This window comes from Miscanthus floridulus, chromosome 3 (assembly GCF_019320115.1).
Source record: "Miscanthus floridulus cultivar M001 chromosome 3, ASM1932011v1, whole genome shotgun sequence".
Taxonomy (NCBI): Eukaryota; Viridiplantae; Streptophyta; class Magnoliopsida; order Poales; family Poaceae; genus Miscanthus; species Miscanthus floridulus.
In genome coordinates, this window is record NC_089582.1 from 174,703 (window position 1) to 246,791 (window position 72,089).

At 46.0% G+C, this 72,089-nt stretch overlaps 2 protein-coding genes and 3 pseudogenes across 2 annotated transcripts; 2 read left to right on the forward strand and 3 right to left on the reverse strand.

Moving 5' to 3' along the window:
- Positions 1-12,762: 12,762 nt before the first annotated feature.
- LOC136541231 (protein Rf1, mitochondrial-like) lies at positions 12,763-15,827 on the reverse strand (annotated as a pseudogene).
- A 734-nt stretch (positions 15,828-16,561) lies between these two features.
- Positions 16,562-20,996, forward strand: LOC136542926 (uncharacterized; annotated as a pseudogene).
- A 10,458-nt stretch (positions 20,997-31,454) lies between these two features.
- On the forward strand, positions 31,455-34,215 carry LOC136541228 (uncharacterized; annotated as a pseudogene).
- An 18,537-nt stretch (positions 34,216-52,752) lies between these two features.
- On the reverse strand, positions 52,753-54,346 carry LOC136542927 (uncharacterized). Its single transcript, XM_066535538.1, has 2 exons — positions 53,969-54,346; positions 52,753-52,761 (listed from the first exon to the last, which is right to left on the reverse strand). Exons 1-2 carry the CDS (start codon positions 54,344-54,346, stop codon positions 52,753-52,755), a joined length of 387 nt encoding a protein of 128 aa, XP_066391635.1.
- A 1,556-nt stretch (positions 54,347-55,902) lies between these two features.
- Positions 55,903-56,238, reverse strand: LOC136542928 (uncharacterized). The gene has a single exon (XM_066535539.1). It carries the CDS (start codon positions 56,236-56,238, stop codon positions 55,903-55,905), a length of 336 nt encoding a protein of 111 aa, XP_066391636.1.
- Between the last annotated feature and the right edge of the window lie 15,851 nt (positions 56,239-72,089).

A 72,089-nucleotide genomic window follows, 5' to 3' on the forward strand; every position in this document is an offset into this window, starting at 1 on the left:
TGTCGCGTTTGGGGGATTACTTAACCGCAGCCGTACCCTGTTCATCCTCAAATCATTTTTTGCCCTAGCCCGAGCCGCCGCCGCCGCAGCCTTGCCCGCGCCTCCCTTGCCAGTGCTCGCCTGGCCCCCTCGTCAGCCGCGCGCCACCTCGACCCTGCGCCAGCCACCTCGCGCCCACGCCGCTGTGCTCCAGCCGTGCCAGTACAGCACGCGCCACCGTAGCTCGCGCACCACCTCGCGCCAAAGCCGCTGTAGCTCACCGGAGTCGCCCTGTCCACGCCTCTGCTCTGACTCTTGCCGTGTGCCCTAGTCTCATCTCCTCTCGGTAAGGCTAGCCCCTTGTTTCAATTTCAAATTGCGTAGATCAATTTGCAATACAATGCACTGATTTTCAAATACTAGGGCCACAAGTTCATCACTACTCCGTGTAACCCTAGCCCCTGCCGGTTCCGAGGATTCCCCCCACATGACATCTTATCTTTTCTCGGATCGCTGATCGTCAGGTAGAAAGCCATTCGATTCAATTTTGCATCTACATTGCTTTCTCTGCTAGGGTTTCACATCTATTAGACATATGGTATTTATTTGTATATCCATCTATTCTATCGTGCAGCGAGTCGGTTCTGTTGTGGTTCTTGTGGCAGTTGGTAGTCAACTCGGAGCCAAGCTCGCGAGTAAGGATCGAGGCCAAGCCTTGAAAGCGGCAGTCTGACAGTTGATCTTCATCAGTGACAGTTCACCATCTTGTCAGTTCAGAATGGCTCACACCAAGAACGTTGGTGGTGGCCCAGGTGATGATGATCGGAGGCCCCCGCCTCACCAGTCAGCCGGATCTAAGGGCAAGTCAACCAAGCAGGTGACATCCAAGAAGCGGAAGTACCCTGACGCAGAGACAGCGAGAGCAGCCACTGTTGTAGAGGCCACAGAGCGTGCCGAGAGAGGTGGTGCCCGTAGCGGAGTTGTCATTGCAGATCAGCCAGTTTCACCCACAGTTAGAGCTACGATTGAGGAGGTTGAGCATCATCACGGTAGTCCAGCTGGGACTACCACATTTGCAGGATGATGGGTTGCCATTGAGGAGGGTCCATCAGCACAGCAGCAGCCCCCACCAGCAGAGCCTCAGCTAGCCTAGGAGACTCAGGAGGGTCAGGAGACCGAGCCGGCACCTCAGCTACGCCGCTCGAGTCGTACCAGTGCTACAGTTCCACTGAGGCCAGTTACACAGCGCAGAGGTTCACGTCCTCTGCCCAGACCTCAGGGTCCGCCTCCAGTGGTTCACCTCAACTTGAGGGCCGCCACCGCCAGATAGGTTCAGCAGCTGCGATTTGTTGAGTTTGAGGTTTGGTTTCCTCCGAGGAAGGATGAGCAAGCAGCTGAGGGTTTCTACACGCCACTGTAGGAGGATTTCTACAATGCGTATCTCAACAGTGGGGCAGTGTTCAGATCTCAGAGAGTCTGTTAGATAGAGTCTATTGTGGCAGCAGTCGGAGAGAGCATTCGGCCATACTTGTCATATTTGCCAGGACTGTCAGATCTGATTGGACAGACGGGGATATATGTACCATCTTGGGTCTGTCAGTTTTATGCTTCGCTCTACATCGATCCATATCACAGATTCATTCACTTTGCCTTCAAAGGCAAAGACTACAGAGTGATGAGTGGCAGAGCCAGAGAGATACTGAGGCTATAGGAGCAGCCTGTCAAGATGCATGAGGTCTGTTATGGTCAGCAGGAGCCTCCCAGGCGTCCTCATGGAGGGTTGGTGTCCCCTACAGATTTAGTGCGACATTGCTTCAAGGAGCCATTTGGAGAGGGGTCAAGCAGGAACCCTAGTGACTTGACTCCTACAGCTAGGGTACTAGAGGCCATCATTAGGAGGACACTGCTTCCCAGGTTGGGATACAGGGAGGGCCTGACTCGCTTACAGCTCTAGCTTCTTAATGCCATCATGCAGCAGACGGTATTTGATATCTGGGATCTCCTGCTTTTAGAGATGGAGGATACTATAACTGAGGGATTCAAGGGTCGCAGGCAGCTTCCCTATGCTCACTGGATCACATTCCTCATCCGCAGAGTAGTGCTTGATAAGCCCCCTGGCATGATGGATGAGTATACAGGTGCCACCACAGAGTTCCCAGCTTACAACCTATCACAAAGGATCAGGCACACCACTCCTCAGGCACCCAGACAGCTTAGCCGTCATCCCGACATGCCAGAGTCCGTAGCTCAGCAGGATGAGATCATTAGAGGGATTGTAGCCACTAAGGAGGAGGAGCTAGAGGCACAGCAGGAGGTGAGCGAGTACAGTGACAGCTCTGACGATGACTACCAGCCTATACCTCAGATGCCTCCACACAGACACGATGCAGAGGCTGGTAGCTCCAGTTCTGCTCCACCTGCTCCTCAGACAGACCCCGCTCTCATTGCTATTCTTGAGCGGATGCAGTAGGATCAGACATGCCAGGCATAGGAGATAGCTACCAACTTCGCACAGTTTTAGGCTCGTCAGGATGAGTTCCAGCGGCAGCAGTAGCTCCTTCAGCACCAGTAGTTACTTATGCAGCAGCAGCTCATGGGATTCATGCAGCATGTAGTGACAGCCATTGGGATCCCACTGCCACAGCCTTCGCCCCAGCTTGCATAGCCTCCTACCACTTCGATGACTCCAGCAGTACAGCCCAGTGGGCTCCAGAGTCAGGGACAGCCTCCAGCTCAGTTTGCTTCACCTCTTATACAGGTGTCCTAGTGGTTAGCCTCACCCATGGTAGCCCTGCAGTTCACTCCATTTCAGACGGGCTTCACACCAGAGCAGTCTTCCTCGCTATTCGTGCCTAAGACGTCAGTCTCCAGGAGTCTTGGAGCATCCTTCAGCGAGTTGACCGGTATGCCTACTCCGCCTCATATGCATACCGCCGGTCCGTCTACAACAGCTCCAGTCGCAGTGACTACTCAGAGGCTCCCCTCGTCTATCGCCTCGTTAGATCCTATGACAGACATACTAGCAGCTTCCCAGGCAGCACCAGCCCCAGCTCAGACCCAGACCGCTTCAGCGACACTTCCTGCTTCAGAGGGTCAGTCAGTTCAGAGCTTAGGGTCAGATGATGATGGCGCCCAGTTCCATCTTGCTCCACGTACTTCAGCGCCCGACTCATTCGCTGCAGCCCCGCCGACCGACCCTTAGGTTTTGGTGTTTGACACCAAAGGGGGAGAGGGCTTGAGTATGTAGACTCAGGGGGAGCGAGTTTTAGGGGGAGCTAGTTATCTAGTATTAGTTTATTATATACATTTAGAGTTTCATTTGTGTGATACACTATTACTTATGCATTCATGTGTTTACTTTCATGCATACTATTATATATATGTGTGATAGTGCTATCTACGTGATTGTGATAGTTGACATGTGTGATTTCTACTTTGCATTATCTATATGTCATATCACTTGTGATGCTCATTTGTTTTTGCTTCCGCGCTTATACTTCGAAGCAAATGAGCTTTGTTACTCATACTCATGCTTAATTCATATTCTTTGAGTACATTGTGTTGGTTTGGGTCATATAATCTTGCCTAACTCTTTTGCTCTTATCGACAAAAGCTTATATGAACCAAGCCCTTCAAAAACCTCACTCCATAACATACTCAAGGTGGTATTGTCATCAATCACCAAAAAGGGGGAGATTGAAAGCATCTAGGCCCCTAAGTGGATTTCGGTGATTAATGTCAATACAAGATTACTATGACTAACGTGTGTTTTGCAGAGGCAATTAAATTAGGTCATGATAATGGAGATCGATTGGGCAATCGAGGTTGTCATGCCCCTACGATGGAAATCATTTTGGTTTTCAAAGGATGGACGACAAGGTTAAGGATGACTAGTTCTAAGTGTCGATTGAAGTTGGAGAGACACTTAGAGTAGTTTAGGACTTTGTTTTTCCTTTGGTTGTACTATGAAGGGGGGTATGAACGGGTAGCTTGACCTAGTTGAGTCTAGTGAGTTAGGTGTGGTGCACACTTGTTAAAACTAGCTCTAGGTAGCTCCTATGAATGCCTAAGATCCTTTGGAGCAAACTTCATTCACATATGATCGAAAGTTGAAAGTGAATGGAGGGTCAAATACTGACCGGACGCTGGCTCTGGTGCGACTAGACGCTGGCCGCTGGGTCCGGTCAGTTCATTTGACTGTGAAGAACAAGTCTGGTGTGACCGGACGCTGGAAGGTCGTGTGACCGGACGCTGAGGGCCAGCGTCCGGTCGACTCCAGTAAGGGTCCAGACTTGAGAAAGTGCGACCGGACGCGTCCGGTCAGTGGTGACCAGACCCTGAGTATCCAGTGTCCGATCGTTTACAATAAGCATCCAAGAGCGACCGGACGCGTCCGGTCGGTACTGACCAGACCCTATCAGCGTCCGATCATCACTTGAAAACTGTTCGTGGGTTGAACTGACCGGAGCGTCCGGTCAAAACGATCGGAGCGTTCGGTCATCCCGTAGAAGCTCATAACGGTTCATTTTTCAGGCTACCTTATAAATAGAAGCTCCACTCGTGAGTGGAGTCACTTTTGCTCATTCCAACAGCTGAGGAACACGTTTGTGAGTGCCAAGAAGAGCAAGGTCCTAGTGAGGTGTTTGTGATTTGAGAATCTAAGAGTGAAACCTCATTAGTGAATCAAGAGTAGACAAGTGTGCATCCATCTTCTCATTAGGCTTCGCATGGTCAAGTGAGAGTTCGTGCTTGTTACTCTTGGTGATCGCCATCACCTAGATGGCTTGGTGGTGATTGGGAGTTTGGTGTTCACCCAGCGGAGCTTGTGGGTGACCCAACTCAAGTTGTGAGCGGTTTTGGGTGATTCGCCGTGATGGAGTGTCGAAGAATCAGCCCGTAGAGAGCACTTGATCCTTGCGCGGATCAAGGGGGAGCTACACCCTTGCGCGGGTGCTCCAACGAGGACTAGTGGGGAGTGGCGACTCTCTGATACCTTGGCAAAACATCGCCGCGTTCCTTTCTCTCCCTATTTACTTTGAGCACTTACTTTGAGTATTTACTTTGAGCAATTCAATACTTGTTTTACATTCATAGAATTGCTATGCTAGAGTAAGTTTGGAACATAGGGTGTAATTTTTTTGTGCGTTGATTTGATAGAAATACTTTTCTAGGCACAAGGGGTTAATTGGGCTATCCGTAGGATTTGATTATTGCAAGAAAATTTAGAATTAGCCCAATTCACCCCCCTCTTGGGTATCTTGATCCTTTCAGCCTCCTCTTCGTGGATGCTTTCGACGTGTCCCTCGGGGGTGCCTACCATGAAACACTCATGAGAGGGGTGATGACTCCCCCTACTGGAGTCAGAGCCGCAGGGTGACTTTGATTCTCCCATGAGCAGGTCATGGAAAGACTCCACGATGTATTTGGTCATCCCCACGAACCCATCGTTCATGGGGATGAAGGTGTGCATTGCACCACAGGGTGGCCGTTGGTCTCTGTGGCGTTGCGGAGATAGAACGAGAGCGCTATCGAGGTGCTTTGGATGAGGTATTCCAGAGAGAGTGGCTCCCCTCCGACAAGCTGTGCCATGACGTTGGCGAACGAGAAGGTGAGGTGGCGTAGGTCCTCCCAGGATGGTCGGGGTCCTAGGAAGGCACCGAGCTAGCGCTCTAACCTCTCGTAGTTGAAGTCGAGGAGTTGGTTGCTTTTGGGGGAGTGGGCCTTCGGTGCGTGCAGCCGTAGCTCCTCAAGCGCCTTGGCGATTGCGTCGAGGCTGGTGGAGTGGAGAGGTCGGATGGTGGCGGGAGCCATTGCCAACTCTTCCTCCGCCGTGACGATGAAGTCTAGGTCCCCGAAGCACACATGCGCGTCCGGGACCTAGCTGAGGTCATGACTAGCCATTCGAGGCCTGGTGTGGATGTTGAGACGCGTAAAAGGCCCCTACCTAGCGCGCCAACTGTCGGTGTTTCGAGTTGCCACCAACAAGTAAATTTATATTATCGCACGTCTGGCTCGAATGGTGTGCTAAGAGGACACAAGGTTTATACTGGTTTGGGCAAAAAGTCCCTATGTCTAGTTCGTTGCTGCTGCTCGTGTTACTTGCACTGAAAGTTCATAGTAGGGGTTACAAACGGTCGAGAGAGGGACTGGTCCCAAGTCTCTGGTGGTGTGTAGCGGTGAGCTCTGATTCGAGTCGAGTCGAGTTGAGTTCGGATGCGGATGTCTGATGCCCCCTAATGGGACGCCCTGCTTTCCCTTTTATAGGCCAAGGGAGAGCATGGGCTACAGAGGAGAAAAATAAGAGAACGAGCAGAAGAAGTCCTTTGGGGGTCTCCGGGTCCTTCTTCTCCTTTTATGTGGGTCCCGCCGACCCTATAGACGTCAATAGGGATAGCTTCTTGTTGTGGCCTTGTCCGTCACTGGCGCCATGTGCAGGCGTCGTCTGCCAGTCATAGCGCTCCACTCCGTCCTGACGGACGTCGTGGTGAACTAACGCGCCCGTCAGTGTTCGTATGGGGGTTAGGTAGAATAGCACCGGTATGCCCGACGCTGTTCCTGACGCGGACCCCTAGGTATGGCCCGTCGTGGGTTGCGGGATACATCGAGGCGTGCTAGTCTCTTCCCTAGCGTCAGAGCTTTGACCCAAGCCCATACGCTTGGACCTAGAGTGGTTGGCGGCGGTATGGGTCTCCGTCGGGCGAGGCGGAGCCTCCGGCCTCAGGGTCGGGTGAGGCGGAGTTCCTCCCCAAGGGTCGGGCGAGGCGCAACGTGGACCCAAGGATCGAGTGAGGCGGAGAGCAGACCCAGAGGTCGGGTGAGGCGGAGCGCGGACCCAAGGGTCGGGCGAGGCGGTGCGTGGACCCAGATGTCGGCCGAGGTGGAGCTTGTGTGCCTGGGGGTCAGCAAGAGCTATAGTCACGCTCTTGACTGCTCGGATGAATCAACGTTGATCGTTATTAGCTCCTCCTCTTTGGGTACCCTAGTATTGGTCCCCGATAATTTTTTTAAAATACCGTAGTAGCAATTAATAGCTTATATAACATACTTATCCAATGAATCTTATGCTAATCAATGGAACACTTTTAGTGTCCATAGCTCCTTGTTAGTGCCATGAACCGGGCAAAATACCTCTTGGGCTACATCATATTGTAGGAAGTAGAGACACCAAACATATCATCTCATACATCAAAGAAAGTTTTCAAAACTGAGTTAGTTAAGCACTTGCTCAACGACTCCTGGTCCTAATCAAAGCCGTTTAATTTGCAAGAGTGACACTATTTGAAGGATGGCACTAACTACCTCCAAATAGGATGCCGCTTTGTCAACCTTATAGAACAAAGTATGCCATTAAGAGATACATAAATATATTTGTAATAGAAACTTTGGAGTAAAGTATTACGGTAAAACCAATACCTAGGAAGGGGATACTCAAAGATCAGATTAAGCTGTGCCCAAAAATGCTACCCCTAAGTAGCTTCCTATCACTTTCTTATATTTTTATATATTTAGACAAATGAGCATATATAGGTTTACCTCCGAGCCACTATAGGAACATTTTTTTTGAACGAAAAATACAGCAGGGGAGACCCCCACTGTAAGATTTATTAAACAAAAGGAAACAAGAACACTGTACAAAGGTCAAAAGAACAGCAGAAGAACAACAGAGAAGCCAGCCCGAGGTGGGCTGCAGGACTAATCTAGGGCAGCTATACAGGAAAGAAAGACAAGGTGCTTTTCATCACTGAATCTATGGGCCTGCAGTCTAGCTTCTTCACAATAGGAGCTTTTCAAAGAACCAAAGGATGGGCGACCTCTATAAAAAATAAAATTATTTCTTTGCTTCCAAATTTGCCAAGCAGCAATGATGAAAGTCTCCATAAAGAAGGGGTTCTGATATTGAAGCTTAGCGTGCTGCATTCTGAGAATATGAAATACACTGGCCCCAAATGCGTGCCCATTGCTGATTACGAAGAGGTGCAAGAATAATAGATGAGGGAGCACTGTAAGGTCTTCCATCAGGTACTGAAAAACAAATATGTCCTGCTGAGTCATAAGAAGACAGCAAAAAAGAAAGATCATATTATTAGGTGGCTCAGGAGGGGAAAAACATTCATTTTCTAAAGAACTGATTACCACACAGGACAAGGTAGTTATAGCCTAATGGATTTGCTAAGTACTTCGGATGCAAAACTGGCCAATGTGAATCTAGATTAAACATAACATGCTTCAGTTCTGAAGTCTTTCCCCAACTATAAAGCCTGACAACAGATATATAATGAACAGATACCATACAAGAACAAATCAAGGTTATTAAAATTTTCATAACTGTTCATGTCTCCTTCCTAACCACACTAAGATTGATGCCCCTGTGACTAACCAATAAACTACAGCAGCATATGTATCAAGATTTCTTTGAGCTTCCTGACCCAAGCAAAATAAGTGTAGATTTTGCAAGGATATTCTCGGCAGCCACCATTATCAGAGCATCCTGTCCAGCCCCATATGTTGAATTGGACTAATCGCCAAAGTTGTGTTCCTTAATTAGGAGATCAAATGTTAAAGTGGTATAAGCTGTTTTTTTCTCCTAAACTTAGGACTCATATTTAGATATATTAGAAGCAAGATTGTCAAAACCTACAGATGACTTAATGATTCCCTACGGATAAAGGAGCTTGATTTATAACTCTACTAAATAGAATATATGTTTCTAGTATTTTCATATTTAAGATCCTATGGTTGTGATCCTACTTAATGACCTCTGGTCCGATTTAGGATCACAATTTTGACAACCTCATTCTTCTATAATATCACATAATTGGTTAAGGGCGAGATGTAAGGTCAGAAAGGTAATCTCTGGCAAACTTGCAGTGCAAAGAAGTAGCTGAAATTCAGTGTATTGGTACTGATGAATCAATAAGATTGCTACTATAAAGCTAAATAACCTCTCTTATACACATTAGATCAATGCTGGTTTTTTTTTCTCTCTAGCTGAATTATCAACGTTTTGCTATCTCTGATAGTATAGTTGGCTTAAATTATTTTGTCATTCTTTATTTAACTGATATGCATCCAGGAAGATTATTCATTCTTGCATGTATTTCTAATGGAACACAGATAAATCAAACTGAATGATGCAAGCCTGATATAAAAACCTGAAAGTCTAAAACTATGAAACAAACTGTATGCAGCTAGACCAAACCGAATGATAAAAGCCTGCTACATCAAACTGAATGACCAAACTGAGATTGTCTGATGGAAACTGAAGATTTGTTTCATGGCCAAAGTGAACACATTCCAGCCTAAAACTGAACGATGAATGCCTGAAACTATGAATGACTGAACTTCAACAGATTTAGGTATAAACCAGTTCATGCAGATGACCTGATTTTTGTTCACTGAATGCCTTGGCTGACTGGTTGGCGATCACCTGAATCGGCCATCATCACCGTGCCTGCCGGCACCTATTGCCAGATGATACAGGAGACGTGAGTTGAGACAAAGCTTGCACAGACAATTGAACTGAAATGATGAACGGTGATGGCTTATCGGCTGCCAACAATGACTGATTAAACTGACCAACGGCGATCCAGGAAAACAAAACTCACCATGACGAACGGTGATGGGCTAATTTCGGGAGTCCACAGTGAGGAAAGGGCAGAACACCATGGGCCGCTTGGGGCAGCGAATAGATTCACGGTGAGCATCATCGGCAGAAAGAGGAAGCCACGGTTCCGTGGTGTTGTGGAGCTGAAGGGGCGCCGCCGGATCAATTATGCTCTGTCTTCGCCGGCCAAATCGACACTGGTTGCTATGCCCTTGAGCTCCTCAGCCGCTGTAGGTGCGAAAACGTGATAGCCGCGCCGGGTGGACACGGCAAGCCGAAATGATCTGAAGATCTGTCTGGCTTCAACGCAGGAGCGGTTGATCCTGCGAATTCCCAAGAGCGTGCCGGTCAATTTGACCTGCAATTGACAAGGGGAGAAAGTTTATCAGTAATTTAGGGTGTAACATGCTAGTTTTGTTCAGACAGTTCCAAGTACGCCGTTTCAGGAGCAGCCAGACGAAAAAATCGACTAAATCGGTCGATACGAGAAGAAATCGACTGTTAAAAACTGTAAAGCTAGCGGGTCATGATTGATTTTATAGTAACGAATATAATACACCCAGATATAAGTAACATCATCAGCTAGATGGATATAACCAGTGTAAAGCATTTAGCCGATAAGTTTAACGAGAGAAGATATAGCATGCGAACAAATCGACTGTCTAGTACAAATGAATCTACAAACGATCTGAATCTAATCTGTCGCTATCAACAGTGAGGTTCGACCGGATCGATACAGCTATGATGATAATAACAAACTAAAACAAAAAAATTCATAAAACCATCTATATGTTGACAGGTTCATGAAAAACATGATACATATGTGAAAGCACACGCGAATCGGCTAAAATAGTCGATTCGGGTAGAAAATGAATTACAACATGTGAACAATCGACTATTTAATATGGACAGATCTATAAACTCATCAGATATGACCTATTATCCTTAACAGTGGGGTTCGACCAGATCGATGACAGTCGTGATAAAGACAACAGAACCTTTTGAAATAAACAGATCTATTCACATTTAACAGAATCATGAAGACACACTGTAAGCGTTAAGGTACGGGCGATCGACTATTTAGCCGATGCAGGCATAACAAACAGCCAGGGTCACGTCTGGTCGAAAGTAAATCTACCAACTAACATACTCTGATCTAAAGTGCTAACAGTGGGGATCGACCGAATCGTTACAGTCATAATAACGAGCTATAGACCAGATTCAACTAGCTAGTAAACCTTCTCAAGACCAGTCATGCCTTAGCCGTGTACTATGCACGATCAAGATCGCAGTAGAACAACCGATAAAACATAATCCATCGTTTAGAGTAAGAACCATCGCAATGTGACAGAGTAAATGATGGACTAAAAGGATGTGAGGACGATCTAGATCGATCTCGATCGGGCAGGTTGATATTGCTGAAACTAATGGCAACAAGAACATCAGCAAGATCGGCGACTTAATGAATCTACCCGAAGGATGCCACCCTTAGACAGAACCGATAACTTGACCTTAATATAATTCGAGCAGTGGAGGTCGAACTTAACCGATACAGCCGTATTTGAACTAGATAAGGGTCGATAACTAACTTATACTAGAGCTCATAAGATGTCGGCCAGACCGATGCAGCTTTATGAACAAAAGTATAAGCCATGACGGTACTTATAGACAAGCCGCGACCAGATCGATGCAGCTCTGCTTGTTGAAGAACTCGTCGAGATCTACAGTACTCTTACTCCTAAGGATTGACGTGAAGCCGAAAGAAAAGTAATTGATATTGATTAATTGTATATCTTACAAGCTGCCATGACCCTTTATTATTTATAGGGCTGCTGGACTATACGTACAAGAATAAGACTCTTTCATAAGTACACTAAGATTTCCTAATTAATCTGGCCATACGTAGCCCAACTCCATTACGTCTCCTATTTTTGCTTGTCCCAGGCCAAACCATGCACTGACCTGGTAACCACGCCGACGCATGTGTTTCTTTCCTATTTCCTTTTCTTTCCCTGAACCACGACGCGTGGATTGGAGTCCGAGGTCCAGTCAATCCCTGCATATATTGCACTCTGCCAAAAACCGACCGTCACATCATCCATCTTCAGCACCGGCTGCAATGTCCTAGATCGACGAGGTTCCTCCATAATAGTATTTCATATATGGTGATAGTTGCAAGGTATATAGGACATGCATGCCATGTATGCGTACGTATATTAATTCGACCATCTTGCTTGCTTGCTTGTACCCAGCCATACGTATGCCAATTTCTGGACCGATTCGTATTGGAGATAGCCCGTATAACGTGATATATATGGAGTCCGGCTGGCTTCCTTTAATTTTCTTCACGTATATGCAAATTAACTCATGCTCCCAGCTGTCTCTTATCCTCACGTCAAGCGATCTTGGACATCATGTTTCTCTTAAAATATTTTAAAGAATATTCCTCGACTGGTTCGTAAATATACATCAATTAGGAGATTTTTTTTTGCATTCGACATCATCGGCCGATCTCTTCCTTTGCAGGGAAAGCTTACCAAATTTTGGAGTAAAGAGCTGCCAAATTCAGCCAGGACTAAAATTTACAAAGACAAGAAGGCCCACCGGATAAATACCACTGGAAGTTAAAACAAAAAGATAAATATTATTGGGTAGATAAGAAACCACAGCTTAACTTCTCCAGACTGATGACACTTCCAAAACATCTTCATGTACAATTAAGCACAACATAACATGTCCTAATAACACTTGACTCTGTTAAAATCAAGGAACCATACAATCAGAAACAAATTAAGGTGCTTTAAATTTACCAGCCACACACGTGGCAACTGAATGAAATGTCAAACCACACTACCACAGGCTAATTGGAAGCGAGGACTGGATAACCAAGCGTGCACGGCAGCATCGTGGCGAGGGCCTAATTTTGCTTGTTAGCCTTTTTGACAGTGGCTTGCCATCCTTGAGTTATTGGTAACTATCACCTCCATTCATATGTACTTGCTCGTTGTCGTTGATATGCTTTTGTTGGGTTACTTTGATTAGTTCTGGGAACCTAGAACAAGATCACTTTTACTGAAATAACTCGCATTGTAAGCTTCATTGTAGACTTGCTTTCCCAAATGTATGAACTGACTCGTGCTGGTGCAACAACCTCCAAAGCTTTGAGGAACAGTACAACATTGAAACAGTGACAAAGAAGCAGACACTTTAGCCTAAACTCTAAACATGTCTTAAAATCAGAAGACTTCATCACAAGACTAAGCACCAGGTCTTCTTGAACTCCTCAAGAGTACAAAAACAAAAACGGAATTTCTTCAGCAAACAAATAAAGGCTATTGCTCTAAAAACAAATAAAGCCAAAGGATGCAGATACAATGATAGGCCTTATTGCATGGACTCCCCTCATTCATACTTAACAAAAGTTCAGACTTGCAGCATCACAATACTAAAATTTACAATGATAAGATCTATCATATACATACTACAGGGTAGATAAGAACCATAGCTTAGCTTCTCCAGAATGATGACACTTCCAAATCACCTGAGCGCAACATAACACGTCCTACTTAAGATTAAGAACCTGTTTTCCTCCTTTGGTCATCTTCAGGTTGAGTTCCATCTTAATGCCAGTCCTTCCAATCTGAAATAACACTCAGGAAATTATATTTTCCGTGACAGTGTCAGTCTTAGCTGCCTTGCTCAACATTTCTCTGAAAAGAGTCAATACATCCTCTATCCTACCATCTTCACAGTAGCTATCAATCAAAGTGTTACAGGTAGCAACATCGGGTTTCAAGCCCATAGAAAGCATGCCATCAAGTAAAGTATTAAAGATAACAGCATTGGGTTTCAAGCCAACCTAGAGCATATCATCAAGGAGCTTCAGCACTTCGTCCAGTTTACCGGCCAAGAAATATCCATGAATCATTGTAGTGTAGGAAACCACATTAGGCTTTACACTGGCAATTCGCATCAAATCAAAGAGTTTTTGGGCCTCCGTAACCTTTCCTTCTTTGAATAGCTTGTCTATCATTGCAGTGAAGACAACGACAGTTGGACGAATGCCTCTATCCATCATCTCATAAAATAGTTCGTCAGCCTTCTCCCATTTGCCGTGCATAGAAAAACCATGAATTAGAGCACTATATATTATGATGTTGGGAGACAATCCATCATCAGTCATCTGGCAGAAATGTGCTATTGCATTGTCCAGCCGGCCTATCCTGCAAAGACCATCTATTATCGTCCCATAGCTGACTATGTCTGGTGTCAATCCTTGCTGCTGCATTTTGTTAAAAGTAAGGATTGCCTCATCTAACCTTCCACATTTACAGTATGCATAGATCTGTATGTTGAAGGTACGATGATCAGGTCGCATTCCATTTTGTACCATCAAATCTTTGACATTGTTCATTTCAACATGATTGCCTTCGGTAGCATACCCATGAAGCAGACTTCTATAGGTGGAAACATTGGGTTTTTCACCGCTCTGAATCATAGAATTAAAGATATCTCTAGCTTCTGCGCACCATCCAGATTTACAGAGACAGTCTATCAGCATATTGTAAGTAACAACATCTGGCCGTTGCCCATCTCTAGACATTTCTTTGTGAATTCTGACTGCCTCTTTCCACTGTCCAAGAGAGAGGTATTCGTGGATCAGACTGTTATATGTAGTACAATTAGGCATAATATGTTCGTCGATCATCTGCCGAAGGACCTCCTCAGCCTTGTCCATTGCTTTAACCTTGCATAGGCCATCAATGATTGAGCTGTAGGTCACAACATCTCGCGGATCCCATGATCAAGCATTTCATGAAACAGGGTGTAAGCTTTCTGTATCTCACCCTCTTTAAAGAAGCCATCGATTACAGTGTTATAGGACACCACATCAAGTGGGTAGTTGTCTCCATCTTCAGCCGTCATGTGGATCAGCTCGACAGCCTCTTCACATTTCTTCTCAGCACATAGCCCTTTGAGTAGTGTGTTGTAGGAGAAGACATTGGGGGTGCCTCTTTCCCCTGTCCAAGAGAGAGGTATCCGTGGATCAGACTGGTATATGTAGCGCAAGCAGGCATAATATGTTCGTCAATCATCTGCCGAAGGATCTCCTCAGCCTTGTCCATTGCTTTAACCTTGCATAGGCCATCAATGATTGAATTGCAGGTCACAACATCTGGAGGGATCCCATGATCGAGCATTTCATGAAACAGGGTGTAAGCTTTCTGTATCTCACCCTCTTTAAAGAAGCCATCGATTACAGTGGTATAGGACACTGCATTAGGTGGGCAGTTGTCATCCTCAGCCATCATGTGGATCAGCTCGACAGCCTCTTCACATTTCTTCTCAGCACATAGCCCTCTGAGTAGTGTGGTGTAGGAGAAGACATCGGGGGTGCAGCCGAGCTCAGGCATCCGCCTGACCACAATATTCACCGCATCACTCGTCCTCTTCTCAGCACAGAGGGTCCTGAGCAGGGGCGTGAAGGTCATGGCTTGTGGCCTCAATCCCGTCTTAATGATTTGGCCCAATGCGGCGAAGCTGAGATTCAAGCATCCTGCACCGCAGCAGCAACTGATGAGGATGTTGTAGGTAGCTATGTCTGGAGCCACCTTCTTGACCATGCGGTTGAACAGGGACACGCCGAGCGCAGGGCCTTCGCGCACGGTGGAGGAGACCGGGGCGCGAGCGACGGCGGTGAGCAGCTGGTTGAGGGCGTAAACGGAGCCGGGCCTCGCTCGAGGAAGCAATTCGTCGAATAGATCGAGTGCGTCCTCGGGGCCGAGGCCCCCCGATCGGTAACACTTCCCGATGAACTGCTCCAGCTCCCAGGAAGGGCGGCGGTCGGCCCTCCACACGTCCGCCGCTGCCGAAACGGCCGGCGGCGGGGAATGCCTTTGGATCGATGGGAGCACCTCGTCGCAGAGTTGGCGCGCGACCTCGGTGCTGAGGCTTCCCGAGCGGAGGCGCCGTCCGATGATTCGCTTCAGCTTCTTCAGCCAAGGGGGTCGAGCCCCGCTCGACATGGGCGGCGCTGGCGGTTGGATCCACGCCTCGCGCCTCCGATTCCCCTCCGGTTCGGTGGCAAATGCAGCTCGCTCTTGGGATGGTCCGCACAGCGCGGCGGTGGCGGTGTGCTGGTGTGAGAATGGGGAACGAATCGAAATTAGTTGGAAGCGGCGGCGGGCGGCGGCGTCGAGGATTCGGTGGTGTACTCGCGGTGGCGGCTGGGCTCTGGTGGCTGCCTTCGCGTGCTTGGGGGAGTACTGATCACGTGCCTGGGAGTGGGAGTGGGCCACCAGGTTGGCATGTTTTCTTTGGGCTTCGACGTTTGACCAAGTAAATCTGGAGTTTTTTTTTTCTTCAAGGAAAATAGAAAATTAATTTGAGCGCCAGACAATTTGAGGCGTTATGTACAGAGTGGCAACCGAGGAAATACTGATTTGAGGATCTAAAATGTCAACAACAAACTCAAAAAGTCAAAATGAACCGGAAAAGAAAGAGAGAGAAGTCGACCATGAACTGTATATTTGACTTTAATTTCTATTAATACTTTATAGAATAATGTTTTCTTTTTTTGAAAAGGTTATAGAATAATGTTGAATTTATTACCACAAATTCCTCCCATGTTGATGTTGATCTCGTGCTCATATCATGCAAATGAAGCTTGTCGTCTCATTTTTATGATCAGTTCAAAATAGTAATCAACCACATACAGTGAGAATAATAATAGTTTTTAAACTAATCAAAGAGAAGTGAATTGTATTAATAGAAAAGAAGACCCAAACTAAACAAACAACCACCTGGAAAAGAGTTTTTCTTCTATCTCACGCAACTAAAAAGACTAAAAGAAAGACCTGGTACGATAAAAACTTAGCCTCACCTTAGCTTCACGCCGTGCGATCCCGCCTCACCCTACGACAAATTTAGAACCCGCGCGATCCCACCTCACCCGGCGACATATTAGGAAACCGCGCGATCACGCCTCACCCCTGCGACAAATTTGGAAGCCGGAAGCCGGAAGCTGGGCCTTCTTCACCGCGAACGCCCTCGCGATACCTCACCGCCTCCTGCGATCGTGCCAATCCCTCGCGAGACGTGCAGGCCGGCAGCGGAATCCCGGCGCCTCCATCGTGGACGTGCAGTGGATACGGCGTTGTCCTTTCGCGCGTGACTTCCTCCATCGCGTCGAGTTTTGCCGTGGTTCTTCTCCATCATATCGATCTGGTTTGCCGTCGTCTTCCTGGTATGTACTCCATCGATCTGCTCCATCGATCTGGTTGTGTGCTTCTTGTGCCGCAGTCGCCGCTATGGCTTTGTACCGGCCGCCGCCGCTCCTAGGTTTCCCATGGCCGCCGCCGCTAGGTTTCCCATGGCCGCCGCCGGTAGAACTGCGTTGGCCGTCTCTGGCCGTAGCCGGGCCTGGTACGCGCCTGCTGTCGCTGTGTGGATGCTGCCGCTGGATGCCTGCTGCCGCTGTGTGCGTTGCCGCTGTGTGGATGCTGCCGTTGTGTGCCTGCTGCCGCTGTGTGCTTGCTGCCGATATGCGCTTGCTGCCGATGTGCGCTGCATGTTGACTCTATTATTCTGAATGTTAACTGCATGTGCTTTCGTTTCCTTGGTTGTGTAATTCAGAGATAGGGCTATAAAAAACATGTTTGTCTTATGGCATGAGAAATTGGTCGTGGATTTCCTCTTGTGACCATGTTCTGTGACTGATTGATTCATCCACAATGCTCCTATGACACACAAATTCTTGACGATACAACATACATGAATTTAACTGGTTTCACAGGCTAAAACTGGGCATTCGTGATTTTAGTGATCCTGTCAAACCATCATATATGGTGAAAAACCAATTTATTCCTTGCTTTTGTTTAATCTTGCAAGAAAGCCTTGGCACATGTTCTCTGTAGGCACACACTTATGTCACTACATACTCCAATGACTTACTCAGGATGTTTCTGAAAGCCTATCAGTAACCTGTGTGGCTGCATGTGTTATTGTGTGAAGTCAAACCATATTTCATTTTGTCACTATTGTATACTTTATCTCAAGAACTGAAATCAATCCGTGCTGCAGCTCTTTCGAATCGGACACCAACAGTAAGGAGCTACAACGTCGACAGATCATTATTGGGAATCCAAAGGTGATCTCTGGTTTCAAATTCAAAATCACATATATCTTAACCCTGAATTTAATTACTTTTTAAGGAGCTCGTTCGAATTTGAAGCCTTAACTGATTCAGAGAACTGAGAAGTAGACTTACTTTTTAATCACTGTAGTTTTCAAAATGAGGTCTCAAACTACTTATGAAAAGTGAGTGGCATTAAGCATTGGGCTTCTGAATGGCTCAGTAGGACGCCTCTCCTTTGCATAATGTATATGCTAATCAGATTTCTAAAGCATCCCCTTCATGGATAGTTATAAGAAACAGGAAAGATCAATTACATGCGGATGTGATGCAACTTGTGGCATTATGCATATATAGGGCTTGTGAGAAAACTAAAAACATTCACATAAATATGCTTGGTAATTTATTGTTAATTGCTCCCAAAACACAAGCTAGTAGACTGTAAAGGTGTTTTTTTTTGCATTTTGAACTCCCTGCATGAAGTTGCAGCATATGGATAAAAAAGCTTGTTTGCAAGCTTCTGAACTCAGAGTAGCAGGTACAATCTAAAGAGAAAATGCTTAATGCATGTTTCTGACCAAAAGAGCTACAAGTTTTTTAAATTAAAGAAGCTGAATATATAGGGGCAACCTTAGTGCGTCACTTTCTGAAATAAATTAGCATTCTGATAACTAACTAGGTGCCAGATCCCAATTTTTATTTAAACCATTGGTATTCTTCTCCGATCTGTAGCAAGTCATTCCATTTGCAGCTTGCAGGTCATCTCGCCAAGTAGAAGTGGCAGGAGAAAGTAGCAGCATCTCAACCATCCCATCAGTGACCAATCTCCAAGTAATCATTACTTGCCTGCATAGTTTTCTAGCATTAGCTTATTAATTCAGTGATCCTATGCTAGACTTGAAACTTGCTTTGATTAACTTTCTCTTTCTCTGATAGAGTTTGACAGTAACACTTGTTCCCTATTTCAGTTTCAGTGATAGGTTTAGTATATAGGGTTTACTCCGTTGCTATTACAATTAGCACAACCTCAAGAGAATTTGTTGTTCCTGACATTAATATCTACCCAAGAGTGATTTCAGTTTGATAAAAAAAATTGCACTTTATTTATTGCTTGTTTTGTTGTTTATGCTAGGGAGGAGGACAGGGCTGAGGTGAGAATACGACATCCAATTGGCCATTTAATTTTTTCTTTATCTAGAAACTTTGTATTAACCCAACAAAGTCACATGCAGTCATATGGTTGTCTTCTTATCATTTGCAAACCTGAATTGCCTTATTGACTCACAATCAATTGTCTTCTTGTCAAAACACAAGATCAATCCATTCTGATATCACTATTTTTGCAATCTATAGGAACCAGAGTTTTCCTCTGACAAGTCTAAGCATCATAGAAGTTGTGAAGCTTTCCGATTGGTTGTTCATCTGTCCTAGGTAATCATAGACATGATTTGTTTGCGACTACTTTTTAGAATCTGTATGGCCCATATGCATTCAGAGTTTAGAATAGACAGTTAGCTAACTGAATGCTAAATAGTGGATACATCCATCATCACATACTAGCTGAATTTATCTGGTTGGTTGCCGAGAATACTAAAAGAATCAGATTGTTTGTTGCACGAGCAAATGAAACAGGATTTATTATAGATCATCTTCTATAATAGAGAGAAAATTGTAAAAAATATCAGAATGGATAGGAGTTTCAAAAACAGAGAAAATAATTATCAAGAAAGAAAAAAGAAATTAGCTTCTCACATGATGTGAAACACCTGTTGGAAGTTGCTATCCTTTTCTGATTGGCACCCACCTTTTTGTTGCTCGTGCAGTTGTGCTTCTTCGTGACTTGCTCTTCAGTTGTCTTTCTTTCTGAGTTCTACCTGCCATAGCCGATAGCCTTCAAACATGCTTTCTCAATTCGACTTTTGCCAAAGTTATCCAGTGTACTACATGTTGTGAGAGATATGTGACAGGTAGTGTTGATGGACACACCAAGGCTAACCGGTGATCGGGTACCTTTGGGGGACCTTACAAATACAACACATGGAGGTATATAAACTTATACAACATCTCTACATATCTATATTCATATGTTTGCAACTCCTCACTATAATTTATTGAAGGGAATCATACCCGACCGGGGTTGGTGCCACTAGATGGGGATCCTAATGGGCAAAAGAGGCAGAGGGAGAGAGAACGGTATGCAACAATGGCTGATGAAAAGAGTAGTGAAAGAAACAAGAAACGTCGTGAGAGGGATACAACATATCAAACGGACGAAAATAGTGACGGGCTCAATATGCACTCAACCTACAGTAATGGCGCCGAGCAACTATCAGGTTACTTATTCTGCTAATAAAAGTATTTATTGGTGTGGCGACTGCAATAATCGTGGTGACATAGTTTGCTTATTGTAAGGATCAATTTGTTTTGTATGGATTAATAACAATTTATTACGTTTAAACTTGTAGATGGGAATACAACAAATGAAAGGGATGAAAATAGTGACTGGATCCATAGGAACTCAACCTACTGTAATGGCTTGCAACAATTATCAGGTGACTTATTTTGTAAATAAAAGTATTGCTTGGTGAGGCGACTGTAAGTGACATAGTTTGGTTATGGAATAATTCAATTTGTATTGTATGGTTGTATTTGTAGACGATCCGGTACCTTTAAGCACTATTGGTGGCACTGGTGACGTGGATAACATTGACACTGAGGAAGATAACAATATTGTTCATGAAACGGGTATTCTTTTGTATCCATTGCCTGAGATTCTGGTGAATCGTGCCTGTGTTTGTTTATTACAATTGTGCTTAGACACCATCCTAGCGTGCGTTGATTAAAGTGGCATTCCATGACATATACGTTCTGGATATGCACCGGGTCCCATCAACCGGCTTGTCACGTGTCCAAAAGAGCGTAAGCGTGATCGTGACAGAGCACGAAATGCTGCAATGTCTCCTAAACAAAGGGCGCTACTGAATAAGAGACGGCGCGAATTGTATGCAACGAAAAATGCACCGAAAAAGTCTGCAAGGGTGCTATAAATGACTCCAAAGGAGACTGCCCAGTCAACAAGTATGGTAATAAAATTGATTTCTTTACAGCGAAAATTTCGTGGTGCCGTAGGATACTTATTATATCATTAATTTTTTAGACGGTCCTGTCCCTTTAAGCATTGGAGTTTCTGGTGATATTGACGACGGTTTAATAGAGACGGATATCAACACTGCTCATGAAATGGGTACGCCTTTAATCGTGGCTTTGTTTTTAATTTAAAAAAGAGCTTGAACACCAAAGTAGCTGACACTGTTGCGTAAACTTTATTATCATAGAATTTTAATTATTGTGTGTCCTTCATGGATTGGACGTTGAGACCGTGCTTTTGTATTATAATATAGGTGCTGTAACTGCATCCAGTTCCATCAGCAATATTGTCACGTGTCCAAAAGAGCGTAAGCTTGAGCTAGATAGAGCACGAAGGGCTGCAATGTCTCCTGAACAAAAGGCGCTAATAAACAAGAGGCGGCGTGAGTCGTATGCGGTAAAAAATGCAGCAAGAAAACTAAATATGACTCCACAAGAGAAGAAGTTGACACGAAAAGAGAGCAATAAAAACTACAAAATGATGGTGAGTGAACACCGAGCTAACAATTTGCATCCGGACTCAATCGCCATGGAGAGCCCTCACTTTAACCCTCAGCATATTTTCCCTTCACCTAAAGTGCCTTCACACGATATGGAAATACCCGAATCGAGGGGCACGCCTATTGACATCGCGCCGACTGTACTTCAAAATCTAGAAGTCTAGACCCCTGAATTGGCTGCGGCACAGACCATACATAAGCATCGAGTGACCACTGGAGAGAGAAATTCCCTTCTATCCAGTCACAATCGGGCTTTTGAAGCAAACATTGGAAGAAGGGCTAGAGGGTATGCGGATGGAAAGTGCAATGATTCGAACGACCCGACTCAACTGAGTGTGGTTTACAACGGTAATTAGCCTTGATCACTATATATTGTTGGTACTTTCACCTTCGCTCTTATATTCCAAAAACTCATACCTTTTCTTACTATAGATGCTGTAACCTAGGAAGCTCCAGTTCCACCACCTAATAATTGCATAGGTACATAGACACAACCGTCTGTAGTTGACGGTACCTCTTCAATGCCTCCAAACGGTGCACAAGCTCATACACCAGACTCTATGGTTGAGGATGGTATTTTCTTTATTATATTTATCCCTTTTTATTTTTTTGTATGCCATTATGTTTCTGTCATCATATATGTGGTCGTGTTGCATAGACTATGATGAGGATGTCATATTTGAGGAGGACAAGTAAGAGGATGAGGCGTACTTTCTTTCAATGCATAACACATCAACATTTTGTCAGAAGACGATGAGGAGGGAACCGACGTCGAGCTAGATCTCAACACGGATGAGCAAGAGAACAGTGAGTCTGATGTCTCGGATCCATACGACAGGGCTTACGCTAATGTTCTGTCAGAGTCGCACATGCTACCGTCGATGCCGAACTGCGAGCACTGCAACGCAAAAGAAATTCGAGGGTGAACCGCCCGGATTCTGTTGTCGAGGTGGAAAGATTTATCTTTCAACTCCTGAGACACCACCAGAGCTCATGAGGTTGTGGTCAAGCTCAGACGCTGATGTTAGGCACTTTCGTGCAAACATCAGATATTTCAATGGCCACTTCTCTTTCACTTCTCTGTACTGCCACCTAGATCGTGTGACCACTAACATGCAAATATGCAGTGTCTACACATTCCGTGCCCATGGCCAGATTTACCATAACATATGATCATTTGGTAAAGAGGAGGGTGTCGAAAAGAGACACCTCGAGCTTTATTTTTACGACGACGATCCGTCCCTCGAGCATCGGATGAGCAAGTGCCGTGAGCAATGCGCCCAAAAAGGCAGAGAAGTTATAGAGCAATTGGTTAGTATCTTTAATGGGAATCCCTACTCTCAGCAACTAAGGAGTATGGGACACATTGGAAACCTCGAGGATTACCAGGTCGTGTTGAACCTTGACTAGCGGCTTGACCAGAGAACATATAACGTGCCATTGACATCAGAGGTGGCCGCCGTCTGGGTTGAGGGGAGTGAGCATCATGGCCAATTTGAGCATAGTGTTCTCCTACAAGGGAAGGATCGGTCTATACACGACATCCGCTCATATAATGCATGCTACGACCCACTGTCATACCCGGTGTTCTCTCCAATGGGTGAGCTCGGGTGGCACAACTGCATTCCAAAAGTGGGTGTGACTATGGCTCAAGTTGATCGAGCTCGAGCAATCCGCAAAAAGCATGATGAGAATGGTGACGATGATGATGGAGGTAACTTGAACTCTTTTCAATAATGCAATATGAACTCTTTCTGTTAACTCATGATACTAATTCGAACAATGTCTCCCTATAGAACCTATTGCGAATACATGTGTCTCCGTGCGCGACTACTACTGCTACAAGTTCCATATGCGGCTAGGGATATTTAATCCAATACTCTATGGCCGGCATCTTTTCTAGCAATTCGCCATCGACACCTACATCAAGATTGAGAGCTCGCATTTAGACTACATGAGGAACAATCAAGATACTTTGAGGGCTGACCTATACCAAGGCCTGGTGGACAGCATGCATTCGGATGAAGGATCTGCTGAGAATGTCGAAAGGCGTAATGTCCTATCTTCGTCATTCATCGGAGGACCCCGTGATATGAGGCGCCGATACATGGATGCAATGGCTCTGGTGTGAAAGTATGGTAAACATGATATCTTCCTCACAATGACGTGCAACCCTAACTGGGATGAGATCAAGAATGAACTTTATCTAGGCCAGACACCACAGGACCGCCCAGATCTCGTCACACGAGTCTTTAGAGCAAAGTTAGAGGCGATGAGAAAAATGTTGATGGAGAAAGACATACTTGGGAAGGTGAAGGCCTACGTATATGTAGTGGAGTTCTAGAAGAGGGGCTTGCCGCATGCACACTTCTTGCTAATAATGGAACAGAAGTACAAACTCACATGTCCCGAGAAATATGACATGATCATCACTGCAGAGCTACCAAACAAGAAAAAGTACCCTGAGCTATACAAGATGGTCATGAAGCATATGATGCATGGTCCTTATGGGACGCTTAATCCATACTGTCCGTGCATGGTGGGCCACGGGTCATGCAAAAATCGTTACCCACGCCCATTCTGTGAGGCCACGTCACTAGGAAAGGATTCGTACCCCATCTATCGGTGATGTAATGACGGTCGTACGCAAAAAGTTCAAGGCCATTACTTGGACAATCAATGGGTTGTTCCTTACAACCCTTGCCTACTACGTACCTTCAACTACCATATAAATGTTGAGGCCTGTGGGAGCATCAAATCAGTAAAGTATCTGTTCAAGTACATATACAAGGGACATGACAGGGCATCAATGGTGATGAGGGAGACTGACAAAGTAGACGAGAAAGGCAACGTTGATGAGATCAAGCAGTATAGAGACGCCCGGTGGGTGATGCCTCTAGAAGCACTGTGGAGGATATATGGCTTTGACTTGAGCAAGAACCATCCACCAGTATAGCAACTACAGCTTCATCTACTCGACATGCACATGGTGGCATTTCATAAACGGGACAAGGTCGAATGGATCATTAATAGGCCAGGTGTAGAAGAGTCAATGCTGACAGCATACTTCGAGGCAAATAGGATGCATGAGGAAGCCTGTGGAATCTTGTATCGGGACTTTCCAGAGCATTTTACCTAGCAGTCTAATGGTAAATTCTGGCAGAAAAGGAAAAACTCCGTTTCCAAGTTGGCAAAGTCATCTCGGCCCATCCTGCTAAGGGAGAACGCTACTTTCTTCGTGTTCTCTTAAACAATATTACTGGTGCTACCTCATACAAACACCTTAGGACGGTTGATGGCGTGCTACTGCCTTCGTTCCGTGAAGTTGCAGAAAGGAGGGGTCTAATCAAAGAAGACAATACACTAGATGAATGTCTAAGTGAAGCTACTTTCTTCTAGAAGCCTTCCTCTCTGCGAAGGCTATTTGCAACAATATTGGTATTCTGCCAGCCGAATGATGTGATGTGGTTGTGGAAAAACACTACGATGCAATGTCAGAGGACTACAGCCGCAATAATCCATCCCCGGATTTGGTGCAACAGATGGTTTTGATAGACATTAGAAACATGCTGCAGTCTATGGGGAAGGACACAAGGTCATTTCCTCTTCTAGATATTGACCACTCATACGACGATGCTAGCCATATTCCTCATGAGATATTTGAGGAAGCTAGCGTCGAGCAGAATCCCGAAGATGTGCTATTGTGCGACTCACTCAACACCAAGCAAAGGTTTGCCTATGGTGAGATAATGTCTGCTATCTACAACAAACAAGGTGGGTTGTTCTTTGTGGATGGACCTGGCGGAACGGGAAAGACCTTTTTGTATAGGGCACTTCTCGCAAAACTACGTAGCCAGGACAAGCTTGCCGTGGCTACAGCTACATCTAGAGTCGCAACATCCATAATGTCAGGCGGGAGGATGGCCCACTCGTGTTTCAAGATACCCCTCACTGTTGAAGAGGGTGGTTGCTGTAGCTTCACGAAACAGAGTGGTACTACCAAGTTGTTGCAGCAAGCAGCTCTCATAATTTGGGACGAGGCATCCATGACAAAGAGGCAAAATGTGGAAGCACTAGACAATAGCCTACGGGATATAATGGGCAGGTCAGACCTACCGTTTGGTGGGAAGACTGTTGTCCTTGGTGGGGATTTCAGATAGGTCCTCCCTGTTGTGCGGAAAGGATCCAGGGCTCAAATAGTTGGTGCTTCTCTACGAAGGTCGTATCTTTGGGAATCCATGCGCCACCTAAAGCTCATCCGCAACATGAGGGCTCAGAGTGACCTATGGTTTGTGGATTATCTATTGCGGTGGTGGAACGGAAGAGGTTAACGAAGATGGCAATGTACGTATTCCAGATGAGATCTGTGTCCCATACTCTAGCGATGCCAAGAAAGATCTTCATAGATTGATCAGCATCATCTTTCCAGATCTAAATGTAAACATGGCGGACAAAGACTACATCACCACCAGAGTGATTTTATCTACACGTAACGATTGGGTTGACATGATCAATATGAAAATGATTGATATGTTCCAGGGCGGCGAGACGGTGTATCACAGTTTTGACTCCGTAGTAGATGATCCACATAATTACTATCCATCGGAGTTCCTTAACAGTCTGACCCCTAACGGGCTGCCTCCACACGTCTTGAAGCTCAAGCTCAGGTGTCCTGTCATATTGCTTAGGAATATTGACCCTACCAATGGGCTATGCAACGGTACAAGGCTGGTGGTGCGGGGGTTCTGAAGAAATACAATCGATGCGGAAATCATGGTGGGGCAGCATGCAGGGAAGCGGGTATTCCTTCCTCGAATACCGCTATGCACGTCCGATGATGAGATGTTCCTGTTCTAGTTTAAGAGTAAGCAATTTCCTATCAGGTTGAGCTTTGCCATGACGGTCAACAAGTCACAAGGCCAAACTATCCTGAACGTGGGTGTGTACCTGCCCGCACCGGTGTTCTCTCATGGTCAGTTGTACGTTGCGATGTCTAGAGCCAAGTCAAGAACGAATATTAAGATCCTTGCCCTCCCGCCTGATGCGGATGCATAGGAGGAGGAGGCCAAAAAGATAGGGAAGAAAAATGCTAAAAAGAATGCCAAGGAAAAAAATAAGAATGCGTCAAATAAAAAAGATAAGGATAAGAAGACCCTAATAGTGGATGGAACTTTCACGAAGAATATTGTATTTAAGGAGGTTCTAACACCATAGGCAAGGTAACGGAACATTACTAACACATACAATGCATTTTATTCAATTAAATATTGCACAAATAGTATCTCACTAACACGATGTCAGTGCCATGGACGCGGTGATCGCTCGAACACCGGCATCCACCGACAGCATGCCAGCGAGCGTCATAACAGACATACACAAGATCGGGAGGAACAGCAAGGTATGGACAGACCCTGACGAATTCTGTCCGGAGCGGTTCCTCATGGGTGGCATGGCGGACGCTACTGGCGCTCCCATACGAAATAGTCATCGAGATCGCCGGGCTTGTCGCCACAACCTCACCACACCTGATGGAGGACCTTTGTAGCCTCTGTGGCATGTATGTGTCCACAGTCCACCCACGCATGAGTCACATTACTTACGAATTTAATTTGTCTACCTGTACCGTGCGTGTGTCTTTGCAGTTGCCAGACCATGTGCGTGACGTGCATGGAGCGCGTCGTGAGGAGCCACGTAGTGCTAGAGCGGGAGGAATCCATGAGGTGGTTAGACCCCAACCGCTACCTCACCCTCGTTGACAAACTAGCTGACGCCGGCAACTCGGAGGCCTGCTTCATGCTTGGTCTCAGGCTCGTCTTCACGTAGGGCCGCACGGACCCGTCGGCACTGCCTGCCTTAGACAGGCGGCCGTTGCTGACCACAAGGTGGTGGCCTACATGCTCGGCATCCTCCTCTACGGGGACAATGAGGCCAAGCAGTACATCAGGAAGGTGGAGGGCGAGGACGTTGCCCACGGGTGCAAGCCGGAGGCTAGCAGGACCAACCGGGAGTGCGTGAGGTGCCACGAGCAAGCTGTCGACGTGGTTCAGGAGGTGTTATGGAGGGTGGACAGAACGATGGACCTGGTGCCGGTGCCGCCGCCGGAGGTAGGTTGCAAGGGCAGCGGCTGCGGCATGGCAGAAGGATGTACCGGCGGCTGCGCTGTCTTTTGTAGCGACGGCTACAGGATTAGGCACGAGTACTCCGAGTTCTTGTCGCGAGTCTCATCATTCCTGAACTAAAACATATTCTAATCCTCTAGTTTTGCGTCGGACTCAATCACTGGATTATTGGCTAGAGAATAATAAAATGATCATTTATGTTCCATGTGTTTTTGAGTCATATTCCTTGTTATATTTACATTTCAAGAAAAATGTCGTGTAACACATTTATATTTACTCGAATATTACATTTGAGTTTTTATATACGGCCGCTTGTGCATGGGGCTCATCTGAACGCTTGATGGCAACTATGTGAGAGATTAATCTCTATCTCTACTATATTATACATACAATACAACACAACTAAAAAACATCGAGAGTTTTCGTTCACCTGGCAATCTTGACCGCGTGCCTGCAATCTGCATCGGGATTTCAGAAGGGCGGAAGCTGTTGTGGACTGCAGTTCTGCCTTGCGGTGGCAGCAGCCATTAGCTAGCAGCAACCAGCAGGCAAGTAGCACATGCGCATCACGATCACGGACTGCAGTGGCCGGCTACGTTGAGGCCTCAACTCGGCCCCTCTTCGTCGACTCTCGCTGGTGACCAGTGACCAAGCATTGGAGGTAGTAAGGCACAAGTCCCCTCGAGATCCATGCACTAGGTAAAGATTCCATTTTCTTCTCTAATTTAGAATGAATCACAATCTTGATCGATGAATTTGGAGGGAAGCACTATATGTTTAATGCAATTTATAAGCAAATTTATTTGGCCATGCTACTATGCTACTTTGTTTAGTATTGTGAAACAATTATAGAAATAATCTTTTTTTACATTTTGTTGTTTGTAAATTGTAATGTGGATGAAGAAGGGTGCTAGCACTAGCATATTTGCATCGTGGGAGAAAGCTAGCACTTGCATTGCATTGCAATTTTTTTACATGGAATCACGATAAAATAGGAAGTAGAAAATTATTGTGCTATCCATATACACATTGCATGTTTGCATACACCAGTATACATGGCAACGAGCCTCTCCCGGCTCCCCTATGCCTTGCTCCAAGGAAAGAGAATTAACACAGAAGGAAAGAGAATTAAGACAAAAGGAAAGAGAGAGACTGCTATCAATCCTCTGCTATAAATCCTATGGCCTCGCCATAGCGCCCACCCTCGCCAGCTGAGCTCGCCCTCGCTCGCACCGGCCTCCGCCCTCGCGCCCTCCCTCGCGCACCGGCTGTGCTTCGCCATAGTGCGTCGCCATCGTCATCGCCTGCCGCCATCGCCTTCGCCATCTTGCTGTGCCCTCGAGGAGGACTGCGGACTGCCACGAGGAGATTCTAACATCTTTTGTCTTCCACAAATGTCCACCCTGTTAGTGAATCCCATCCTGCCCTGATGCGTTTCTTTATTTGTTATTGCCTCCAGTGCTTGTGTGATCTGAAATCATGCCTCTTTAAGAGTCTTGGATAGATACGTGCAGAGGCTATGTGAATCCTAAAATTTATCTCTTTATAAAATTTATTCCCTGTACTTCTTGGAGCATGTAAATCCTAAAAATTTCATGGCCCAGTTTGAATTGGATTTCTGGAGGCTACACAACTCCAATAATAAATCATAAAACAAAAATTATTTCTAAGGCATCATGATAGCAACCAAAACATGATCTCATTTTGGTGGTTTGATTTGCATCATGATCTATCAACATATACTACAGTTTAAATTTTGTTGGCACGTGGCAATGCACGGGCATCAAATTTGCGGTCATGTATGCTAACAAATTAACAATGTAGGTGTTGTAGTGATTTCATAGGCCTCACATGACGTCATCAAGATAACAGGAGAGAGGCACAGAGCACGTGGTGGTACGGCTTTGAGCTAGCACGTAGTACGTACTACTAAGTGATTGAAGGACGTCGTACGTAGGGAGCGCCTTGATCCCAGATCGCCGGAGTCGTTTGTCGCCACCCCGCAGGAAGTAACTCCGACCCTCGCATCCCATATCCCAGCTTGCCGGAGTCGTTTTCGTCAGGTTGATGCTGATTTTCTTATTTTCAATTAAAAATTATTGTTATTGTGCATATGTTGCAATGTCCTGAAACTTTAAAAATACGAAATCTATATTTACATCTACATCTATACATAATAATATTAAAATTAAATAATATTATAGAGTAAATATTTCTTTATTTTCTTTCATTTCTCACTTAAGACTCCACTCACTTCAACACGTTTCGCTTCGAGTATGGTGCCAAACTTTTGCTCACACCACCCACTTATAGTCTGGTTGTCTGAGTCTGTATGTGTTGCGACATGTGCAAGATCTGTGTAGAGATCTTTCCATATTTCTTAGACTCGTAATAAAAGTACACACAATAACCACATATTCAAGTTGAGGCAATCTCCTGCTAATTTCCCATGCATGATTAGGATCCACGCCTCCTCCAGATATTTCCGATTTCCTCTCCTTTTCTGTTGCTCACGATCAGCTGCAGGCGCCTCCATGCAAAATTGGCACCACGCAGGATCAGCGCCCCTCACAAATCGGCCGCATGCTCGCATGCAAAATCAACTGCTCCGAAATCGTGGACACCCTTTCCATCTTTTCTTTTCTTTTCTTTAAGGACCTCTCCACGCCCATCTGTCATCATTCCTCATTTGCCGCCCGAGCTCAACACCGATAATTCCTTCACCTCCCACTCCCAGCCTTGACAAGGGGCTACCTGCAGCGGACAACCATTCACCAAGGGCCTGCGAGTGCCTGCTGCCCTGATCATCTCACCTCGGTGATACAGCCAGCCACCTACGGCGACCTCCGTCTATCCAATACACGGTGATTTCTCTCGGTGGTAGGAGGAGACGAGTACCACGCATCACCATGACCGCCTAACCCGCCTTGGATCCCTTGTCCAGTGGACTGCATCACTGTTCCACAGCCAACCGTTGGTCCTCCCACGATTGGCCTAAGGTATACCGTGATCTTCAATCCTGTTTTAACTGTATACTAAAAATTCATGTACTGCTTAATTTAATTAATTGTTCTTTTCTGCCTCTTGTCTCCGTGAGGATCAACGCTAGCCGTGTGATTTCTAATATATTAAGGTCCCAGATTTGCAGGCTCTGTGGTTCTGGTTCATCACTGCTCCCTCAGGCCTCACGCCGTCTCCAACGCAAGCCTCGCCGTCCATGAACCTGCCGCCGGCAACGGTGCATCAGCAGCTAGCACAAGTCGTTCAGGGCTGGTCACGACACCATTGGCCAAGGCTACCTGCAGTCCAGGTCTGCCTCCTTACCATTCATTTCTCTGTGAAAAAACCTGATACTATATATATGGCATGATTGTAGTTTTAAAATAATTGAATATGTTTTTAATTAATTAAGGTACATATCCATGTTTGATATCCCTCAACTAAATTATTTAGTTCGATAATCAGTTAACCATTCATACTAATTTAGGACCAAACTGTTCTTTTTTTATTTTGGGGCTGCCTGCTTTACACCGAGGCAAAGCTGCCTGGTGTGAGCACTGAAATGATATATAGCTATATAAAAATACATCATAATTAGGGTTTGATTAAATCATCTAAATAATTATCGCTATTTTTGTTTGGTTATTCAATTGAACAGAACAAATCTAAATGATTTCATTATTAGTGCTTAGAAAACTAAACTGAGAGTATATAATACTTTTTTTAAACACAAAGTTGAACAAAGACAATATAATTTTATATAGCTATATATTATTTCAGTTCTGAATTAATGACATCCATGTTTTATGTACCTTAATTATTTAAAAAAAATTAATATGTATGTCTTTTAGGTCTCGATGGATAGTTCAGATGCAACGGTTTCAAAGAAAAATGGAGGCCCCTTAGAAGATATTGTACAAACAGAAAATTCCAGTGAGGCTATGGATGATTCTAGATGGTTGCAAGAAAGCATGAGTACAGAAGTTACCCACGAAGCTCTAGCAGTTAACCAGGGCTTTAGCACGGCCCATGATGAAAAGGCCCTATCAACTTCTGGGGTAGATCCGACGGTAGAAAAAGGACTTTTGAAAATCATAATCATACAAAATAAACCCAAAAAATCTATGTCTTCACCGGTTGCCCAAAAGGTATTGATATTTTCTCTTTGATGGTTTAACCTAGAAAAACTGCTAACTATTGTTGTATACTTTAATTTAACCCTCTTTTCAGATTATGTTTGTACCGATACTGATAGAGCCACAATTGAATCTGTCAAAAAAATTCCATCTTCACTTGGGAATGAGGAGCTTGTGCTAATAGATGATGTTCCGGTGTTGAGAAACCACATGGAATGTCTTTTTAAGCTATACGAATACTTGTCTGATGAGGTAACAGATGCAAGTCATAATACTCAATCAAACATTGCCAACTTCAATGCCCTTTCTCTCTAATGGCGAAATGTATGCAGGTCATAGATGCTTATATTAAACTGCTGAAGGCCTAGGAGGGTTTGAAAAAGAGGCCAGGAGGTACAGTCTATCTTGAAACTGCGTGCTTAGTTGCAATCATGAAGCGGGATGGAGAAAAGGATGAGACCATTGAAGCCAATTACCCTAACTGTGACACTTCACAGCGTCTTGGTTTAGTTCAAAGGGTGCTAGCTTACTTGAAGCATGATATGGTAGTAATTTTTTTAAACGATCTATTGGTCTTTCATTATCAATTTTTATGCCTGGCAAAATATTTATTGTTTGATTTGATAGGTGTTCCTTCCAATAAATGTTACAAATACACATTAGTACCTTGCTGTTATAAACGCCCACAAACGTGAGGTTCAGGTGCTAGACTCTTTGGGCGAGATGTTCGGACGTGTTGACCTCAATAAAATTGTGGGTATTTCCTAACACAGCTATTTGTACACATTTTATATTTTAGAAATGCTGATTGATTCGTTCTTCTATGAACAAATAGCGAGGTGGATTGCGGAAACAGATAGATTTCATATTGGAGAAGACAGGCCCGAAAGAGCACAAATGGCTAGATGTTGAGGTTGATGCCTGGCCGGATAGGGAGATTTTCCATGGCAAATTATTACAAATAGATGGGTACGTCATAAATAATGGCATATCATATAAGTTGAATTTTATGTGTCTTTGCTCTTTTGATCTAATGTGAGCCTGAACCTCTATTAATGTTGTATGTAGTTTTTCATGAGGTTTATTATTAATAAACTTTATGGAGTATTGGACTAGGAACGATTTGTCAGACGAGTTCAATCAGGTAAACTATGCGTCTTACCACAAGTTATGAGTGTGCACTAGCTGTGGGTTTTTAATTAATAATTAATTAGGTTCATACTATCGTGCAGGATGATATGAAAGAATTTAGATTGAAGCTTGCGGCGATCTTGCTATCGTCAGAGTTAAACAAATGAAAGGGTGCTCCATATCTTGATAGGGATGAAAATATTGGAAGCCCAAGCGACTGTGCCATAATAGAGAATCAAAGATGGCTGATCAAGTGTCCACAAAAAAGAGAAAACATTTTGAGGAGGCCGAATACTTAGTGGTTCAAACGGGCACTTCTCAACACATACAAACTTAGAATAAATCCCCACAAGTCCATGCCAACCAAGACCCTGATGAGTTTTGGACATTTGAGGCCATGAAAGACATACCAATGAACAAGGAAGAGATGACTGAGTTACTGTGTGATTACGTCATGTCAATTTAGGATGAAGCGACGTTGAAGTAAGCTACATGCTTATTTTAATTATTTTATTTACTAATAATAGTGTGCTATCTTATATGACGAAAACCATCATCTATGTCTAATGCTTTGCAGGAAGCCTTGGGTTAAAGGTTTTCATCCCTCCATGATTGCCCTAAGTGTTAAGGACCTACAAGAGTTGTTAATGAGCAATCGAGACATCTCGGAGAACTGTTTCAACTTAGGTGTCCGTTTTCAGGCAGCTCGAGAGTACAATATAATAAAAAAATATAATAGTATTACAAAGCATCACATGGACCTGAGATTCTGTGTAAGCACATTTTTAAAATTCTTATCGTGCTATATTATATTGTTTTATTTGTTGTTCTCCAAATTGTATAAAGTAGGCCAAGTTATACTAATCCTGACTCTCGATATCTTTCTCTTTCAGAAAATGTGTGCTTTAATAAAAATACCAGAATACCATAAAAAATACACAAAGAAAGGAATGGCTGCTACGATTGGTGTATGTGAGGATATGGAATATAGCTTAGCACAATGCAGATACGTAAGTCGCTTGCTCCTGCTTTTATTACTTGTTTCCTATATACTATTCTAAACGCTACCATGTTTGCAGTTTCTTTTGCCATGGCTACACGTTCGAAAGTATATGCTTTATGTTTTCGATCAGAAGGAGAAGATGCTTATCATGATTGATCCTAGACCTATTGAAGACTGGTGTAAAGACACACCAACGCTGATGTATGCCAGGTACACTCTTAGATTTACCTTGCAGTACACAGACGCAGTGAATGTACATATTCCTAGATGGAATGAGGATGTCTTCAAATGGAAATTCAGACGGGAAGAAAACATTGCAGATAACATAGATGGGTAACTAACTCAGAGTCAATATGGCTTGCAATAATAATACCTACATTTTAACTATTTCTATATATCGCTGATCGTGAATCTTACCACAGACACTTAAGTGGATATCTTATTCTATAGTATATGTCTACGTGGAATAGACCAAAAGCCAAACATATTTATATGGTGAGTATAACACTTTGTTTTAAGTTTTTGTGGAAGATTTTTCAAGAGACGTAGTATTACCCATGCGACATGCACTAATATTGACATATATACTCGAGCCTGTGTACAGGATGGTACGGAGATGCGGCGGTACTTATTCGTAGATTTATTAACGCACGAAAGAAATGGATATCGGAGATTTCTTCCCGTCGATATAAAATATTATCTTAGGCGCATCATGGAAAGGTCTATAAAGTAGAGTTTGTAAGCATGTGACGCCGTGCTCTCTGTGACTGTTAATTTCATAAACTTTGCTTTTTGGATTAACTGTAACTTTAACGTTCATATTTAATTTTTACAGTATTGTTATCTTATCGTGCGATCCGTGTGTTTTTAGTATAAATTGTTAGCTATCCCGTAGCAACGCATGAGCACGCTACCTAGTATAAATATTAAACATGGAGCTAACTGTATATAACACTTGGCAGGAGTTTAGTAGGATATGTTTTTTTGGTCTACATATATACAAACAAAGACCTGGTTTGTTAAACCATGAAGTGCGGTGGGTATACTAAACCATTACAGTTCATTGGCTCCAAATATAATACAATGCTAGGAGCAAGTAGATGTGGCAGCATCTAGTGGCCCTTGTAGTAACTGTGCAAAACCATGAGAGAGTGCTCGGCGTCGATATTATACAAGGTCAGTAGCAGGTTGATTGCAGGTTGTTATATTCTTGGAGGTAGTTGTATGAACGTTTAGTGGGACGTGTTGCTGCGGTCCGATTCACAGCCCTGATTGTCGTCGTCTGACGTGGCCATCGAGGAATTGCTAGAACACAGATGGTAACGACCTAAAATTTGCTCCTTTTTAAATAGATGTAAATTGAGTTAATTTTGAATTTTTGTGCTCATAAAATATAGAAAAAATAATAATTTTCATTGAATTAAAATTTATCATAGGAATTTAGCAACATTTTTGTGCATTCATGCTGATGCATACTTATTTTTGTGATGAGCGGTTTTGTCCAAAAATTCAAAATAATTTCAAATACTTTTGAAATGGTTTGAAAATAGATTTAAAAATAGAATTTAGAAAAAAAGAAAAACAACAAAACTCTTCTCCCTCTCTTTCATTTATGGCCCAAAGGCCTGCCCCTCTCCCCTCTCCTTGGCGCCGGCCTTACCCCGCGGCCCATCTCCTTGTCTCCTTCCCGCAGCCCAACAGCAAGCCCACCTCGGCGCCAACCCCTCTCGGCCTCTCTCCCTCTTCCCGCAGCCCAGCTGGCGGCCCAGTAGGAAAGCCCATGCGCGGACGCACCCGCCTCCTCTCTTCCGCCATGTTCCACTGACGCACGGGCCCCGCTCCTTCGGTCGCCGACTGGTGGGACCCGTTTGTCAGTGTTCTTCCTCCTCGCGACATAGCCGCCTAGGACTCTCCGCCACGCCATGGAAGCCCGACGCCGCCATGTCTCCGTGCCTTGCCGTGCGCGCCAAGCTCCCCGCCCCCATAAATATCAAGCCCGCACGCGCCGCTCCCATCCCGAGCACCCGCCGCCCCCTCGCATAACCCTAGCGCAGCCACCGCCTCGAGCTCACAACGCCGTCGCCGTCCACTCCACGTCGCCTAGATTGGCCGAGGTGAGTTTGCCTCGCCGTCCTCTCTCTCCCCATGTAATCCCCGCGTCAAATCGTGGTCTCTAGGACCATTTTCGGGTTGCGCCGACGAGCTCGGTCACCGCCGGCCATGTCCACCGTCGCCTCCTCTTCCTGTTCCGGCGCCGACCACGCCTTCTCTCTCACTGATTTGTTTCCGTCCGTCCAATCCAAGATCAAGGGCTGAGATTAGACCATACCCCTTCGCCAGGTTTATTTGCAAAAGATCCCCTGCACTTTTCCGTATTCGAACCCGTAGTCCACTCCAGATTTAAAATTCCAATTTTTATTTATTTTAAGTCAAAATAGAAGATCCACTTATTTATAGTTTTGCCACTAGTTTTCTTTAGGCCATAAAATCTTCGTTTTAGCTCTAATTTGATCCGTTTAAGTTGCGTTAGATTCGTAATTGAGTAATCTACATGTTCATCTTATTGCTAAACATGTTTTCAACTTTTGAAATTTGAGGTTAGATTTAATTTATTATTTTATTAAAGGAAATCTTGTTTAATTCATAACTTCTTCGTTATAGCTCCGATTAGAGTGCTTTTCGCGTTTGTGTTCGTAGTAACGTGTAGAACATCTTTAAAACCTTTTTACTTGCTATTTCATATGTTTGGTGTACTGTTCTAATTTAGTTCTACTGTTTGCTTCGTGTATGATTGCATGGATGTTTGTGTGGTGCTTTATGAGCCTATCCAGTCGGTGAGCTTTACGTGTTGATCAAGAAGGAGTTCCTTGGAAGCTTTGGACTAGAAGAAGGATCAGAGTTTAAGGCAAGTATAGCAAGGGATCTTCCTTGTTGTCCTATACACCTTTAATCATTTAATTCATGCTGCATGTGTCTATCTTGGCAACTGTAGTAATTTTCCTAGCTAATTGATATCATGGATTCCTTGACACCTTTGGGTTATTGCATTGGGTAGTATGATGCTAGTGCTCAACCAAAGCCATGATCTTATAACTTGACTAATGGTATATGCAATAAACACAAAAAGAAGTTTTTTAGCAACATGGAACCAGGGGGCTAGAGCATTGGGCTATTTTTATGGTGCTCTAGATTCCTCTCCTTAAGGACTTATCTATAAGCAAACATCCGAGACTTACAATACAGCTGCGAGGGCTATATGGCTCTGGCTTTAGCTCAGTATGAGGACCTTTTCTAGGTTGTTAAAGGTTACCTTTATGGCATAAGAATGGCTTACCAAATCAGATATAGTGCGGCCTCTGTCCCATTGTGCCATCAGGAAGGGGGCTCTACATCTGTTTGCCGAGTGAATCTAATGGCCCTAACTTGTTAGACGAACCTTTGAAAGGCTTCATAGTGAACCCTGTCGACCTTCCTTGAAAGTGGGTCAAGAGATTAGCTACTTCGGGCGAAAGGGTAAATCACGACTCACAGTGAAAGTGTACAACCTCTGCAGAGTGTATAACTGGTATATCAGCCATGCTCACGGTCACGAGCGGCCTTATTAGACCCTTACGGAATAGATGATGAACACTGATGATACTGATGATAAAGATGCTCACTAATGATTATAGTTTATGCTATTCATTATTTATGCTTACCTGATCATGTGTTTATATGGGCCTGTGAATAAACTTGTTGCCACCCAATTGCTAAAAGATGACTCATTAAAAGCTAATCGCAGTTAAATTAGTGTCAGCCTTTTGAGACTCATGAACCCCATGATATATTATTTGAGTACAACATGTACTTACGCTTGTTTTATTTTTCAATTATTTGGATAAAAATCCTAGATGGGTACCAGATTGCTAGAGTTTGAAGAAGTTAGGCTTGTGATCAACCAGTTAGTTGTCCCTGTGGAACTGGAGTCTTCACCCGAAGATCGGAGTTGTGTTTTTCGCTATTTGCTATCTAAGGTTATATTCTTTATACTAAGTACGTTATATATTGAGCATTGTCTATTGATATTACCCTTATTTGTAGCTATATGTGGGATATGACTTTCTGGGCTCATATATAGTGTGTATCTGGTTTTGTTCTTAAAACCGGGTGCAACAAAGTAGTATCAGAGCAATGCTGACTGTAGGACACAAGCCTAGTAGAAACGGGTCGTTTTAAGGTTTAGAAGTTGCTATAAAAATCCTTGCTCTATGAACTTTGATATTTTCTTCTCTACTATATCTCTACCCTTGCTATTCATCTCTACCTTGGTGCTTATTTTAAAGTCTTTGTTCTCATCTCCACTCCTTGATTTGATATGCTTTTAGAACCTTCTCTTACCATCTTCTTGCGTCATCGGAAGAGGAGCTTTAGGATCTTTGCCCTTAATATGGAGAAAACGATAGTATCGCTAGTTGAGTCAATGTTTGAAGTATGAACCTTTATTGTTCAGTTGGTTGTCATTATGTTTATGCTTGTTTTGGATCTTTGTAGTGAGTGCAATGATCTTATGGGGTTTGTCCACAATTTCATTTAGTTTATAGGCCTAAGGTATAAGGATTAGTGCAATAAATAGTTGGGTTTTGGTTTCTCCTATTTCCTCTATCCTGTCTTTTTCAGAGCAGCCTGTCCTCTTTAGCTTTTATCTCCTTTTTTGGAAGACCAAAAATCATAGAAAAATTATGTACAATAGTAGACTTCAACATCTTTCTCTAAACACAATAATCACCATGATATCTATGTTGGTTATGGAATTATGAAAATCACAAGATGATGCACCTGTGTTGTCTGAAGCCTAGAGCAATTTCTGTTGTGCACTATTTTTGGCTACCTGAACTACAGAATTTGGAAAAGCATTCTATAAGGAAGTTGTGGAGGATTTCATAAGCTTTCCAATGGTATGAGCTACAATTTCATTGGATTAATAGAATGGGAGTTACAGCTATTTTACTGCACTGCTGTTTCTCTGCTCGCGAGGAATTTTAGATTTCTTGTTCTTGCCCATACATGAGAGTATCATTGGGATGTCAGAACGTCTTGATACTAGTTAGCTTATCTAGAAGAAGGTGCAAGCTACTTGTTTTGTGTTCCCTAGTTGATCTTTTCTTAAGGGGGTAGTCAAAGTGAAGGTGGTTTTGTAGATTCTAGCTCTCACTGGGAAGGAATCCTGCCAATTCTAATCCACCGCCACCTAATCCTCCATCTATAGAGCAGGCTTTGATGATGCAGACTCAGTTATTATAGACTATTACTCAAAGTGTGTTGAACAACCCGCATCAAGCACCACCTATTGACAAGCGTGGTGAATTTATGAAGTTATACCCACTGACATTCTCTCATACAAGCAAACCACTAGAAGCTGATGACTGGCTTAGAGCTATGGAGCGACAATTGGACATAGCTCAGTGTGATGACCATGAGAAGGTGCTTTTTGCATCCAGCCAACTCCAGGGCATAGCACAAGACTGGTGAGAGTCTTACCAGGATGGATGTCCTCACAATGTTGGACAGATCACCTGGAAGGAGTTTAGCGAGAGCTTCAGGTCCTACCATATTCTGTTAGGAGAGGTAGAACTTAAGCAAGAAGAGTTCCTCAACTTGAAGCAAGAATCTATGTCACTATGTGAGTATCGTAACCGGTTCACTCAATTGTCACGCTATGCTCCAAGAGAAGTGGATAGTGATGCTAAAAAGCAAAAAATGCTTTTTGAAAGGACTAAATGATGGGTTGCAACTATAGCTGATGACCGCTGTGTATGCCAACTATTAGATATTGGTGGACAGAGCAATTGCAATTGGGAACAAGCATCGAGAGATGGAAGAGAAGTAGAGAAAGCATGATCTTCAACGCCAGTTAAGAAACACTTGTCTCTGTTTTGCTACATAACCAGAATGTCAGTCACACCCTATGAATCTGCTTGGGAGTACAGATCAGGGTCAGTATCAGTAACCCTATGATGAAGTGCAACATTTTAGCTCTCAAGAGCCATGTCTGTCATCTCCCACTATCACCTTGATGAAGACAAATACTTCTACTAGTGAGGAAGATTATGATTGTGGTAAGATTGAACATTATGAGAACGATTGTCTTGAGATGTTGCTGAGAGTAATCAAAGCCAGAATCGATAGCAGCAGGAGCTAGAACAGAATGTCTATAAGAAGCAAGTGTAAGAAAATAAATTAAAGCGAAACTACATCCCTGGAAGTCTGAACAATGTGGATATGATTACCACTCATGGAGCTAAGGAGGTCATTTATAGTTTGATTGTAGTAAACTCAACTCCCACCCTGGTGTTGTTTGGCCCTAGTGCTTCACATTCATTCATCTCTAGGGAATATGTGGAAGATCATAAGATAACTATGCTTCCAATGAGGAGACCGGTGATAGTTAAGTCTCTAGGAGGAGAAATGAAGGCAAACAACATATGCCCAAAAGTAAGTGTTGGTATAAAGGGGGTAAACTTTGAGGCAAACCTTGTTGTTTTGGAGTTAATGGACATTGATGTTATCCTTTGAATGGGATGGTTGTCTGCTTGTAAGGAGGGATTAAGTATGCCCAACGTTCGGTGCTTCTAATAACATCATTAGGAGAAAGAATTGAGTATGAGGGTATTCAACCTGCACCTGAGGAATATGAGAATGACCTATTAGAAGGTGTATACTCAGAGGATGTATACCACTTAAGGGCTTCATCATCCAGACTAAGTATCCTTTACTTGGTTGATAAGTTATTGGATCATCTACGTGGAATGGATGCATTCGTCAATATGGCTCCGTAATTCGAGCTATCCTCAGCTGGGAGTCCAATCTTCAACATACCTAGGACAAGTAGGCGTTGATGATATAGGAATGAGATATCTGATAACTATAGATGGTTCTATGGAGTCTTAGGAAATCCCAATGATATACTAAGCATGACAAGAAGGTTTGGATTGAAGAAAGTTAATGATGTGATAGGAACCCACCCAAGGATGTGAGAGAAACTCAGAGTTTTCAGTGATGAGGTTTGGTTAGAGGTTCAACGGAGGTTTATCCAAGACCATCAAGATATTGATAGTATTATTGGAAAAGGTTTTAAGTTCCGATCAAGATACCTCAGCTAAGTTTTGAAGGAGTAAAAAAAGGGGTGAAGTAAAACCTATGTATTAGCTTTGCCAGATCGGGACAAGAGCTTTATATCCACTAAGATGCATCCTGTCAAGGTGTGGGATGTGTCCTTATACAAGAGGAAAAAGTAGTAGCTTATTCATTAAGTCAACTAAGGAAGCGTGGGTTGGATTACCCAACATATTATGATCTGTAGTTATACATTGTGGAGCATGAAGATACTATCTATTTGGGCATAAAAGTAACATCTAGGAGGATCACAAGAATTTACAAGACATCTTCATTAAGATGGTCTTGAGCTTGTGATATCCTCGTTGGAATAAAATTGATTATGACTTGGAAAAGTGCTATCACTTCAAGGAGCAAAGTCATGGCCGATGCCCTTAGCAACGAAAAATTATGCTAAGAAGGTTCAGGTGACACCAAGGACTATGAATTGTATTCAAGGTTCGAGTAACTTAACTAGAATTCTTAATGTTTTGAAGATTGGTAGTAGAATCTCCTTCTGACCAAGAGATTTGTCAGGCTCCGTTGGAAGGTGAACATATGAAGAAAGAGGTCTAATAAGTATGGACTGAAAAGAAAAGGTGGCCTAGTGATTGGAGTTACCTGAGTATTGTTTGGAGTATCTGTCAGAATCTTGGAATCAATTTGGCAAGATACTTAGAGTAAGGTTAACAGGAATGCAAAGTAAAGTGGGATCCTTATCAAGAAGATGGAACTACACGAGGAAGTAAAGAAGAATCCAAAGAAGGAGTATCCCTATCTCCTAGTCAACATCTTTTGAATCTCGACGACGAGATTCATCTTAAGGGAGGTACAATTGTAACACCCTAAAATTTGCTCCTTTTTAAATAGATGTAAATTGAGTTAATTTTGAATGTTTGTCCTCATGAAATATAGGAAAAATAATAATTTTTATTAAATTAAAATTTATCATAGGAATTTAGCAACATTTTTGTGCATTCATGTTGATGCATACTTTTTTTTGTGATGGGCAGTTTTGTCCAAAAATTCAAAATAATTTCAAATACTTTTGAAATGGTTTGAAAATAGATTTAAAAATATAATTTAGAAAAAGAAAAAATAGAAAAACTCTTCTCCCTCTCTTTCATTTCTGGCCCAAAGGCCTACCCCTCTCCCCTCTCTCCTTTGCGCCGGCCTTACCCTGCAGCCCATCTCCTTCTCTCCTTCCCGCAGCCCAACAGCAAGCCCAGCTCGACGCCAACCCCGCTCGACCTCTCTCCCTCTTCCCATAGCCCAGCTGGCGGCCCAGCATGAAAGCCCACGGGCGGACACACCCACCTCCTCTCTTTCGCCATGTTCCACTGACGCACGGGCCCCGCTCCTTCGGTCACCGACTGGTGGGACCCGTCTGTCAGTGTTCTTCCTCCTCACGACGTAGCTGCCCAGGACTCTCCGCTGCACCATGGAAGCCTGACGCCACCACTTCTCCGTGCCTTGTCGTGCGCACCAAGCTCCCTGCCCCCATAAATATCAAGCCCGCACGCGCTGCTCCCATCTCGAGCACCCACCGCCCCATCACATAACCCTAGCGTAGCTGCCGCCTCGAGCTCGCAGCGCCGTCACCGTCCACTCCACGCCGCCTAGATTGGCCAAGGTGAGTTCACCTCGCCGTCCTCTTTCTTCCCGTGTAATCCCCGCGTCAAATCATGGTCTCTAGGACCGTTTTCGGGTTGCGCCGATGAGCTCGGTCACCGCCGCCACCTCTTCCTGTTCCGACGCCGGCCATGCCTTCTCTCTCACTGATTTGTTTCAGTCCATCCAATCCAAGATCAAGGGCTGAGATTAGACCATACCCCTTCGCCAGGTTTATTTGCAAAAGATCCCCTGCACTTTTCCGTATTCGAACCCGTAGTCCACTCCAGATTTAAAATTCCAATTTTTATTTATTTTAAGTCAAAATAGAAGATCCACTTATTTATAGTTTTGCCACTAGTTTTCTTTAGGCCATAAAATCTTCGTTTTAGCTCTAATTTGATCCGTTTAAGTTGCGTTAGATTCATAATTGAGTAATCTACATGTTCATCTTATTGCTAAACATGTTTTCAACTTTTGAAATTTGAGGTTAGATTTAATTTATTATTTTATTAAAGGAAATCTTGTTTAATTCAAAACTTCATCGTTATAGCTCCGATTAGAGTGTTTTTCGCGTCTGTGTGTTCGTAGTAACGTGTAGAACATCTTTAAAACATTTTTACTTGTTGTTTCATATGTTTGGTGTACTATTCTAATTTAGTTCTACTGTTTGCTTCGTGTATGATTGCATGGATGTTTGTGTGGTGCTTTATGATCCTATCCAGTTGGTGAGCTTTACATGTTAATCAAGAAGGAGTTCCTTGGAAGCTTTGGACTAGAAGATGGATCAGAGTTTAAGGCAAGTATAGCATGTGATCTTCCTTATTGTCCTATATACCTTTAATTATTTAATTCATGCTGCATGTGTCTACCTTGGCAACTGTAGTAATTTTCCTAGCTAATTGATATCCTGGATTCCTTGACACCTTTGGGTTATTGCATTGGGTAGTATGATGCTAGTGCTCAACCAAAGCCATGATCTTGTAACTTGACTAATGGTATATGCAATAAACACTAAAAGATGTTTTCTTTGCAACATGGAACCAAGGGGCTAGAGTATTGGGCTATTTTTATGGTGCTATAGATTCCTCTCCTTAAGGACTTATCTATAAGCGAACATCCGTGACTTACAGTACAACTGTGAGGGCTATATGGCTCTGGCTTTAACTCAGTATGATGACCTTTTCTAGCTTGTTAGAGGTTACCTTTATGGCGTAAAAATGGCTTGCCGAATTGGGTATAGTGCGGCCTCTGTCCCCTTGTGTATAGGCTGCGCGTCATTGTGCCATCAGGAAGGGGGCTCTACATCTGTTTGCCGAGTGAATCTAATGGCCCTAGCTTGTTAGACGAACCTGTGAAAGGCTTCATAGTGAACCCTGCCGACCTTCCTTGAAAGTGGGTCAAGAGATTAGCTACCTCGGGCAAAAGGGTAAATCACGACTCACAGTGAAAGTGTACAACCTCTGCAGAGTATATAACTGGTATATCAGCCGTGCTCATGGTGAACACTGATGATACTGATGATAAAGATGCCCACTAATGATTACAGTTTATGCTATTCATTATTCATGCTTACATGATCATGTGTTTATATGGGCCTGTGAATAAACTTGTTGCCACCCAATTGCTAAAAGATGACTCATTAAAAGCTAATCGTAGTTAAACTAGTGTCAGCCTTTTGAGCCTCATGAACCCCATGATATATTTGTTGAGTACGGCATGTACTTACGCTTGTTTTATTTTTCAATTATTTGGATAAAAATCCCGGATGGGTACCAGATTGCTAGAGTTTGAAGAAGTTAGGCTTGTGATCAAATAGTCAGTTGTTCTTGTGGAACTGGAGTCTTTACCCGAAGATCGGAGTTGTCTTTTCACTGTTTGCTATCTAAGGTTATATTCTCTATACTAAGTACGTTATATATTGAGCATTGTCTATTGATATTACCCTTATTTGTAGCTATATGTGGGATATGACTTCTTGGGCTCACATATAGTGTGTATCTGGTTTTGTTTTTAAAATCGGGTGCTACAAAGTAGTATCAGAGCAATGCTGACGGTAGGACAAAGTAGTTTTCTGTACATTGATTTGGACATTATAAAGAATAGGCTGATATTGTAAGTGAATTGAGTAGCAGTAGGCGCATGGTTAAAGGAGTTTATGTAGGCTTACCTCGTGGGCGGGAGGTTGCTTCGTCGTTGTAGCCTGTTGAGTGGAAAAATTAGTGTAGCATGTATTGTCAGGGCTATTATTATTCATGTATGTTTGGTTCAAATAAATTGATGTTACCTGCGTAAGCAAAATATTCTTCGAGCGCCTCTTGCCGGTGTGTTGTACCAAGTTCTGAGTACCCTGTTAATTTAGGAAGCAGTGTTGTCAGAAAGAGGCCCGATTTTATTTTTTGGTGATGCTGCAGTTACATTGGTGGTTACCTCGGCGTTCAGATAGTCGATACTCTGGTGGGGTCATTCTGCCAAACATTTCATCTGTGTATGTTTCATAGGATAGTCGCCAAATGCTGACGAGGTCATGAGGTTCAGTTGTTTTTCTGACACCTACATGTGCGATGTCAGGTACAAGGTGTGGCTCTCCGTGAGCGGTGATCTCGTAGGAAAGTGTTGCAGGTATGAATTTGATGGCTCGGATGGTGCAGATTCCATCGAAGAGGCGATATATTGCTGGTTCACACCACAGATGCGGTGGCATGCCAGAGATGTCGATGGTGAACCGTTCGTTGGCTGCCAGCGTGCGTGAATTGCTACTCGCCACTGCTACCCGTGCTTCGCTTAGGGTGATGTGCTCGGTATAGGAATCGGTATAGGAAATCTTGGAGATCTAATATGTTTTCTCATCGCGTTTTCATGAAAGGTCGGTCTATTTTGTACATTAAATGTTGGGAAAATATGGAAAGGCAATGTAACATGTTTTTTTTTCATTAGAATGTTGTAAAGGAACATAGAGGTTGGTTGTCATTACATAGTGCCTATTTTAGGCCAGCAAATCAATGACATGTTAGTGTAAAGAAGTACCTGATGGAGTTGGACTCAAACAACTAACACACTCAGATTGAAAGCACATTGGGTAGGATTACATTATAGGTGGAAAGAGCAAAAACTACAACACAAGTACATCTCCTGACGCGAGGGTTTACAAAAGAGTGAATTAGAATCCACTCATCTTAGGCGAAAGGACGTCTACATAAAGCTATTAAAGTGGGGGGCTCAAGCAGCTAACTCCAGTAGAACCAAAGCATTACATTACGTGGGATTACATAGTAGGCGGGAAATGCAAGCACTATAATACAGGTACATATCCTCATATGCAAAACAACTCTGAAAGGCTTGGCTTCGAACCGTATTTGCTTCATTCCATGAGGGGGGATGTGTCCACTAAGATCATGCTTTGGAGCTTGAGGGATCCTTCGGGAGGATGGCATGAGAGCAGGCACCATCCCCTGGCGGTGTCTGAGTGAGTGGGAGGATTTCTTCTCCATTAACTGACCTTGTGTCAGAAATTACCTGTGAGGCCTCCGTTGGGGGAGGCGCGGGGGCCACGTCCACTATGGGTGCCTGGATTTTTTCCATGGATGCAATTGGGATTCCATCTAGTATGGGACACTCCCTCTCTTCCAAAGTGAGGGTCCTTCTCTTGGCCCTAGTGACAAGGTAGAAATCCTTCGGCTGTTGACTGTGCCGATCTTTAGCTTGCTTGGAGGCTTCAATTGTTGTAGCCTCACGGCTCTCCGCTCTAGCTACTTGTGCCTTAGCCTCGGCAAGCTGCACTTCGTGGCTTCTGATCTGCTTCTCGGCCTCCTCTATTATATGAATGGACTTCCTCAAATCGGCGGCCTGCCTGTCATACTGCTCATCTAGGAAAAGCAAGTAATCAGACATGAACACCGTAGTTGGGTCATCTTCCCGTAATCCGGCCCCTTCCAGGGTCCTCATCTGAGCTACCCATATAGGACTGCTCCTTACCAAAGGGGGGAAGAATCTCATGGGTGTACGACATATCTGCTTCTCATAAATTTGGCATAGGCAACTCAAAGCCTTGCGAGTGGCAACTTGGTAAGTGTCCTCGAAGCGAAACCCTGTGGTAGACACCACCCATGGTATTGTGTCATGAAAATCCTTACTTGCTCCGACATAAACGATCACCTCGCACCGCTCTGTATTATACTCCTCATATTCCCTACCAACATATTCTGGGTGGTCCAAAATACCTAGCCTGGTCATGGTTGCATATAGAAGCTTCGGGAAACCAAACGTGTTCAAGCAGTAGCTAGTGGTCCAAGCTTCATCCGCCATCTGCGAGGAAAAGAAGGGGACGTCATGTCTGGAACATATAGGAGAGGGTAAGATTTATGTAAGGATGCTTATACCTTGGTCACCTTGATGAGGCCAACGGTGAAGAGGAAGACAGTTGTAGCTGGTGGATTCCTTTATGGGAGCAGGCAAAGGGGGGGAAGAGCAACGATGCTCGATGGAAAGGTAGTTCAATTAGGTTATGCTTTGGAGCTTGAGGAATCCATCCTTCACCACCGCATTTTATAGTTGCCCAGATGTCGCTCTGTCTTGTAACCTAAGAACCTTATTTAATGTGGGGGGCTATTGCATCGATGTGGATGGCGTCGTGGAGTGGGATGGGCGGTGGTGAGGTGATATCTATGGCAGTGGTTGTTTTGCACCTAAGGGGAACACTCCTTTACTCATGGGCATGCGCGAGCCTTTGGCTAGGCATTTAATTGGCTATTCATTCCTGTCTTTCCATACAGGGGAGGTAAGGCCAGCTGTTGTAGGTCCCTCTTATGAGAAACCACCACTATTGTGCGGTCCCATCATTGTCGCTCGGAACACTAAAGGTATGACCATGAACGATGCACCACGTTCAGGGTCATGAACTAACGCATGTATCCCTAGGTTGCCAACCTCCGACCATATGCCCTACTACCAAGAGTACGCTCATAAAGACAACGTGACCTATAGACAGACCAGCATATAGGTACAAATATAAATGGGAATGAGGAACCTAGGAAGCGGGATGTTTGATGTGAGGCGGCCTAAAGCCCTTTGTGGGCTGGCCTTTGGACCCCGGTCGATCGCCGCTCATATCGAATGAGACGACTACCGCTTCGTGACGCGACGCGAAGCGTTGTGATGCAACAATTGCATATGCAATGCCTGGATGTATGGGATGAATGTATGGATGAATATATGACTGAATGTATGAATGCATGCATGAGAATGGATGAATGAATGCTCATGCACTGGAAAAGTAGAACAGGGTTGGTGAAGTTACCTCGATGTCTCAAGTGACGGGTTCGGGGAGCTCCTATCGGATATGTCCGAGTGGAATCCGGATCCATCATTCATGACAGACTCGGCACAACCCACATGGGGCATCCCACTGCTCCTTATCTATCTCTCGGTAGCTGTCTGAGCCATCCGATCAACTCGGGTGACCCGCTGGCCTCTCCTCGATGGAGATTCCATCGGTAGGCCCCTCCAAACCCTGCCTAGGAAGGCGGAGGGTCGTTTGCGTGTGGTCGCGCCTCGTTTCTTGTGCCGGGGTTGTGGTAGTGGTGGCCCCACCTAGGCCACATCCTGTTAGCCAGGTGACGTCATGTTGGGCAGGCCGTGTCCCATCAGCTAGGGCCACGTCCCGTCGTACACCTTTCTGCATTAAACAGGGGGAAGGGAGAGGGTTTTCCTACCTTTCTTTCACCTTTCTTCAACCGCTGCCATTTCTCCTTCCTTCTGTTCACCAAGCCTATTCGTGTGCCGCGGTGGTTTCTAGGAGAGAGGAGGGTAGAGTGAGGGAGAGGAAAAACTCACATATTCGTTCGTAAATCCAAGGTGCGATGTCGAACTGGAGGCCTTCCAACATGGATGAGGAGGTGCTGTCCGTCTTCGCCGAGAAGGGGCTACTCCCGTTGAAGGAGGTGGCATATTAGAGGGCTCCCGCACTAGGGGAGGTTGTTCCACAACCCTAGGCCGATGAGGTCGTCTCCTTCCTTGCCTTCCACGAGCACGGGCTTAGGTACCCCACGCACTAGTTCCTGCATGGGCTCCTCAATGAGTGGGGCTAGGAGTTGTAGCACCTTAACCTGACTGGGGTGCTGCACATCACTGGCTTCATCACCGTCTACGAGGTCTTCCTCAGGATGGAGCCACGCGTGGATCTCTTCTGGTAGATCTTTAGCGGGTGAGCCTTGTCCAAGGGGAAACCTCCTAGAACAGCACCGGTTGGAGGGTTTGCCCTATAGAAGAGGCCGAAGCCATCGGTCCCCTACCCTACGTACTCCCCCAGTGACTCCAACCAGGGGTGGCATGGTGAGTGGTTCTACATCAGGAACTCGGTGGAGGCGCCATTGTTGACGTTCACCGGGGAGAGGCCAGAGAGGAGGGAAAGCTGGTCGTGGGGTCCTGCTCGTCGGCAGAACAAGCTAGAGATCATCGAGATGGAGCTTCAGAGGCTCGTGCAGCTTGGCCTCGATGGGTTGCAGGTCTTCCATACCTTCTTTCACCATTGGGTCACCACATTGGCGGAGAGAACATGGCCGATGTGGGAATACTCCGGCCCGATGGATCCCGACCGCGCATCGTTGGAAGAGTTATCAAGGGATGAAGTCTGGAGTCATCTCGATCGAGTGCTGCAGTTGGGGGATGATGAGTCCCTCGAAGGGACTCCTAGACCTCTCCATGCCGCAAAGCTGTCTGATCTGGTATACTCCTTTCTCGTGACCTTTTTCCTTTCTATTTTGATCTTTAGATCAATTTTAAGCCGCCTGTTTCACAGGGGCTCGCGGGGTATAAATCTCGGCCGAATCTTCCGAGAGGGGTGGAAGGCGTGGCTCGGCAAGCCACCCAGAGGGAGGCCGTGCTTGCCAAGAAGAAGAAGAAAACCAAGAAGGTCTGGAGGAGGTTTGATAAGGAGAAGGAGATCAATCAGCGGGTCCATGGTGGTGAGAGCCGGAGCGACGTGGAGACGGAGCTCGAGTTTGAGGAGCCCATGGAGACAGGTGATGACATGAGTTCCTCAGAGGACGAGGGAGATAGGGGCACTGCCGTGACCTTGGTGGAGCACCATAAGCCCATAGCTATGCCCATTGGCGGTGGGCATGGTACGGAGACGTGCGGTGACGCTCCTGAGTCAAGGAAACACGCCGCGGGGAGGATGCCACCCACGAACAAGAGGTGAAGTGGGCGCGGTCTCCGCGCCCTTCGGAGGCGTCATCGACTTCGTGGCCCCTTGCTCTGAGTGTGGCAGAGCACGCCGGTCGGTCGGGGGGACGTGATCATTCCCCTGCATCTTCGGGGTTGACGTGCATGCACAACTCCTAATGGGGAGATGCCCGCCAATTGCTTCAGTGGTTTCACCACGAGCTGGCGGCCGTGGCCATTCGTGGGGCAAATGGGGACCGGCCGGGTTGCCCCCACCCTCGGTTGATCCGAGGGGGCGCGGGTCGTGACCCCCGAGTGATCCTCATCCGGTTGCCTCGTCGTCAGCCGGTCGGGGGTATGTACTCATGATTCCCTTTATTCTCATAGTTGAGTTTTTGAGTGTGACTAACCTGCGCTTGTGCCCTTTTTTTGCAGCGGCCAAGAGCCGACAGGAGTAGGGATCTCACCACCTCCCATGTGAAAAGAGTGGAGACCTAGCCTGCAGCGGGTTATGATGAGCGAAGGGGGAAGCAGGCTGGTGGCGGTGCGACCATCCTTAATGGGGGTTGCGTCTTCCCAACCGGTCATGAGCACGGCGGTGGCCGTGATGGCGGTGATCCCCATGGTGACGGTGGAGGCTAGGTCGGAGGTGACTCTTGTGGTCCGTCCCCCGCCAGTCATGGAGGAGAGGAGGGAATCTAGGCTCCCTGTCTCGCCTAGTGGAGGAGCGCATGGTTCGCTCGCCTGGTCAAAGCTAGAGGGGTCTGAAGGAGCCGCAGCCAGGCCAGAGGTGGAGCAGCCACCGGTGAGCCGTGGAGTCTTGGTGGTAGACATCCCCTTTGATGGTGAGGAGGACACCGGGGTGGAGCTGCCAGCCATCCCGCCGTCCTAGGAGTTGGTGATGATCTGGTCGTTGCTTGATACTGTGATGGCAGGATCTTTCGACGGGTCAGGGGTGGCCTGTGAGCTGGTATGGCCTTGCCCCGGTGAGCCAGGAAAGGCCTAGTTTGTCCTTCATGATGAGGAAGAGGTGAAGCTTTGGTACCTGCTTGGGGAGAGAGGACTATCGATGGAGTCTGATCTCACCCTTACCAAGGCAAAGCTTAAGGAGGCCTTAGAGAGGGTTGAGCTCATCCAACATGCCATGACTATCGACCTGCCACGCATTGCAGAGGTAAGTTTTCTGCATTCCTAGTGTTGTCATTGATTCCTTGGCATTTAAATGGTTGTCTCAGCATGCTTGCTTCTTGTCTCGTAGGACCTAGCGATGATGTCGATCCGCAAGTCCCGGTTTCTTCGGGAGGAGCATGGTCGGATGGAGCAAGAAGCGGTGGGTCAACGAGGTCAGGTGCGAGCTAGAGTTCACCCGCCATGAGTCCCAAGACTGGGTGGCCGAGGCAACGAGAGCACGGGCGATAGAGCTGTGTGTGGTCGAGCGGGTGACTACTATCGAGCAGAAACTCAATGCGGCGAAGGCCCACTTAGCAAAGACCGAGGCAGCACTCAGGAAGTCCCTAGATGCTCTAGAACCAGAGCGAAAGGCCCGGTCGGATGCCGAGTGGGAGGTCGTCGTGCTCTGGGGGCAGATGCTCAGGGTAGAGGAGTCGAACACTCAGCTGCTCAAGAGGGTGACCTAGCAAGAGGAAGGGCTCTCCATTCTCGAAAGCACCCACCACGGTACATACCTGTTCTACCCTCGGTTGATGCCTTGATTTTTTCTTTTCCTTGCTCCTGAATTTGTTGTCCGTTTCTATAACTGTGTGGAAAGATCGGCTCTCTAGAGCAAGAGCTGGAGATGGTTAAAGCAGCGATCGGTTGGAGTGCGGAGGTACTGGCCCAGTCCCTTGAGGAGTGACACACTCTCGAGGGAGAGCTCGACTAGCTTTGCAACATTGCGTAGGTGGTGGTCTTTGAGGTGTTCGGGTCGAGACCGAGCACCAGTACGCCCGCCATCTAGCTGGCGGAGGTCCCAAATAAAGTTCGGGTGCTGACCTCTGTGGCAACCCACTACCCTGATCTGGAGTTCGGGGCCATCTACAGTGGATATGCCGACGGGTGGAGCGCAGACAAGATCCATGTGCTGGGGGAAAGTTTGGTGCCACACGCATAGGTGGTTGCTAAGTAGGTCACTGCGTAGTGGGTGATGGAGGCTTGCCGTTTGACCGTGGCTGGAGATGTGCGTCGGAAGACGTCGTCTAGCCTACAGAGGCCGCGGAGGCCAGGTCAGAGGCTAGCATCGTCCCGCCCCCAACCAAGCCAACTGTCATCCCTACCATAGCCGAGCCAAGCGCCATTGTCTCGACCACAAATGAGCTACCTTTGTCCTCGCCAACCGCACCATCAACCGATGCCGCCGGGGGGCCACAGTAGAGTTAGAGTAGAAATAGTCAATTTATGTAAAAGATGAATTCATGGGGGAGCACCCGTGTGAACAGTTTTACATTCGTGAATATTTTAAGTTCGTTTTGTGATGAAATCAATCATGAGGGGAAGCTTGTCCCATCCGCCCTTGTTTTTATCCTTGCGTAGCTTTGTTTTTTATCATTTCTTTTTCACACCTGCCCGTTGACCCATAGGCTGCAACCTTAAGAACCTGGGTGTGGCCCATGAGGCTCAGCTACTCGTAATTGTAGGTCATGGTGGGGTGTAATCGGTCGGGAGGCTAAAGCGCAAGTTACGTAGGGTAATCAAAGGAACGGAATGCCCTTTCGTTTGGGCGATGCCCTTTTGTTTGGGCCTAAAGTGTTACTACATGATAGTAAAAAATGGAAGGTGGTGGTATCGTACCTGCGTGGAGCCCCCGAGTGACCCAAGTCGAGAGTGCTCGGGCTGGGGCACTGTAGGAGAAAACGTTGAATGGAAATAAACGGTAAGATCGAGCTTTAGGGAAAGAAACAACGTAACTGTTTGATGTTCCATGTGTTGGTGAGAACATTGCTGTTGTTGTTCTTCAGCCGGTAGGCACCCGGTTGGATCACCTTGGCCACCACATACGGTCCTTCCCATGGTGGAGAGAGCTTATGTTTGTCCTTGGTTGACTGGATCCTCCTGAGTACGAGATCACCGACCTCGAGGATCCTCCACCTGATTTTTGTTTCATGGTACCTGCATAGAGTTTGCTAGTAATGAGCAGAGCGAATGATGGTCGTCTCATGAGCCTCCTCGAGCAGGTCGATCGTGTCCTACTAAGCCTCCATGGCTTGGTCTTGGTCGAAGGCCTTTACTCTTGGGGCGCCGTGATTGAGGTCGGATGGCAACACTGCTATGGCTCTGTATGCTAGGAAGAAAGGGGTGAACCTTGTAGACCGGTTTGGGGTCGTTCTTAGGCTCTAGAGGATCGCTAGGACCTCTGCAACCCATCGCCCAACATACTTTTTGAGTCAGTCGAAGATGTGGGGCTTGAGTCCTTAGAGGACCATACCATTGGCCCACTCGACCTGACCGTTAGTATGCGGGTGTCCGATCGAGGCCCAATCGATCCTGATGCCGTATCTGTCACAAAAGTCTAAGAACTTCTTCCTAGTGAAGTTTGTTCCGTGGCGGTGATGATACAGTTAGGGACACCAAACCGATTGATGATGTTGAGGAAGAACTTGACCGCCTCTTTCGAGCGGATATTGGTGATGGGCTTCACCTCTATCCACTTGGTGAACTTATCCACCGCCACGAGTAGGTTAGTGAAGCCATCCGGGGCCTTTTTGAGGGGTCCGACCATGTCGAGGCCCCAGACCGCGAATTGCCAGGTGATAGGGATGGCCTGAAGCTCCTGCGTCGTAGGTGAGTTTGCCGAGCATAGAACTAGCATCCTTCACATCTATGAGCAACCTCCTCTACATCTCAGAGTGCAGTGGGGCAGTAGAAACCTTGGTGACAGGCTTTCCCAACCAGCGACCTCAGGGTCACGTGATGTTCGCAGATTCCATCGTGGATGTCAAGGAGGAGCTGTTTCCCCTGGTGGGTCAGGATGCACTTCATGAGTACTCTAGATGGACTCCATTTGTAAAGTTCATCACCGATGGCGACGAACGTCTTGGCGCATCGAGTGACTCATCGTGGTTTAGTTTTTTCTGGTGGGAGGACTTCTTCGAGGATGTAGGTGAGCAGCGGCGCTCTCCAATTGGCTGGATCGAGTGCCATCACGGTGATGTCACCAGGCGACGTTTCCATGGAGATGCCAAGGTCGGAGCCCCGAGCGCTCAGTTGGGGTCAAGGCATGTTGGGGGGTTGGAGCCCCTAAGTGCCAGATTGGTGTTGGAGCACGTCTGGGTCGGATCCTCTTGATGCGGGTAGACGGCTCGTGGAGGTCGTTTACAAAGACCCCATCGACGGGCGGTTCCTGTCTGGCCTCCAATTTTGCAAGGAAGTCGGCGACGTCATTGTCCTTTCGAGGGACATGGTGCAGTTTGATCCCTCGGAACTTGTCCTCGAGCTTGTGCACCTCCTGGCAATACGCCGCCATGAGAGGGCTCTTGTAGGAGGACTCCTTCATGACTTGGTCGATGACCAACTCTGAGTCGCTACGGACATACAGTCGCATGGCGTCAAGCTCAACAATGATGCGCAGTCCATTGATGAGGGCCTCGTACTCCACGGCGTTGTTCAAGGCTAAAAAATGGAGACGGATCGCATAGTGGAGCCTGCTCCCTTCTGGGGAGATCAGAACCACTCCAGCCCCCAAGCCGGGCACCATGACTGACCCGTTGAAGTAATCGTCCAGTACTCATGGGTGACGTCTAGGATTGGGAGCTGGACTTCCATCCATTTGGCGATGAAGTCGGCAAGAGCCTAGGACTTAAAAGCGGTGCGGGGGACATACATGATGTCGTGGCCCATGAGCTCAAGAGCCCACTTGGAGATTCAGCCGGCGGCGTCGTGGTTACAGATGACCTCCCCGAGTGGGTTCGAGGTGACGACCATGACCTCGTGGTCGATGAAGTAGTGTAGGAGCTTCTAGGTTGCCATCATCATGGCGTACAGAAGCTTCTGAACCTAGGGGTAGCGAATTTTGGTGTCGGTGAGTACCTCACCGATGAAGTATGATGAGGACGTCGCTCACAACGTGGTTGCTTACCACGATGTAGAGGAGGAGGGATTCTCCCTATTTAGGAGCGATGAGGATTGGGGCCAACGTTAGTGATGTTTTGAGGCTTTCTAAAGCCTGCTGTGCCTCATTTGTCCAGACGAATGCGTCTATCTTCTTGAGAAGTTTGTAGAGAGGCATCCCTCGCTCGCCTAGTCAGGAGATGAAATGGCTTAGGGTGGCCAAACAGCCGGTGAGCCTCTGTACACTCTTGACGTTGCGTATAGGGCCTATGTTGGAGATGGCCATGATTTTTTCGGGGTTGGCTTTGATGCCACGCTCAGACACGATGTATCCAAGCATCTTCCCCTTTGGAACCCCGAAAACACATTTTTGGGATTCAATTTGACGCTGAACCTTCGGAGGTTTGCGAATGTGGCTGCCAAGTTTGTGATTAGGTCGCTAGTTTGAGCCATTTTCACCACTATGTCATCTACATAGACGGCGATTGTTGGTTTTGGCCACTCGACTTGGTTAGGTTGGTTGGGCGGGTCGATTTGGTTGGTGAAGCATCGCTGCATGCATCGTTGATAGGTGGCGCCAGCATTCTTTAGACCGAAAGGCATGGTTACATAACAGTACGAGCCATATAGGGTGATGAATGAAGTCACGACCTGGTCGGACTCTTTCATCATGATCTGGTGGTAGCTTGAGTAGGCATCCAAAAAGGAGAGGATTTCGCATCCTGAGGTAGAGTCAACTATCTGGTCTTTGCGTGGCAAAGGAAAATGGTCCTTTGGACATGCCTTGTTGAGGCTAGTATAATCAACATACATTGTCCATTTCCCATTCTTCTTTTTCACAAGAACAGGATTAGCTAGCCAGTCAGAGTGGTATACCTCTTTGATGAATTTGGCTGCCAAGAGTTTGGCGATCTCCTCGCCTATGGCCCTATGCCTCTTGTTGTCAAAGCGACGCAGGCATTGCTTGGTGGGCTTTGAGCCCGGGATGACACATAGTGCATGCTCGGCGACCTCGCTTGGTATGCTCGGCATGTCAGAAGGCTTCCACACAAAGACATTGTGATTTGCACATAGGAAGTCGGCAAGCTCGCTTTCCAATTTGGCTGGGAGCTTGGTCCTGATCCACACCGTCTTGGTCGGGTCGGTGGGGTTGATCCCCACCGCCTTGGTTTCCTCAATCAGATAGAAGGTGCTTGAGGAGGTCTACCCGTTGCGGTCGGGGATTGCTGGAGTTGCTGAATTACTGAGCTCCGAGAGTTCGGTGGAGTTGATGACGGCAGTGGCGAGCTCGTAATGCTCATGGTCGCACCTGTAGGCGTGCAAGAAAGTGCTACCTATGGTGATGACACCATTCGGCCCCAGCATCTTCAGCTTGAGGTAGGTGTAGTTGGGGATCGCCATGAACTTGGCGTAGCATGGCCACCCCAAGATGGCGTGGTAGGACCTTGGAAAGTCCACTACCTTGAAGGTTAGGACCTCCGAGCAAAAGTTGGCGCGGTTGCCAAACGTGATGGGCAGGTGTCGACACAGAATTTTCATCCCATGCTGAGGACACACGCAGCAAGCCAAAAGGGTCTGCTCGATGGAGCTGTAGATCCACCTAGCTTCAGCGCAGGGGTGGTCGATCCTACGCACTCCTCCCGAGACGTGCCAGTCAATTTGACCCTGTAATTGACAAGGAGAGAAAGTTCATCAGTAATTAAGGGCAGAACTTACCGATGTTGCCAGACAGTTCCGAATGTGCGGCTCTGAGAGCCGATATGAAAGGAGATCGACTAAACAACAGATTCTAGCATATTCATGAGAATAAATCAGTTAAAGCTTATTGAGTTGTATAAGAAGAATCGGTTATCATTCAGGGTAAATGTCGTTATTGAACAAATATTAACCAATGGCAATAAGATGTCAACGATGATTGGTTTATGCTGAGCCAATGATTACAAGTAACCGAACCCCTTTTATATAAAGAAACAATTCAACGCCACTTAACCGTTTAATAAAGGTAAATCTAATGAACATGTTAGATCTCATCTATCGCTATGACCAGTGGGGCATGAGGCAGAATCATGTAGGCCATAGAAATAACTATAGACTCGATGACCCTAACTCATTACTAATATTAGTGGGGCATGAGGCAGAATCATGCAGACCATAATACAATAATAAGATCATGGGGCTAACCTATCTTTACTTCAACGGTCTCGTGATACGAACTGTTCATGAAAGCACTCAATATCGGCTAAAACAGCCGATTCAGGCATAACACACAGCTAAAGTCATGCCTTAATAGGAATACATCTATCAAATAACAGTCCCCACTCCACGGTGCTAACAATGGGGTGTGAGGCAGAATCACACAGGCCATGATAACGGGCCATGGAATGGTTCTCGCTAGCCAATAAATCTACTCAAGACGCAACACGCCTTAACCGCACGCTATGCACGATCAGGATTGACATAAAACAGCTGATAAAACATAACTCATCATTTAAGGTGTAGATTAGATCAATTTAGATTAGCAAACGATGGGCTAAACAAGATATAAGGCCGATCTAGATCAATCCCAATCGGGCAGAGTGATATTGCTGTAATTAGATAAATAATGAAAGCAATAAGCAATATCGGTAACTTAATGAATCTACCAAAGACTACCATCCTAAGGTAGAGCCGATAACTTGACCTTGATCTAGTTCATGCAGTGGGGGTCGACCGGATCGATGCAGCCATACTTGAACTAGACAAGAATCGATAACTAACTTATACCAGAGTCGCAGTGGAGGTCGACTGGATCGATGCAGCCGTACGAACAGAGGTATAAGCCATGATGGTACTTACAACAAGCAGTGGAGGTCGACCGTATCGATGTAGCCGTACTTGCTAAAGAACTCGCCGAGATTTACTCTACTCCTACTCCTAAGGGGTGGTCGGAGCTAAAAAAGTAAATAACTTGTATATTGGATTGATTGTTTTTTCTACAATAGCCGGGGCTTGATATTTATACCCAGGACCTACACATGACTCCTGTCTAAGCATGACTCATCACAATTTTTGACCCTAAAGAAAACATTCCTAATTTAAGATAACTTGGACTCTAATCTTTCCCTTTTTGTAGAGTCCAACATGTTTCATTCTGGCGCCGAACGTAGCCTTTGTCGTTATCCGCTGGCGCTATCTGAAGAAAGCCGATCCCAGTTTTTGCATCTGAATTAGCTGGTTCCAATCTGCACGCAATTGATCCCTTGATGACATGATCTTGGGAGCTTTCGAGTCCTTGCGACTCTTCTTCCAAATTTTGATGCCCCCAATTTTGGGATAAAAGTAATTTTATCCCAAAATTATCATGTCTGTATCCCTGATTGGTCCACAGTCATGGGTAGAGAACCTTGATCTAGGGTGCACTATTTGTCATCAATTATGTCCACTCATGAGCCTATGCCTCAAAACTTTTTACAAGAGCGTCACTGCTTCACGGACACTTGGATTCATCTTCCCGGGCCGGCTATAAAATGCCTATCCGACCCTAGCGAGAGCAACTCAACAATTCAGCCATGTTTTTCTTCCATCTACTCCCTCGAGCGCCTCTAGTTCTGTCGGACCCTCCATGGTCCATTCTCTTGCTATGAAGATCTTGAGCGGTTAGAAGAATTCTTGTGCATAGGGTGATTGTGTCGCTCATTCTAGCGCCTTGTCAAGCAAGAGAATCAGCTACTATAGCTAGAAGAAGTCTTGTGACATCACCTGTGTCTTCTCACCATGCTCGCAGAGCTGTTCTAGTGTTTGCAAGGGCTAAAATGTGTGGACACCTTTCCCTTGTTTGTTTCACTAAACGCCCGCTGGGAAAGCCACAGGCTTCTTTCCCATAGTTTCTTGATTTACCGAGAAATTGGCTGAGCACATGTTAGGCGGGTGATTTTTCCTCTTCTCAGGCACAATTTTATCAATGGGCCAATGTCGATTCGTTTCACGACGACCTTCGGCCTTGTGGGGGCCCAAACTCCCTTCAATCCAAAGAAGCCTTGATAGGTTGATCTCTGTTATCTCTTCGTTATCTGTCCCCTGAATTCCCGGAGTGTCGTTCCACCTCCGTTTCCGATTCCAAATTCACATCCTCGGTGAAATCTATCTTCTTGCCTTTTGGGATATATATATACAAGCCACGGCCGTGGATCGAACAACAACCCACTTCGTCTCAAACTTTCTGCATCCTTAGTATAGCTTCTGCTTTTCCGTAGGTTTGAGATTATGGAGAACATCAAGAGGTCTGCTGAAGAGGCCCTCACTGGATCTACATCATCGCACCAGTGCATCCACCATCAAGAGGGTGCAACTTGTGATGTTCCCATCATCCCAGAGCAGAGGGCTGACTCTACTCTACTCAACCCTTGGGGTCATCCTTAGCACCAATTTGTCGCCAGCTCCCCTGCTATATGAGGATGCCGAGAGATAACGATGACCTGATCGCTTCCATTGACCGGACCAGCGAGAAATTTGTCGACTGCCTCTCTATTGCGGAGTCGGCTCTAGCCATAGTTCAAGGCCGATCACCTCCTGAGGCCAACCCGGTGTGGGAGAGGCTGGCCAAGGCTGAAGCCAGAATTGCCGGTGAGACATTTACCATAATTTTCTGTTTCTTCTTCAACTTTTATTCTCCAAGATCCTGCTCACCTTTTCCTTAAATCCTTTAGATCTATCAGCTCAGCTGGAAAGCCTTTGTTTGGCTGCGGACCATGCGACAGGATTCGTCAATGCTAGGGGCGCCATTCCGGTGGTTCGCTTGCATGACATCCTGAACCGCGTCAGAGAAGTCGCTCTTCACGGCGTTCGTCATGGTGCTGTCATGGCATTGGCTACTATGCAAGTTCACTCCGGCCACGATCTTTGGCTTCTTCCTCATGGAGCTTTAGTCACCAGATACCCCAGGATTATGAGTGACTGGTTGAGGATTTCTTCGACATCGCCAACTTTGTAGCCCTGACCTCCCAGGCCGATGATATAGTAAACAAAGTATTTTCTGATCTATAGCTTGTAATAAGTGATATCAGTGAATAACTCCTTCATCTCTAATGATTTTTACTTCATCCATCACTTTGCTCGTATTTGCCTTGCTCCTGCAGGCGATACACATTGTACCGGCTTTTATCCTTCTAGGTCTATCTTCGCACTAGAAGCTATATCCTTCTGGTATCGGCTATTAGAGCTGGCAGCCGAGCAACTTGGCTGTCAAGTGTTAATCGAAACGTTAGGGTAATATTCCTTCAAATATTCCCCATTTGATTGCTCTATTGAATCCTCTTCTCCTTTTAGTGTTTCCAAAGTGTAAATATCGCCAGGCGCACAACGCTTGATCCGATAAGGTTTCTCCCGATTAGGTGACCATACCAGCTATCTCGCTTTTGGCTGCCAAGGGTAATCCATCTCCAGCTTTCCATGGAGTCTCATTGCCATTGACCACCATAAGTCTTCAAAAGCATCCCCAGATCAGCCGAAGAAGTCAAACAGATCGCGGGAGCTGATACTATTTGGCTAGAAATATTGAGAGCGATCCATGATGTTTCAAACTTGAAATATGTATGTCAACATGTATCCTGTGTAGAATTGATCATATTCTCTGTTATTTAATTACGCTTCTTTTCTCGGCTAAAGAGCCGATTTGTATAGTCGATCCTAGACTTCTAATCCAATCAAGTCTGAAAACACGATATTTATTAAGAGAACCCTTCGATTTCCTACCTTCAGTTGCTCAACGCCGTACTTCCATCGGCATTAGTGAAGTGGCGCTTCGCTTTCTATTAATTGCGGTTACCTTTTGCACATCCCGAGGCGTCCACCTCTTCGCTTCAGGTCTTCAAATTCTAGCCGATGGTTTTGGCCTCGAACACATCTCTACTTGCAACTATTCCTTTGCTCTTCTTCGCCTGCTAAAACCCTGTAGCGGTTTTCCTTCTCCCTTTTGTAGATCCAATCATCCTCCATGGCCGGCGAAGACAACCAAGGCAAGCGTGCAGTGGAGGAAATCCTGGAGGAGAATATGCCGATGAACCAGCGTCTCTGACGCATGAGGTGAGATTGACATTTCTTGTTTATGATGATGAACAGTTCTGACTCGCCTACAGGTTTGTTGTGAATGATAGTCTCCGTCCTCTTCCCAAGGCCAGCGGGCCTTCTGACGCCGCATCTTCTGTGCCGGCCTCGTTGTCGGATTCTTCCGACTCCTATAATGGCGACGACGCTCGGCGCTACCTTCATGAGTGGAGGATGGCACAAAATTGCTATTCCGAGGTGACTTGGGAGAACGACCAACTAGGGATTCACCTCGGGGTCTCTCAGGCCGCCCTTCACACGGCTGAGGAGGAGGCCAGCGCCATCCAAGTGTGGCTGACTAAATCCGATGTCATGGTGGCGGGTAAGATGAACTCCATGAAGGCTCTTTACCCTGACTTCCATCATCTTCATCTTGACCGTCTTCTTGTTTTTGTGATTGTCGGCCCTGACAGCATAGCTGGAATCTCTCCAACTGGTGGCGAATGCGGCCGTAAACGCCGTCAATGCCCGGGGTTCCCTTATTGGCGCTCATCTCCAAGACGTCCTGGTCTGCGTTTGGGAGATCACCCTCCACGGTGTTCGTCATGGTGCGGTGGTGGCACTGACTGTGGCACAAGTCCGAACTAGGTATGAGCTCCACGCCATGGAGACTGGTTTCCCAATGGGCGATGGACCTGAGGAGCATGAGGACCTACTTGAAGAATTCACTATGGCAGCGGAGGCCATAGTAGACATCACATCTGCTCAGGATGTGGTGAACAAGGTCTTTGATTAGTTTGTACTTAGGATAATCTGATGAACAAAGACTCCTGTTCTTTCCGTGAATGTACCTTGGTACAATGCTCTTGTGTATGACTGTTTTTTATCTTTTGTTTTTGCTCTATAGGCGATACATATTGTATCGGCTTTTATTGTCTTTGAAGATTTTCGTTTTTGAACTAGAGGCGATACCTCTCTTGTACTGGCTATTAGAGCCGAGAACGAATCGGCTATCGAATGCTGATCAGATGCTAGGACAACGTCCCTTTAAATATTTTGCCGCAAAACTTTTCATACCAAAGGTTAGACGATTGACCAACCCAGGTCAAGTATCCAATTAAATGAAACAGATCTTCTCTAAGAAATCCATTAACTCTGAATCGCACTTACACTTTGACTCAGCATTCACATACGTCGGCCTAAACTCATCTTCAAGACTCAACACTTATTTTTCCTTTAATCCAATGGCCGATGTGAAGCCGTGACTTTTCTACTAAAATAAACTCTCAGAGCCGATCGCTTGCATCAGCTGTTGGCTTTCATTGCTAATTTTAATGAAGCCTCCTTCCCATGACTTGCCAGAAAAACATTCGAAGTCTCCTAGTTCCCAAAAGACTGGATCGGCTGTTGCGATGCTCACAGACTCATCTGCGTGAACTAGTTCGATGTCATCTCCATGCCATTGAATCAAACACTGATGCATGGTTGATGGTATGTAGCAATTCGCATGAATCCAATCACGACCGAGGAGCAAACTGTACGACCCTTTTCCATCGATGATGAAGAATGTGGTGAGCAGAGTCTTACTCCTGATTGTTAGTTTAACGTTTATTGCCCCCCGGGTCTTAGATATATTACCTCCAAAATCCTTAAGCATCATGTCAACCTCCATCAGATCTTCTGGTCCTTTGCCAAGTTTACAAAAAGTAGTGTATGGCACAAGACTGACAGAAGCACCTCCGTCCACCAACATCATGTTCATCGGCTTCCCATCAACAAGACCTTTCATATATAAAGCTTTTAAGTGCCGATGTTTGACTGGTTTGTCAAATATTGCTTGCTATACAACCATCAACTTGGCGACTATCTCCTCATACTCTGATTCATCGAAATCCGAATAAAATTCTTGATCTATCAGAGCTCTGAATTCCGATGGCAACAGAAAAGCCATTTGGATATTAGCCGATGGTTGCTTCCTGTCGGCTATTTGCTTGGTACGCCACACTTGAGTTTTACCGAATGCCTGAGCCTGTTCCATTTCTTTATTCCTTAGGCATTGCACCCTTCTCTTCTGGCTTCTTATTAAACCTCCTAGGCACCACTGGCCTTCCTACCACACATATCTTCTTTCAGTGCTTTCCTCTTCATGATCAGCCCAATCCTGATCAACGACTCTTTTTCCAAGCCGATCATGAACACTTTTATTTTTTAAGCGCCGATCCATGTTATTATGATGATATGCATCTTGAGCATGGATAGACCGGTGGTTGGTTTGAGACTGCTTATATTCCTGATATTGATTGCTGCATTCTGGATAGTCATGTCTGGTAGGCAACTTCAAACCTTCATTCCAGCAATGTCTGAAGAAAGGACAATTCCAATGTAATTCGGCTTGTTTCCTTTCATACCTTTCTTCTTTTAGTTGATGCTGGTATGCTTGATCTTTCAACCAATGCTGATAATCCTTTTCCTTCTGCCACTGCCATTTATTCAATAGAATCCGAGATGTGACCCGCGGCTTCGTCATCTCTGCTTTTGACGTCTTCCCCTGCTCCTATCGGTTCTTTTGCTCGGCACGATGTCTTCTAATCTCTCTGTACTTGTCAGCCGATATTTGCATCTTGGGATCGACTGTTCCAGCTTCTTCTGATTTGGTTGATGTTAGGACCTTAGTTTTTCCTTTGAATAGCCCAGCATCAACCATGTTTTGATCTCCTAGGATGGGATTATCATCAACTTTTATTTTTCGAGGCGTATCAAATTTGAGCCTCCACTGCTGAATAGCTCTCTGTATATGCTGCCTGAAGATTTTGCATTCATTAGTGGAATGAGAAGTAGCATTATGGAACTTATAGAACTTCTTATTCTTCAACTGATCAGGGGCAACATGACATGACCATCGGGCAACTTGATCTGCCCTTTTTCAAGCAAGAAATCGAAGAGCTTATCTGATTTGGTGACATCAAAGTCATAGCTCTCCTTGATTCCTCTTCCCCAAGGATTTGGCACCATCACTGTCTTCTTGCCCTAATTCCATTTAGCCGCAGCAACCTCTTCTTCTTCATCTTCATAGTCGTCATCGACTGAGTATGGATCATAAGCTTCAGCTACTGTGGTACTCTTCTGGAACTGGGTATCTCTGTGCATGCTCTAGAATTGGCTATTGAGTGCTGCTACTCGTTGAGCCAATTGTCCCAAGTTGTTAAATTCTTGTCCTAGCAGCTTTTCTTTCCACATTGGCAGCATTCCTTGAACAGCTAAAGCAGCTAGTTGATCATCGGCCAAGTTTAAGGAGAAGCACAAGTTCCTGGTTTCTCAGAACCTCAAAAGAAATTCAGTGCCCAATTTATTAGTCTTCTATCTTATAGTTGTCAGATCAGTAATCTTCTTTTCTCCTATCCCAGTGTAAAAATATGTATGAAACTTCTTCTCCAGGTCAGCCCAATTGGCAATGGAATTGACTGGCAATGATGAAAACCAAGTGAAAGCTAGCCCTGATAAGGACAGAGAAAAGAAATGAACTCAATGGGCATCCTCAACTGATGCTTTGCCCAATTGTGTAAGATACCGACTGATATGTTCTATCATGCTTGTACTGTCTTGGCTAGTGAACTTAGCGAATTCTGGGAGCCTGTAACTTGTTGGAAGAGCAACCAAATCATACCATTCTGGATATGGGCATTTGTACGAAAAGGTCAGCCCTTTTGGCTTTAGACCGGACTGATTCTTCATCATCTCGGTCACCCTCAGCAATAATTCATCAGCTTGCGGATTTGGATTTCTCTGCACCTGCTGACCCATCTATAGATTGAAATCTCATGTGCCCTGATATCTTGGATTTGGCATCATGTGAAGGGTATTGTAATCTGTGCCATAGTGATACTCTTGTGGAATCTCAATCTGCTGGGTCCTTTGCTGGCTTGCTGCTTGAAGTCTCTGATTATAGACATAAGGATCTATATCTCTACGGATCCTTTGAATTGATGGTGCTATTTTTTGAGCCGACAATGGTATGTGGCCTGATGTGCCAAAATTGATCACCTGGTTCTGACTTTGCCCCGCCGGCTGTTGCACATGCTATACTGATGGTCCAGGATTGTACTGTGTCTGATTTGCAGTAGTTCCTTGAGTTTGTTTAGATGAACCCTGAACTATCTGGACATCACCACTACCAGCTGGTGCTGCTTCTTGATGGCTGGTACCAACTTGATTGGTCCCTTGGGTTGACGGATCTGGAATGTTGTAATAAGTCGGCCCACCTTGACCAACTGGAAACCCATGAATCACCTCTTTCATGGCATTGTGGAATATATCCATGAAAGCTTTGTTATGGCTTGATATGGCATCGCGAATAGATTTGTCTACAACTTCCTTAAAGAAACGCCTGTCTTCAGCTTCAGTTGTGTCTGTCTGCCCATGTAACAGAACTCTTGGTAGTAGAAATTTCTGAACAATCATGTTGTCACGTGTTTTGGTGTAGGACAACAAACATTTGTTCTGAAACTCCTCTGTAGCTTTACTGATGATACCCTTATCCCCATCAGGTAGATCTTCATAATGCAGCATAAGGATGTCGTTGTTGTTGTAAACCGCCATGATGATTGTGGGGTCCCACCGGGCGTGCCAGAAACACGTGTTGACACAGAATTTTCATCTCATGCCGAGGACACACGCAGCAAGCCAAAAGGGTCTGCTCGATGGAGCTGTAGATCTGCCTAGCTTCAGCGCAGGGGTGGTCGATCCTACGCACTCCTCCTGAGATGTGCCAGTTAATTTGACCCTGTAATTGACAAGGAGAGAAAGTTCATCAGTAATTAAGGGTAGAACTTGCTGGTGTTGCCAGACAGTTCCAAATGTGTGGCTCTAAGAGCCGATATGAAAGGAGATTGACTAAACAACCGATTCTAGCATATTCATGAGAATAAATCGGTTAAAGCTCATTGAGTTGTATAAGAAGAATCGGTTATCATTCAGGTAAATGTCGTTATTGAACAAATATTAATCAATGGCAATAAGATGTCAACGATGATTGGTTTATGCTGAGCCAATGATTACAAGTAACTGAACCCCTTTTTATATAAAGAAACAATTCAGCACCACTTAACCGTTTAATAAAGGTAAATCTAATGAACATGTTAGATCTTGTCGACGAAATATGATCGGCAGTCTACCTAGGGGTATGCCCAAGGTAGTAGATTATCGGCAGACAGATGCGCAAGCCCCAAACAGGACGGTGACGCAAGACGGACACGAGGTTTTATCCAGGTTTGGCCGCCAAGAAGGCGTAATACCTACGTCCTGCGTCTGATTTGTATTGCTGTATGTCAATGAGAGATGTTTTTTAGAGGGGTCCCCTGCCCGCCTTATATAGTCCGGGGGGCAGGGTTACAGATCTGGAAACTAATCCTAGTCAGTTACAATTGCCATATGTGGCCGGATAAGGATTCCTATTCTAACCGACCAGGATCCTGCTTGGTCGCCAAATCCGTCTTGATTCCTTGTGCGGGACTCCGATCAGGTTAACTGGGCCACACGTCATCTTTCGAGTGGACTGAACCCATCAATCCGGGCCAGCCCAAGCTTAGCCATAAGGGTATAGGGGTTAATACCCCCACAGCTAGTCCCCGAGCATCATGTATTATGCTGCGACACGCCATTTTAACCTTCTCCGACAAGCGAGGCTTGAATCCTTGATGCCTCCAACCACCATCATCACCGGAGAAGTAGGTTGTCCGAAGAATGTATGGTGCTCTTAAGAAAAAAGAAAAAGATTTCTGTCCTGAGAAGTGTGCCCACTTGTATTTCTGATAAGAAATGTAAGTGGTCTTGAAGCATAGCGTCCTTGAACATCAGAAGCGTAGGGATCGAAAAACAAACACATTCACCGCAAGGTGAAGTGTGCCCACTTAGTCCCCGAGCCTGGTAGTAGGTGACATAGGCACGTGGTGCCAGGGTCTAAAAAGAATTCATAGTTTAGTTGAAAACCGAATTGTCGTACAGGCAAAACATGATGCACTGGCAGGTGCATCGTACCGACGTAGTCCCCGAGCTTGCTGGAAGGCAAAGTATGAGCCTTGTAGCAAGGTCTAAAGAAATGTCTCTTAACTGTATGTGAGTATAAATCACATGTAGCCAAGGAGAACCATTATTCAAGCGGTGGTCGGGGCAGTCCCCGAGCATATTAATAATCCTTATAATCATTCAAAGCACAGGGGTCGATTTAAACAAACACATTCACCGCAAGGTGAAGTGTGCCCACTTAGTCCCCGAGCCTGGTAGTAGGTGACGCAGGCACGTGGTGCCAGGGTTTGAAAAAGAAATTCCACTAAAGTTAAGAATCCAATTGCCGTACAGGCAAAACAAGACACACCGGCAGGTGCATCGTACCGACGTAGTCCCCGAGCTTGCTGGAAGGCGAAGTATGAGCCTTGTAGCAAGGTCTAAATAAATGTCTCTCAACTGTATGTGAGTACAAATCACATGTAGCCGAGGAGAGCAAAACTATAAGAAGTGGTCGGGAGAGTCCCCGAGCACGGCGGTGGTCATAGTAGTTCCTGAATATGGTAATGGTCGGAGCAGTCCCCGGGCACGGCCGTGGTCGGAGCAGTCCCCGAGCACAAAAGTGGTCTGGGCAGTATCCAAGCACAGTAGTGGTCTGGGCAGTTCCAAGCACAGTAGTGGTCTGGGCAGTCCCCGAGCACAGTAGTGGTCAGGGCAAATCCACGATCACTTGCGCTGCTTGTATTATTATTTGGTGTACTTATTTTTCTCTATTCTTTGCCAAGTCCAGTCTAACACGTCTGGTCAAAAAAGTAAATAGGTATAGTACGTCATTCTGTCTTCTTCTTCTTTTTTTTTTTTGCAAACAGTCGGTTGACACCTGTATTAAGGTGTGTCAGTGTGGACCCTCTTACACCATCAACGAAGAGGCGCGTACACTGTTAACGAAGGAGCACATTTATTGGCGCAGATTTCGAGGTTGTGTGAACAACCGTCTGCGGCGCGTGCGCACGACTCCCAATATTCTCGGGCGAACGAAACGACGGTGCTCTTTGTTTTATATAATGTAGATCTGGTAAGTTACTCACACCGTTCCCCATTGTCATCCACCGCCACAACCTTCTTCTTCTTCCTGCCGAAACCCTATTCCCCCAAAAATCATCGCCAATCCCCTCGGTCTTCCGCATCCACACACTTAGTAAGGACGAACTAATGGCGAAGAGAGACGCCCAGAAGAAAGGCGGGGTCATGGCGAAGGAATGGTGGAAGTCGTGGAGCAATGAGCAGACCATCGAGGACCTCGTCGCCATGGGAGTGCTCCACAACAAGGCACTTGCGGGATGGCGTGCGCCGAAAGGAGAAAGCTTCCCCGATCCACAACCAGGTGAGATTGTGGTCTTTGAAGACTTCTTCAAACGGGGTTTTGGGATTCTAGTGCACCCTTTCCTTCAGGGTCTCTGCTTGTACTACGAGATTGGGATTTGCAATCTGCATCCCAACTCGATTCTTCTTGTCTCCACCTTCATCCATCTCTGCGAGGCTTATGGTGGCTTCCAGCCCCATTTCGACCTCTTTCGCCACCTGTTCTATCTTCGGAAGAAAGGGAGCGGTGGCTCGAAGATCGTCGGAGGCGTCTACCTGAACCTGCGTGACGGCATGAAGGCTCAATACCTTCACTGCCCCTGGAACACCTCATTGGACGAGTGGTACAAGAAGTGGTTCTACATCCGTGAAGAGCCGAACACCATCACTCTGTGCGATGTGGGGCTGATTCCAGAGAAGAAGAGTAGCTGGTCGGAGAAGCCCGAGAACTTGGAGCAGATCGCCGAACTACTCGGGATGATCCCGTGGGGAAGGCTTGATGGCCCGAGCGTGGTCGGCAACTTCATCAGCTGAAGAATTCAGTCCTGCTAGAAAAGGATTCATCCTGGCTTCGAGTACCAAGGAGGCGCTGATCCAACGAGGACCAGGAAGGAGCCGCTCGACAAGATGGAGATCAAGGCCAGGATTGGAGAGCTGTTCAACCTGGCCGATCCCAATTATGTTGCACTGAACGCCATCGAGCACGCCTTCAAGCTGGCTCGACCTCCCCCAAAGGTAAATGACGCCTCCTTTTAACTGTAGAGTCATGTTGTATCAAGAAAATAACTGTCTTTTCCTTCATTTTGTGTCTCGGTGTAATGGCCGTGATCGGGCAGAAGTGTTCATGTCGCCTCCCCCCGGTGTAGAATGGCCGCAAGCTACCGGCCCAGCCGCCCAGACCAGCGCCAGGACCGACGACGTTCACTGGGCGGTTCTCGAGACCATAGAGGACTCCTCGACCAGAGCCGCTGGCAAGCGTCCGGCTGCCAGCAAACGACGTCAAGCCATCTTCCCCCTGTCGGATGACGAAGCAGAAGATGCGGACATCTTCTGGCTCGTCCCCCGAAAGAGGAGAAGGCAGGTGGGACCGACGAAGCAGGGTGGCTCCTCTGGGCCAGCAGTTGTCACAGCACCGACCACTGCGACACAGAGGACAGGCGAAGGAAACATGCCACATCATACTCCGACGCCCGTACCGGAGGTTGAAAAAGTCCCGGTGGAAACTGCCGAGGAAGCGGAGCAGGGGCGGTCGAGGAGACGTTCCTTCGCCACATCCTTCCGCAAGTCGAAACTGTAAGTATCTATGTTTTTTATGTAAGCTTGCATTTTGCATTGGATGCTATTATCTTCTGAATTTGTCTCTGAATGCATTAGATCGGCATCCACCGAAAGCCCCGACCAGCTAGCTGGGTGCGGAACGTCCTCACCAACAACGGCGGGACAAACTGCCTAGCACCCAGCCGTGGAGGAGCCCATGGCAGGGACTTCGCCTGGGCTTCAGCAGGCGGACGACCAGACGCCAGTCCCCGAGCAGCTGGTCAAGAAGACAACCGAGCAGAATACAAGTGCTCCAAGCACGAACCCTGCTGAGGCGGATACCACGGCACCAAGGGAGCTGGAACTAGCCGAGGGGCAGCAGCCAGAAGTTGCCCAGAACATGGTTGCCGACGCGACGGCTCGTGGGAAAGCCCTGGTGGTCGTGGAGTCTGCGAACTCCAGACCAGTGCCGCCTCCCAAACAGGAGGCTGAAGAGGAAGAAGTGGAAGAAGTCCTGGGCCATCCCCAAGATAGGCGACAACATGTATATGTGTCGCACTATTGGAACGACGAATGGGTCATGCACGAGGAAATCCCAGAGGACGAAGAGACCTTAAGAGTCGAACGGGCGGCCAAGCGTCTGGTGATGAAAGTCCAAGTATATTTGGCTTGAGTTCTTTGACCCTGTTGTGTAGTCGAACCGTCTGACGTAGCTTGTCTGAATGCAGGACTTGATGAAAACTGCAAGATACCAAAAAAGGTGCTTCGACCAGATAGAAGGAATCACGACGACCAATAAGGAGCTGATGGCTGAAGTGGAACGCCTACGGCACCAACTTGAAGCCGCCGACCAGGAGAGGACAGACCGAGAAGCACAGAACCAAAACCTGGTCGGCCAGCTCAAAAACAAAGAGCGGGAGAGAACAGGTAAGTTTTCACCATATCATAGCAAGTGCGGGACTTGTGTTATTGTGTTCTTGGCAGTAATAGCTGTAATGCAGGTCTAGAAGCTGAAGTGACCCGCCTCCAAGGGGAGAACAGCCATGTGCTTGCAGAATGTGGTTGCCTGAAGGAGGACAACGAGAAACTGGCACGCAGCCAGTCGGAACTCCAAGACCACACTAACAGAATGAAGGACGACCTAAAAAGTAAGCACTCCAGACCACCTTTCTCATTCTATTGCCCACCTTGCCTTGTCGTGTCATCACATTTGATGTCTTATACTGCTTTCAGTTTTGAAAGTCAATGCCAAGAGGCACCTGGAGGCCGTGATCAAGGAGCGTGATGACTGGAAAGCACAATGCCTTAAGGCCACCGAGGAGCGGGACACGTGGAACAAGCGGTGCCAAGAAATGGCAACTGGCATTGTGCCCGTCCTCGACCTTATCGACCCGGCGCTCACAGAGGAAGAGCTAAGGACGCCCCAGCTTGGACTGGTCGAGAGATGCAAGCAAGCATGGGGATGGTTCCAAGACTTCGTAAAGGAGGCGGGTGAGTACACGGGTGCCCATGTGCTAAGCATGGTGCGTGCTCACTACCCCCTGATTGATCTCAAACGTTTGGAGGCTGGGTACCCGAAGGAGATAGACCCAGACAAGGCCGAAGAGCTTCGGATGGCCTAGCTGGATTTGTCATCAAAGATAATTGGCGATATTAACCTGTGCGGAGGTGGGACAGCACCTGTGCAGGGTATGCCATCGACAAGCCAGCTGGAAATGCCATCAGCTGCAAGCCAACCAACGAAGCCTGTGGTCTCGACCAGCCAGGCACCGGCGGGGCCATCCCCTTCAGCTTGACTAGCTCAAGAGTCCCCGAGACTCGAGTAGGGTATCAGAGGCGGCGAGCAGTAAATGCCATGCGCCCCGACCAGCCAATGTAATAGGCTTAGAGCTGTAGAAGGAGGACATAGTTGTGTTATTATAAACTTGAGCCTTTTCAGGCAAGCTTGTAATAACGTAACTGTATATCATTATAAGCTTGTTTGTTTTATACAAAACGTACTTTAAGCTTGAAATTTTTTGTTGGTGTAACTAAGTGGGAACGTGTTAACGTTCTGTTTAGTTGTACCGTTTTGCTCGACATGTCATCCTGAAAAGTTTGTGCGGCCCTAGTCTGGCATGTGGTCGGAGTGTGAGGTACTATGACCTGTGCACACGTGGACGCAGACAAGTCAAACCAAGGGGGACCTGCCGATCACCCGCAACGTAGAGAGCGGATCCCATGCACGTGTTGGGAGGAACCGGAGACAGGGCCTGCTCCGAAAACCGTAGAAGGAGTGGTGGTCGGCTTGTACTGGCTTAAGTTAGAATAACCATAAAATTCGGAGTGACACATTAGAGTGGTCGAAGAAATCATAGTTGCTTTAGTAAAGTAAATCGAAAATACAAGTAGAGTACATATCTCAGTAGTTAAGCATAGAAACGTCTAAGCTTGTCAATGTGCCATGAGTTCGGTACGTCCGTGCCGTCCAGATGAGCTAACCTGTAAGACGTTGGATGTGTGACTTCCTTGATCATGAAGGGTCCCTCCCATGGGGTTGCGAGTTTATGGACACCAGCCTGGTTCGTCTTCCACTTCAGGACTAAGTCCCCGACCACGAAGAAATGCTCTTTAACGTTATTGTTGTAGTACCTGCGCAAAACAGCAAGGTATTTGGCCGTGCGTACGCAAGAGTCAAGCCTTTTCTCTTCTGCGCTGTTGACTTCTAGCTCCCGTACTTCATTGACCTTGCCTTCGTCGAAGTTCTCTAC

Excerpts from the sequence above, each read along its gene's own strand:
- LOC136542927 (XM_066535538.1), bottom strand. The coding sequence starts at position 54,346 with ATGGTGCCCGGCTTGGGGGCTGGAGTGGTTCTGATCTCCCCAGAAGGG.
- LOC136542928 (XM_066535539.1), bottom strand. The coding sequence starts at position 56,238 with ATGAAAATTCTGTGTCGACACCTGCCCATCACGTTTGGCAACCGCGCC.